Genomic DNA, 72,089 nt, shown 5'->3' on the forward strand with positions numbered 1-72,089 from the left:
AGCTAATTAGAAATTCCAAACATCTTGGTTTTGCGTTGCGATGCATCAATTTGATATCCCCAAGTGCCTGGTATCCATGACCTATACCATAGTGCCTTCTAATACGGGGTCTACCACGAGATGAATTTTATCCAGAGCCATATTGGAGTCGCTTTTAGTCCATATAGGGGTTTCGAGCGAAGCAGTTTTTGTAAAATAGGCCGGTGCGGCTTTGCTGACTGCCAACAACACTGCGTGGATTTGGTCTCCATACCAGTTATCAGTTATGATTTTCAATTCGAATTGTTGATATCAACTCTAAAGGATTTCAAAGTTGTTGTCCACCTTTTCCATTCGGTTGATCAGGGCTATCGGATGTTCAGTTGCTTGTGGTTTTGATCTTTTATATTGCCTCAACGTACTTTTGTCTCATGTCTCCATCAATGTGCAGTCTAAAATTTCAAGCTACTTGCTCGATTTGGATAGTTTGTGGGTCATGAGTTGTTGGCGGACTTGGAAAGAGTAATGCTTCTGGCATCGTCCAAAGAACATCTCCCTAGAATGAGGCCTGTTTAGTATAGATTGATATGCTCGGGACATATGTCAATTTCTTGAACGACAATTGATTAATTGCCTGATGTAACTGACTCCTTTTATATCTAAACAGTTGGGATGTAATTCCATTAGCTCCCGTTGACTTAGGCGGTGGCAGTATTTTCTCGTCGTATTCAATTAGCAATTCATCCAAATAATCAACTTACCGCCCCAATGCCTACACGACCGTGCGATCTCCCAGACTTGATGTTTTTAAAGGCATCCTTTTTCTTCTTTTCCCAATGGAGTTCATGATAAATAAACCAAAAAATTGTTGCTAATCTTCACCAGGAATGGCTGCACTTTAAGTTGTAAATTGACCTTCCAGAGGTGTCCAATAAAAAAGACTTTGCTAATAAATTAACACTTCAATGACGAGCAAATTTTTAACTGATATATAAATGCTTGTTTAATCTTATTTGTCCTAATCTATGCTATGTCATCTTTTTAATTTTCTGAAAATTTGCGAATAAAACCTTAGTCGGAGTCGGTTCCAATCAGCTAATTAGAGCTCTATGAATTTGAACAACCGAGTGCGACGTTAATGTTTCAGTAGATAAGCGTCCACATACAAATGGACTACTTTAATGTTGAATTAGGTATAGTTTTATGATAAGGTTAATGTGACTATATAAGAATTGATTGCGTCTTTCAAACTTTTATAATTGTTCGTGTAATAATTTTCTCATGTAGGAATATATTCAAACAAAACTGATACTAAATCAATAAAGCAAACCTTAAAAACCCCAGTCATTGAGAGCATTGTATGTTGAAATATGTGTATATATAGGATGAACCTTCACTGAGGAAGTCAGGAGCTACGGAAAAGCGAATATGCCGTTATTCTAATTGAACGAAGTGAGCCTAAATACAAATTAACTTCATTTCTTACTACTTTGATTTAAATCAACTTCATTTCCAATCCTTTTAAAAGTTTTGCCGTGGCTCTTCCCTTCATGCTCATATTCATGTTAATCTTCTTTCGTAGAAAACTCAATCATATCATACTTTTTAACCGAATAATTATTGCTTCCGTAACCTATACAATGACGCAATATATGAGAGATACCATGACCGTCCGGTTGTGGATAAAATCCGGCTCAATAGGTTACGGTGGGCGGGTCACTTAATCCGTATGGATTACTGAAAATTATAGTAACGTACTATTATTAACTTTATTTGAACAGGTATCGATGTGGAGGGTATTTCGGAGCCTAGTCACCATATAGTGGCAGCCCCTTGATTTTTTTCAGATTTTTCAGTTTGGTAGTTTCTGAGAATGGGTTCGTTAAAAAAATGATCACTTTCAACCCCCTTCACCCCCCACCTTTCCAATAAATGTCAAAACTAAGACCAGTTTCTAAAAGTACTAATTGAGACCTTTAATTGGATACTCGATATGACTATATTTGATAAAAAAAAATTTTACACCCCCCTTTTGCATGTATGGGGACCCACTCTTAAATTCGGCGTAAAAGGATGTAATTCACTATATGCGTGAGCGTTCACAGTTCCCACCTTTCTACCAAATTTGATGTCAATCACTACAACCGTCTCTGAGAAAAATGTGTGTGACGGACAGACAGACAGACAGACAGACGGACAGACAGACAGAAGGTAAACCGATTTTAATAAGGTTATGTGTTTAGTAAGTTTCTTAGTACGTAGCACGTAATAAATGCATATACAATATTTTGTGAGAATATCCACTCTCGGATGATATTGACATTCTTAGTCTTGAAATTGCAAGGAAGCCCCAACTTTGACGTATTATAACTTTGTTAGTAATAGTGCTATTTCGACCAAACTTGGTGAGATCATGTTATACCCTATATTATTGCGAAATTTCATGGTGCTAAAATGAACTTAAGGGGGGTTTTGCAGCCAATTACTAAAAATTATGGTAATATACTATTATTAACTTTATTTGTACAGATATCAGTATGGAAGGTATTTCGGAGCCCAGGCACCCTATATTGGTAGCCTCCTGATTTTTTTCAGATTTTTCGGTTTGGTAGTTTCTGAGAATGGCCCCCTTAAAGGAATGGTCGCTTTCAACCCCCCGCACTCCCCACCTTTCCAACAGATGTCAAAACTAAGATCGGTTTCGAAAAGTACTAACTGAGACCTTTAATTTGATACCCCACATGAGTATATTTGATGCAAAAAAAATGTACACCCCCCTTTTGCATGTATGGGGACCCACCCTTAAATTCGACGTAAAAGGATGTAACTCACTGGATGCGTGAGCGTTCACAGTTCCCATCTTTCTACCAAATTTGGTGTCAATCGCTATAACCGTTTCCGAGAAAAATGCGTGTGACAGACAGACAGACAGACGGACGGACAGACAGACAGACAGACAGACGGACGGACAGACAGACAGACAGACAGACAGACAGACAGTTGTTTTTCGAGACAGACGTCAACAGTTGACTGAACCAGGCGAACTTTAAAACGCTCCGCGTCTATTTGGTGTTTAATAACAATTTTGGAAGCAGTGAGCAAAACAAAAAACAGTGAAAGTTGGTGAATAAGGTGAAAGTGACAAACAAAAGTGTATAATTATCTGAGTACTTTGCAAGAAATTCTTCTTCATTGACTCTTCAGTGATAATTTTTCTCTTTGTTCATTTCATTTCCTTTGTTTGCCCTCTGTATTGAGCTGGATATTAATTAGCCGTTTACTGAATGTATTAGCGGCTACAAACTTGACTAGTGAATAACAAGTCGGGAAACCGGAAGCTGGGCGCTTCAGGTACGAAAGGTTTTGTGTATTTCTTAGTACGTAGCACGTAATAAATGCAAATACATGTATACATGTATTATGTGAGAATATCCACTTTCGGATGATATTGACATTCATTGTCTTGAATTTGCAAGGAAGCGACAACTTTGACGTATTATAACTTTGTTAGTAATAGTGCAATTTCGACCAAACTTGATGAGATCATGCTCTATGTTATACCCTATATTATTGCGAAATTTCATGGTGCTAAAATGAACTTAAGGGGGGCCTTGCAGCCAATTACTAAAAATTATGGTAATATACTATTATTAACTTTATTTGTATAGATATCAGTATGGAAGGTATTTCGGAGCCCAGGCACCATATAGTGGCAGCCTCCTGATTTTTTTCAGATTTTTCGATTTGGTAGTTTCTGAGAATGGCCCCCTTAAAGGAATGGTCACTTTCAACCCCCCGCACTCCCCACCTTTCCAACAAATGTCCAAACTAAGACCGGCTTCGAAAAGTACTAACCGAGACTTTTAATTTGATACCCCACATGAGTATATTTGATGCAAAAAAAATTTACACCCCCCTTTTGCATGTATGGGGACCCCCCCTTAAATTCAACGTAAAAGGATGTAATTCACTGTATGCGTGAGCGTTCACAGTTCCCACCTTTCTACCAAATTTGGTGTCAATCGCTATAACCGTCTCTGAGAAAAATGCGTGTGACGGACAGACAGACAGACAGACAGACAGACAGACAGACAGACAGACGGACAGACAGACAGACAGACAGACAGACAGACAGACAGACGGTAAACCGATTTTAATAAGGTTTTGTGTTTACACAAAACCTTAAAAAAGGAAACTAGCGATAGTGGTATACGTGGTGCGGTGCGAGTTTGTCTGCCCGTCGATCACGAAGACTCAGGTTCGAGCCCGAGCAGGTACGGCGCATTTTTTATCAACATTTTAAATCTTGAATTTTGTTCGTATAGTGCTGCGTATAACTTATTGATACTCATTTACCAGAATTCCATTTCCATCCTGGGTTTGAATCCCACTGAAAGCGAAATTTAAATTTTCTATTCGTCAAGAATTACAGCTTATTATCTTCACAAACACTATGGAATGCAGTGCTACGGTTGGTAACTTGCTTGATTTGTTTTGATTAGTAGATTATTTGAAAAAAATGGAAGGTGAATGTAATCAACCCGGAGAAGAGACATCCACCCGGACGTTGGATGGTAACACAACATCCAGCCTGGTCCCCACTAGTAAGAGCGTCGGCGAGAAGACGCCACTGGATCTTGGAGGCGGCCCATTTAAGAGGAGCAGTAGAGTCATGCGATCCCCGACAGCAAAGCCCGATAATGCTCACAAAATTAGCCAGCGCGCCTCGATTAAGGATGCGAGTAGTGAGCCGGAGGCGATAACTAAACTAGGGACAATGATAAAAAACCTCATGGAGTATGTAAACGCTCGACATAATGTCCATCACGCGATTAAAGACCAAGTGCGTGCTATTAGAGCTGCGTATCTTGAAGTACGAGAAGAACTAAAACAAAGCAGTGAAGGGAAGAAACAGGGAGAAACTGCAGCACTGCAGTCAACGCCTAGAGTGCTGCTTCCATCTAAGGGCAGCCCCTTCACTATTAAGGAAACTCCGGAGCTCCGTAAAAGACCAAAAGAGTCTAATGGGGAACCGGAATCTCCTCGACGTAGCCAAAAACGCAAAATGGAGAAAATGCCTCCACGGCAAATTCGCGAAAGACTACCAGAGCCTACGGCGAAAGACGGTAACTCCAATCAAGGTTCCACTTGGACTAAGGTGGAAAAGAAGAAAAAGCTGCAGAAGAGAAGCAGACCCGATGCGCTAATAATAACAAAAACAAGTGAGCTTACGTACGCTGATATTCTGCGCAAGGTCAAAACAGACACCTCGTTAATGGAGCTAGGTGAAAGTGTGAACCGCATAAGGCGAACACAGAAGGGCGACCTATTGCTGGAATTCAAACCAGGCGAAAACAAGTCAGAAGACTTGCAGAAAAAAATCGAGTCGTCACTGGGTGAGGCAGCAGAAGTGAAGCTCAGTCAAAATCGTGTGGTTATTGAATGTAAAGACTTGGACGAGATCACAACGAAGGAAGAAATTTGCCAAGCGCTACGATCCCAGTTAGGAATACAGTCGGTCCAGGAGCGAGATATTCTACGGCTGAGGAAGGCATATGGCGGTACACAAACTGCGTCCATAAGCCTAACACTAGAAGCGGCCAAAAGAGCTATCACAGCCAGTAAAGTTCGGATTGGCTGGGTCGTCTACCGACTACGAGAGCAGATAACTCTAAAAAGATGCTTCAGGTGTTTGGAATTTGGGCACGTGGCGAAGAAATGTACTAGCGTTCACGATAGGTCCGACCTGTGTCGTAAATGCGGAAATAAAGGCCACATTGCAAAAGCCTGCGAAGAAAAACCCAATTGTCTGTTCTGCAGGCAAATAAACGACATTGACAGCTCCCATGTCACAGGCAGCAGCACATGTCCGGTGTATAGGAAGGCGATCAATACTATGCGCAAATGAGGTTCCTACAGCTAAACCTGAACCATTGCCAAGCGGCTCAGGACCTGCTCTCCCAGACGATATTCGAAAACAAAATCGACGTTGCTATTATCTGCGAGCAGTACAAAAACCTAGACAGTGGAGTATGGGTCGCGGATAAGAGCGGAAAGGCAGCGATATGGACATGCGGAAATCGGGCCATAGAAGGAACCACCAAGATCCTCGAGAATGGCTTCACTAGAGCAAAAATAGGCGGAATATCAATTTACAGCTGTTATGCGGCTCCAAGCCTTACGACAGAGGAGTTCCATTCTTTGGTGGAGAGGCTAGCAACAGACGCACAAAACCATAGTCCTAAGATAGTGGCTGGAGATTTCAACGCATGGGCTGACGAATGGGGCAGCCGAGAAACGAACGCAAGAGGACGAATATTACTCGAAGCTCTTTCTCGTCTGAATCTTGTAGTGGCTAACACTGGATGCGTGAACACTTTTCGTAAGAGAGAAATAGGGTCCGTGATAGATGTCACTTTTGTTAGCGATGTTTTAGCTAAGGATCTGCAGTGGTATGTCAGTGACGAATATACACATAGCGACCACCAGGCCATCATTTTTGAAATCAGACATGGAAGACGATTGAAACGGTCTCGGACGAGAGCTGAAAGGTGGGCAGCTAATAGGTTTGACGAGGAGATTTTCGGAGAGGTTCTGCAGCAAAATACAGCGCTTGAAGGAAGCGCAGAAAATAAAGCTCTGCAGATTGGCGAGAAGTTGCGACGAGCATGTGACGCATCCATGCCAAGCTATGTTGTATCACAGAAGCGAGCTCCGAACTTTTGGTGGAATTCTGAAATCGGAGAATGCCGCAAGGCCTGCCTCAAGGCCAGAAGGCGCAGTCAGCGAAATAGAAACCGATCTGGATACGAGCAATTACATGAAGAATATAAAAACGCTCGGAAGAAACTACATGTGGCCATCATGAAAAGTAAAAGCGAAAACTTTAAGCGACTGTGTAATGAAGCTGATACGAACCCCTGGGGTGGCGCCTATAAAACCGTAATATCGAAACTTAAAGGCAAACGCTCCCCACCGATCTCTTCCCCTACTCTGCTTGATGAAATAGTGACGGATCTTTTCCCGCAGAATGTGAGTACCGCTGACCTTCCCACTGTCGAGATAGACACCGCCGAAGTTCCAATGGTAAGCGAAAAGGAGGTCCTCGAAGCTGCGGATAAAATTGTTGGAAACAAAGCACCTGGCTTGGATAGCGTCCCCAATAAAGCTCTGAAGGCAGCAGTAAAAATAGCTCCAAATATGTTTGCCGAGGCGTTCACCACATGCCTTAAAGAAGGAGTATTTCCTACACAATGGAAGAAGCAGAAATTAATTCTAGTCCCCAAGCCAAACAAACCTTTGGGTGAAGCTTCGTCCTACAGGCCGATATGCCTTCTTAATAATACTGGCAAACTATTCGAACGAGTAATCTATAACAGATTAATTCGAATTGCCGAAAAGGATGGCGGTCTCTCCGAAAATCAGTTCGGTTTTCGAAAGGGGAGGTCTACAACCGATGCACTTGTCCTAGTAGCTAACACAGCTAAGACCGCACTTGACGAGGGCAAATGTTGTGCAGTGATTACACTTGATGTGAAGAATGCCTTCAATTCCGCTAGATGGAGCAAGATACTTGAGTCCCTAATGAACTTAGGCGTGGTGAAGTACCTGGTGCGTATTGTTGCCGACTTCCTAATCGATAGGACTCTGTGCTGCGAGTCAGATGAAGGAATGAAATCCTACCAAACGACATGCGGAGTTCCACAAGGGTCCGTTCTAGGGCCACTCTTGTGGATTATTATGTATAACGGGGTACTGACCCTGGACCTTCCTACTCAGTCCTCAGAAAACTCACATGCTCTAGTTCGAGCGGGATCTCCAACGATATAAACTCCCCCTTTGATACCACCTTTTCGTGGTGGGGGAGCCTGTAGTAGTTTACTACTACACTAAGGGTGTCCAAAATATGAATATGGAAACGAAGGATATAAACTCTCCAAGTGGTAAGAAGTCACAGACTTCGAATCCACCCGCGACCATGAGCAATCATGTCGCGGCCGAGGCGCGGATTTTGGAGCCCTCACCACATTCATTCTGAGAGAGAGATCTCAATGAAGCTGGTCTCTCCCACAGGAATACGAACACGAAGGCGGGAAGGAAGAGGACGTATGCGCAAGCTGCAGCCTCTGTTCTGACTGCTACAGTGGGAATTTCCTCCAAGGATGGCAAAATGTCAGAGGGACAATTTACCATCCTCGGGGAATGCCTGTGGAAAAAAATGTCGGAGCCTGGAACGAAGCCACGATTTAACAATCAAGGTTTTTGTGACGGGCTTCTCCATTTGGAGTGCGCTGACGAGGCTGCCTTAAAGTGGCTGCATCAGGTAATCCCAACTTTGAGTTCCGGCGGTCGGCCTAAGTTCACTATTGTGAACACTGAGTTACGCAGGGCAGAATATGTCGGATATTGGCTACTGAGCCCTCGAAGGAAGGCAGAGGATCGACATGCTGGGTGAACAGAACCCGGGCATGGACTTTGGACACTGAAGGGTAACGTTCACGAATGCCAGGAAGGATAAATCTACAAACGTGGAGGGTTTCAGCTTGGTATTCGAACTGGACCAACAGAGTTTGAATGTGCTCAGGGGAAGTCACCATATGGTGCTCCACTTTTTCCTATATAGACTGAAATTCAGTCATATCAGGAAACTGTAGGGCGTGTGGATTATCTCTTCGACTCACACAACATAGAGCAAATTGCAGCATCTTCGGATAGCTCTCCCAGAATGGAGACGCGCGCGGAGCATAGTGCATACAGGGGCGCAACCCCCGTATGGGGGCTCGCACTGGGGAAGGGACTACAGAGTGAATCCTACCTGCTAGTAACTTCTCCTACACCTTCCAAGGAACAGGCGGAAGGAAGGGAAGCCAGAGACGTGAACGAAACTGACTTGATGCCAGTTCGACTGATCGAATCTATGCAACCCGGACACCGCAAACGAATTAAGGTGCTAAGTGGAAAACAGACGAATGTTCTGCGGGATGAGGTGAGATCTTTCGTGGATGAGAACATGGGAACTGCGGTACTTCCAAGTACGGCTTTTCTTAGAGAAATGAATCACGAGGGGATTGAGTCTCTGGCGGTACGGTGTTGGGGAAACATCGTCACAAGCGGACTGCCGCATACGCTTCTAACTGTTTTCCATAACACAATAGATTAAGTTTATGTCGAAAAACATAAAGATTGGTCAAATCAACCTACAGCATGCCAAAGCTCCCTCCTATCTGTTGGCAGAGAGAATGACAAAGCTACAGGATTTCCCCTATATCTTTCTGGTGCAAGAACAGTGGGTTCGATTTAACAGAATCTGTGGCATTGGATCAGTAAAGGGGGCTAGGATTTTCTACGACGAAAGATCCATAAGACCGAGGGCTTGCGTCCTGATGTCAAGACGGTTAGACGCAACTATGCTGAGACAATATTGTTCCCAGGAGTTAGCTACGGTCATCATACAATACCAGATAAATGGCGAGAGGAAAAACATCATAGTTGCCTCCACTTATTTACCCTATGATTCTTTGTATCCTCCACCGACGCAAGAGCTTAGGGATCTCGTGGCGTATGCAGAATCAAGTGGTCTCGAACTCTTAATAGGTTGCGATGCGAATGCTCAACATATTTGTTGGGGCAGTAGCAAATGCAGTCCAAGAGAGGAGAAGCTATTTGATTTCGTCACTTCAGCTGGTCTTATGACTGCGAACGTAGGGTGCGCCCCTACGTTCGTGGGATTGAGAAGAAGCGAAATAATTGACCTAACAATCTGTACCCCAAAATTGTTAGAGTTGATTACACACTGGTGAGTGCTAGACGAGGTCTCACTGTCAGATCAGCGATATCTAGAATTCAATCTGACTATTGCGGGCGAACAGTCTGCAGTACAAAGACGGAACCCTAGGAAAACGGATTGGGTAAAGTTCGATGAACTGCTTGGCAATAAAGTACAGTTCCCTAGGCGACTAAGGACTCCTTTGACGCTGGAAGATGAATTGAAAACTCTGAACGGCACACTTTTAGAGTGCTATGAAGAGGCTTGTAATATTTCCCGAGGCCAAAGCGGTAAAACAGTTCCTTGGTGGTACCGAGAACTGCAAAAATTCAGGAAATCAACAAGGCGACTTCTAAACCGTGCTTGCAAAAGTAACAAGAACGAAGACTAGTTGAATTTCAGGAACTCACAGCATGAATGTAAAAGGCTCGTTAGGTGTTCGAAACAAAACTCCTTTGGAGCGTACTGTGAGGAACTGGAAGGCGAAAGAGAGACTTTAAGGCTGTGCAGAGTCCTCATAAGGGACGAGTCGGCCAAGTTGGATTCTCGTAGAAAACCCGACGGTACTTTCACGAGCTCCAGACTGGATTCAGCACAGACCCTCCTGGAAGTACACGACCCGGGAGAAAGGGTAAGAGAACTGATAGGGGGAGAGTTTACGGTTGGCGGAACACTGCGAAAGCGGTTATTACCCATGAAAAGATAAGAGCTGCCATACTGTCCTTTGAATATTTCAAAACACCTGGCATGGATGGCATCTATCCGGCAATGCTAAAGGAGGGTATGGAGCATTTAGAGCGACCTCTAAGAAATATTTTTCGAGGATGTCTTGCTCTGGGCTTCGTGCCTTCTTCTTGGTAACAGTTTAAGGTAGTCTTCATACCGAAACCTGGGAAGGATGACTATTCTAATCCAAAGAACTTCAGACAGATCAGCTTGACTTCATTCTTGCTGAAAGGTTTGGAAAGACTGGTGGAGCATCACATTTGTGGAAACGCACTTAGGTCACACCCACTTAATGAAAACCAACATGCTTACCAACGTGGAAAGTCCTGTGAGTCTGCTCTTCATTCTTTGGTCACAAAGATAGAGGGCGCAACTTTGAATGGTGAGTACGCGATGGGGGTGTTCGTGGACATTGAAGGGGCTTTTGACTGGGGCTTTTGTGATGCCGCGCATGGTGTTGATGATGCTTTAATTAAGTGGATCCATGCTATGCTAACGCAAAGATTGCTGTGCGCTGAGGTAGGGGTCGATCGCTACCTGACTGCGGAAGCAACAAAGGGCTGCCCCCAAGGAGGTGTGCTTTCGCCGCTTATGTGGAGTATGCTGATCGACTCACTGCTATGCGAACTGCAAAATTTGCCAATACACGCTCAAGCTTATGCTGATGACGTGGCGGTGCTTGATGTTGATCGGGATCTTGGAACGGTGTGTAGGAACATACAACGTGCCGTTGATTTGATAGACAGCTGGTACCTCAGACATGGTCTGTCAGTTAATCCAAATAAAACCAAAATGGTTTTATTCACAAAAAGGAGAAAACTGGATGGACTGTGTCTCCCTGAGATGAGGGGTACTACCCTTCAACTCTCCGAAGAAGTGAAATATCTGGGAGTCACTCTAGATAAAAAAACTTCTTTGGAACAAACATATAGAGGTAAAGATGAAACGAGCTCTCACAGCTTGTGGGCTGTGCAGACGGACCTTTTCCTCGATATGGGGACTCAGGCCTCATGTGGTAATGTGGATATACGTTGCCATCATTAGGCCGATGTTACGGATTAAACTGAGACAAAAAGGTTTTCACCGTAAACTAGCCGCACTGCAAAGAACTGTGTGTCTGGGTATCACTGGTGCCATGAGCACAACATCCGGCGCAGCTCTGAATGCATTACTCAATTTGCAATGAGAGCAGCTCATAGACTAATTCGATTAAACCTATGGGAAAATAACGGATATGGGGGCACAGAGCATTAGAAGAGTTACTGGGAGGATTGAATCCAGTTCTTACAATGTCTTCCGATTTTCGTGTCCCCATATATCTGTTTGGTAGAAGATATGAAGGTACCCTGAAGCGTAGAGAGGACTGGGAAGACCCAGAGGAATGCGTGGCGGGATATACGGAAGTCTTCTACTCCGATGGCTCAAAAACAGAAGAGGGTTCTGGAGCCGGTGTCTACCTCTCGAATAAAAACGAGAAGTGGGCTTTTCCTTTGGGACAATATGCAACGGTTTTTCAAGCCGAAGTTTATGCGATCCTACGGGCGGCAAATTTGGTGATTGACGAGCGGTTGAAGGGCAGGCGCATCGCAATCTGCAGTGACAACCAAGCTGCATTGAGGGCATTGAGCAGTCCTTTGATCACCTCGAAAATCGTTCAGGAATGCAGAAACCGTTTGAACTCTATGTCTAGATTCAATACGGAGGAACTACTCTGGGTACCTGGTCACTGTGGCGTAGAGGAAATGAAATCTCGGACGCTTTACCGAAAGAGGGGTCAATCTCCCCTATGCCGGGACCGGAGCCAGCAATTGGAGTATCAGTAGCATTGGCTAAGTCTGTTTTCAAAAACTGGGAACAAGCTTCCCATAATGACAGGTGGCAGAGCCTAAATGCTGCTCGACACACCAAACTTTTCCTGCCAGAACCGAACATACGTACGGCAAAGTTTATCCTGTCGAAAAGCAGGAGAACTTAAAGGTGTATTGTGGGCACAATTCACTACCTGGGCATATGTTCAGAACAGGAATTAGCGAAGATGATACGTGTCCCTCCTGTAATGAGGAAGCGGAATCCACGGAGCATTTCCTATGTGAATGCCCCGCCTATGGACGCATCAGGCATCAGATCTTTGGTGCCGATGTCCTCCAATTGCGACGGGTAGCATCACATCCACTAACGGAAATCCTGCGATACGTTAACGAATCCGGAATATTCCGTTAGAGGGGGCTGGCGGGTACAATGGGCCAACACGGCCTAAGTGTGAAAGGTGTCAGGAGTCAAAGGTGCTGTAGCTTCTCCCCCACCATACACACATTCGGAAAGCCAAGTGGTAGAAGAGCGAATTTGGTATCGGGTGGTTTCTGACGGCTAAAGCAAATCGCGGTCTTTTGACCTAGGAGCCAGTTTCTGACACACTCCTGGCCACAAGATTCTGGTCCAATTTAAGGAACAATTGTACCGGGCCATGAACTAACGGAGACTTTCGATATAGTGAAAAAGCAATTACACGCGATTCAGGGGAGGCTTCCTAAAGGTGACATTATAATGGTGATGGGCGATCTATACACCAACGCAGAATCTAACAAAATCTTGCTCGAACATGCCTTCCTCATCGCACAGTCTTGGCAACCATTTCAATAACGGCAGGAGGTTTGTGGATTTCTGCAGCTTCTACCACCACGTCATTGATGACTCATTGTTCGAGCACAAACCCTGTCATAAGGTGATTTAGCTTTCCAATAATCGACACCATGCGAGTAATCAGATCGCTAGTTTCTGGATATGCATAACAAGAGAGGCGAAGAAATCACTAGGTGGAGACAACTGCAATCTGCCGCACTGTGAATTGACACACAGGGGAGTACAAGAGCGGCACAAACTCAAAGCGACCGGTCCAGCGAGAAGACGTTCATTGAATCTAGCGATCTAGCGGTGAGGCTGCGCTAGATCTGGTCAAAAAGCTTGCCCTTTTGAAATCGATCGTTAAGTCGAGACGGTCACAGTTTAAATCGTATACAAGTCAAAGTTTTTTTCTTTAAATTAGGTTAAATTAATTAAATTAAATCTCTTATTATTACTCTTATTTGGTAAAGTAAATTCTAATTAACATTCCCTACTGAAAATCCGAGAAATAGTGTATCCTCACCTTTACAAAGATAAACCTTTGCAGCCGGACCTTGAATGAATGACACAGTTCAGTGAAACAAATTATCAAACAATTTAATTTTATGAAAATGTCAAGAGAGAATGTGAAAAATATGCACATAAAATGGTTATGTTGTTATAGTTATTTACAAACAGTTAGTGATTTCTACAACCATCTAATGATTGCTTAAGTTCGCCTCTCGCAGTTTCAGAGAGCTGCAAATCCGCAAGTTCAACATCGACCGCTTGTATAATATAATATGCTGATCGGAGGGCGGATACACTGAGTATCCCGCCTGCCAATACCGTTGAGCATTCTTGATGCAGAGCAACTGAAAAGGCATAACTAACACTTCACCATTGTTCTTAACCGTATTACATCCGGTATGGATGAAATGGATAGTCACATTCCTCCAAAGAAGAGAAATCATTTCGGTCATCAACACACTCAAACGGAGTAATCCTAAAACGCATTAAAGAAGTAGACAGCTCGTAATAAGGCTCAGAATAGGCCTAAGCTTTGAACGATGGAGCCAAGGAAGAGGATAGGAGCGGACATCAGCCCACAAAAAGGGAATACTCCCAAAAGACCAATTACGAACCCAACAGGGAGGAAATCCCGGTTAGGAGAAGGTAATCAAACGGCGCCATTGTATTATCAACTATAGAATTGCCAATACACCTGTGCATGTGTACAGGGAAAGCACAAGAAAATATACTTCGGAGGATATACCTGGTGGAAAGCCTACCGAGAAACGTGGAGGCCATAGAGGCTGGAAGGGCAGGACCGAGCAGATAAGTGGATATAATGAGCAATTAGGAAGAAAAGCTGTAAGACTTGAATTTTCTAGGGCTCAAGGCGAATAGTGATACGTAGGAAAATGTCATGTCAGAGGAAGAGGATGACACTACGAGAATAGAGAAAAGCTGCACACATTAATGGAGCCAATGGTTAGTACTAAGATTGCTTAGGTAAACCAGCACCATGCAAGAACTGCATCTGCAACGCTTGCAACGGCAATTTCCATCAATAACAGACTGGCAAATTTCTGCGGAAATAGGGCGCTACCATTTCTCTTGGGCTGTAATACCAACGTCATCACAAACTCTGAGAAAGCAGCGACACCACACAAAGAGATGACTAAGTTCTTAAATTTATATTTGGCAATAAGTGAGAAATATTTATTAGGACATAGGGAACACTCCAATATTCGGGACCAGCACTAGACTTGGAGTATGTCGTATGAACCTTTTATACCGGATCACAGAATAATCAGATTCGACCTTGAGGGCAACTCCGAAGTCAAATGAATAGTAAGAAATCCCAGCGAAACAGATTGGGACCACTTTGTACGGCACTTGAGCAATAATATGACTCTCCTATAGAGAGCCGGTTATGTCTAGTAAAGTCAGTCAGGAAGGGATATACCCCCCAGGAATCTAACCAGAATTAGGACGAAGGTACGAAAACTCTTCAACGGGGCAAAATAAACCGGGGGTAGAAACACGCTGATAACGTATAGTAAAGCGAGTTGAGGAACTGACCAAACCGTACAACGCGATAGCTCTTTGGAACAATATCTACTGTTCGTCTGAAGAAGGAAGATGGGGATACCAACATCGATAATATAAGCGGAGCGAAACGTCTAGTCAACTAACAGTCAAGCTTGTTTTGGTTGTTGTTGTATTATTATTATTAATCTAAAAATTGTTGGTACGGTTGGCTTGTTCAAATGTGTGATATCCCGAAAATATTTGGTGCTTTTAATCATTCTTGTTTATAATAAGAGCAAGCAACCTATACTTCTAGGGTAATAACCTGACATTTTGTTTGGATCCGTTCCATCCCAAATTTTAGGAACTTTTTCAAAATATGCCTATTCCAGCTGATGCTTTTTTCAGATTCCCCTAAATATACATGGTTGTAATTCATGCTTTGGTTGCGCATGGCATGTTAACGACAGATACGACTAAACTTTCTCCATGCCTTCCGAAGAAACCTGCTCTCGTCCTCTACTGTTCTGCACTGAGCGCTCATGGGGTACGTCGCTCGGGTGTCCAATTGCCTTGCTCACTGGCGGCGACTAAGCACTTCGTTTGTAATAATATCAGGCTAGCGTACTCCGGTGATACGACGCAGACAGGTATTGAGGAAAGCTTGAACCCTCCGCGTGACAGTGGGGCTCACTTTCCATGTGCTACTTCTATATTGCAACGCAGAAAAAACCCTAAGTCTGGACAGTCTAAATTTGATATTGGTGTTGAGATAACTACTTTTCCAGATTTTAGTTAAAGCAGCGAAGGCAGCAAGGATCAGAAACCGGTTTCTGGGTAAAGAGAGGACTCCTTGCGTTAGCTGTCATTCGCATCCGCTCTAACTTGGTACCCCAGAGTACAAGTCTAGAACGTCCAGCTTATATCGTGGGAATCTCACTTAGGTTGGGGAAAGCGGGTAATCTGGGGACCGTCTATACCGTTGTCGAAGGGCATGCGCAAATTCCATGTAATAATTATAGTCCATTTCGCCAGCCAGAGGTCATAGCCGTGAGGTCAGTCCCTATCCGACCTGTTATGGACGTTTCGGAAGCAGTAAAGTTTCGAAATTTGCAAGTTGTTAGCCTACAATTTTTTATCCCCTATTATGACAAGCAGGAAAGACTTGCAGTATAATTTTAAGGTCCTCTATGATTGTTAAAAATTAATTTTATTTAAATCAAAATAAAAAACTACAGCAAATGTTCAGTTTTCACACCTTTATTATCAGCTCACAAATCCCAAGTGCGTTGTTAGAAATACTGAATGAAATTGCTGGTTATGGAGTATTTGGTAGAACAGTTCGTTGGTTGAACAATGCCATCAATCAAATAATCCATAACTTTCGCATTCCTTCAGCAAAATTTTCATTGTTTCTTTGAATCGTTCTGATGAACAAGCTATTTTGGCGATCTTTTCTGCTTTTTTATCATCCTTCATTGCATCAACAGGATTTTCATCAAAGTCTTTCCTATCTATTGAGGTTAAAGCTAAAACCACCGCTGCACCGAAAAGTCCAAACATAGCTTTCTTTTTAACTTCATTTTTGATATCTTGAATTGTAGGGATGTTCTTATAAGAACCTTCTTCGAGTGCTGCTCGGAGAGCTGGGTAATAGAAGTCTTCAATCAATTGATCTGTACCTTGGCGCAAGACATTTGGTGCTGCATCGACGGCAAAAAAGAAGCTAATGTCAAGCCCTATACTCCCTCGAGTGCATCCTTGGAAATCAATCTAAAAATAAATCAATGGAAGATTATTACATTTATTTATTTTAATATTGTTTATTGCAATTGAATTCCATTTGGAAACAATTCAAGATTGTTGTTGTCGTATACTTACGAGAAGAGCATCTGTTACCAAACCCCCTTTGTATTGGAAAAGAATATTGTTTACCCAACAATCTTCATGGCAGATTCCTACGATGTCACCTGGTGAGATTCGTATTTCGTCTACAACTTTGTCGAGGAAAGTTTTATTTTTAAGGAAGTCTTTTAGTTTAATCACGATTTTTTCATAGCCAGGCCATTTTGATGCATGCTCGATCATTTCTGCGAGATTCATATATGCTGGCCTTGCTAAACCTTTTTTGGTGAAGCTAACCGAGGAGAATATACCATGCTTTAAATTATCTGTTTCTTTCAACGAAGGTTCCTAAAGAAAAAAATTTATTGTGAATTATAATTTTGAAGAGGAATTGAGCTATACTTTTTCCAGGAGCAACATGGAACCGGCATGATACTGGCCTAGTTTCTTCAGAAAAACTTTACAATGGTTTATGTCCACCCCGTTAATACGATCTGCTATATCGTACCCCGCAATTTTCATGTCTTCAAAGACCATGGTTCCTATAGGCTCGGTCGCGACGTAGTAGCATCTACCATTTGAGGAGATTTTATATTTGATATTAAAATAGCATATATTTGTCTCCACGGTGGCTTAGTAAGGGACTAGAACTTACTTTGGTGCAGTTTTTACATTTACTAGGCAGCTCTCAATCCGCGGTATGATGTCACAATACATTAGCCTCTCCTTTTCAAAAATGTCTGCTTCTGTCAAGTCGCCATCCAAGGGAACACACTTGACAAAGAGATCTTCTACTTGGCTTGCCGATCCCTTTTCATTATAAGTAGCTTGCACACGGTAAACACTGCTGAAATGATTATCACCGGGGTTACATCCCAGTGAAAAATCCAGGCTGATTAGTTCAAACTCCTTAGATCCAATTTTATTCGCTATAACATTTTTGAAAAACTGTTCGTTGAGGAAGTCGGGAATTTCGTAGTTGTTCTTTTTGATGATCATTATGGAAATTGGGATATCGACCTGCAAAAGAGTTTATTTATAATTTAAGTTCATTGATATTAAAGTTTTGTATAAAAATCATATTAACATTTGTTTGCTGTATGTTTGCGTGATACATATGGTACATTCAAAAGCAGTGGTACTCACTAACATGGAATTCAGTAATTACCTTAAAACTTTCAGGCGTGTCATGAATAGAACGAAGAATAGTAGTAAGAGGGCTTACTTGATAAGCACTGATGGAGGCACAAAGCGGTTTTGACACACCCGCCATACTTCGAACTTTACTTTTCGGATTGTAATAATAATAATAATTGGATCAGGGCCTTGAAGTCTGTTAGAGCATTTCGGTCAAGACCCTTATGGTATAATATAGGATTACAGTACCCTGAAGGAGGCAATATGGTCAGCATTGCGCTCATCATCATCATCAACGGCGCAACAACCGGTATCTGGTCTAGGGCTGCCTTAATAAGGAACTCCAGACATCCCAGTTTTGCGCCGATGTCGACCAATTTGATATCCCTAAAAGCTGTCTGGCGTCCTACGCCCTCGCTCCATCTTAGGCAGGGTCTGCCTCGTCTTCTTTTTCTACCATAGATATTACCCTTATAGACTTTCCGGGTGGGATCATCCTCATCCATACGGATTAAGTGACCCGCCCAGCATTGCGCCTGAAATTATTATCCTGATTTGAGTCAGGTTCTCATTCACAGCTGAGTCAACTGTCCGACGTCGAATTACAATACAAATTCCACTGTCACCGGTGAGACTTGAACGCCGACCTTTCGTACGATAGCCTTGTGCTCTAACCACTATCCGGACAATTTCGGATTATGGTAGAGCAATTTAACCCAGAGTGTCCGGATAGCTGAGTGGTTAGAGCGCAAGGCTGTCGTACGGAAGGTTACGGTTCAGATCTCACTGGTGGCAGTGGAATTTGTATCGTGATTTGACGTCGGATACCAGTCGACTCAGCTATGAATGAGTACTTGAGTCAAATCAGGGTAATAATCTCGGGCGAGCGCAATGCTGACCACATGCCTCCAAGTGTACCGTTACGGTCTTGAATGAAGTGCTCTAACACACTTGAAGGCCCTGATCCAACATGGATTGTTGCACCAACGATTATTATTATTAATTTAACCCAGCGCACTAGTTATTCCTGCACTATGTGTTGTCGTAGGTTATACCAGATGAGTTCGTGCGGCACACCGTCAAACGCTTTCTCCAGATGCAGAAACGCAATGCAGAGACGGCGACGCCTCCCCCGATGTTTCTCCATGACTAATCGCGCGGCGTATATTGTTTGTGTAGTTCCGCAGTTTCTGACACACCGAATTTGATTTGTGGTTATTTCAATGATCTCGCGAATACGGTTGTCAAGATTGCGTTCAAAAATCGATATGGTATGGGACTGCAACTGGATCAGATGGTAATTTGGATATTCTGCTAAATTACCTTTCTTCTGTCATATTGGAACTGTGGTATTTGGTTGCCAGGCAAATGGTGTGCCATCTACCTCACTAACTCGATTCAAGAATGCACTGAAGTACAGTATGGAGCCCCAGCTCTTAGCTTTACCCAGTTCTCCAGCTCGGATGCAACGTCGTCAGGTCCTTTGACTTTCATTTGATTTCATTCGTTTTATTGCTTTCTCGACTTCATTCGCGCTTACAGGTGGAACTAGTCTAAGTCGCCACGCTTGTGAAAACGGAAGATGGATAAATTCTTCAGTTAAAATCTGCTCGAAATATTCTCGCCATTTGTCCATCGATGGTAAGCAGTACACCGTTCTTGTCCTTAACGCAACAGAAGTGTTCGATATCCTGTGTGCGTCAGTGCCGGGTTTTGGCAAGTTGATACTCTCCTTCTCTCTCTCTTATCCTACCCGCCCACCGCCACTTATGGTATTATCCACAACTAGACGATCGTAGTATCGCTCATAAATTTCGTGGTTATGTAGGCTACGGAATTTTCCATCCTCATGTAGGCGGCTAAAAATTCTTCCCAGGATTCGTCTCTTGAATGTGGATAAGTTTTCGCACTTTTTCTTGCTGAGAACTCAAGTCTTGGAGGAACACATAAGGACTGTCTGTTGGCTGTGAACAACGGCTGGTGAATTTCATCGTCGTAGCTTTTATCGGTGGTGACTTTCGACTCTAGATAGGAGAAGTTATAAATAATCTCAAAGTTGTAATCTGCTATCTTTATTATTTTCGTTTGACCAGTGCGATTTGATGTTGTTAGAGATCGATATCGGCAGCCTTGGTTACTAGTTGAGTGGACTTAAAAAGAATGGTACCTCTTGCGGTTACCTCAGCATCACGGATAATTTTTTCCAGGACCAGGTTAAAAAGGGTCCACGATGGGGCATCTCCTTGTCTTAGACCGTTGTTGATGTCGAATGTTCTCAAAAGTGATTCTGCTGTTTTGTCAATCTATTCCGAGGCTCTTTTTGTCGCTTCGTAACAAGTTGTTTTCTGTGTAGGATTGTCGGTCCCACCCAACCCCGAACCTCGAGGATCAGTTGGTGCAATTTGTCGCGTTTTTGGTACTCTCGTCTTCATTCTTCTCCGTCTGCAGCTTCTAACGAAATTGCCACTATATAATTCGCGGCGGGCTAGTGCGTTCCTCACGCTGTTTTATCGGCGGTTTGTTCGCAAGACGACAATAAACGGCCGATATTGAGGTGTGATGGTTTCATAGGGAACGGCGTTGCCATGAGTGGCGGTGGTAAAATGTCGGCGTCTTATGAGAATATAGTCGATTTGCGTTTTACTGTTTCCGCTGTAAAATGTAGTAAGATGAGGCAATCATTTTATGAACCACCATAAATACAACGTCATGGGTGCCCGCAAAATCGGCTATACGCTCGCCACCCTCATTGCGCACTCACAGCCTTTTCTACCATGAACACGTCTGCCTGTTCAACCACGTGACCATTGAGATCGTCCGCAACGATGACATAGTCATCATACATTCTTCTCAGCATCAGATCGAGCTGTCTGTGGTGATCATCAAATCGTTATCATTAATCAAATCCAGAACTTTATAGTCATTTTGACCGTGTTCTCGTGCTATGACGCAACTTTTGGTGGTACACCAGCGCAAATATCAGTGCGGGTTTCCTGAAGAGCTCCTGTGAGTTCCTCAGTCTTTATAGTGAGCAAGCCAATAATTAGTGTGCAGACACGTATTTATTTTGCTCTGACTAATTTACTAACGTCCTGACGCGTCCACATGTGAAGAAAGCTTGGCGATTTATCGACAAGATCGGGCCCGTCCTGCCGCATCAACTGAGGTGGACAGCCTAGCAGTTATCCCAGGCTAATAACTCAACCCGATCGTTTCGTTTTTAATGACATTTTCTTGGTTGGCCTGTCTTGGGACCTGCCACCAAGAAAGATCATATTGGATTTAACATAGTGTAATAACCCCAACCATACTTTATTTATCTCTTTCCTTGATCTTAGTATTCTATTCTTAGTATTCTCTTGTGTAAACACAAAACCTTATTAAAATCGGTTTACTGTCTGTCTGTCTATCCGTCTGTCTGTCTGTCTGTCTGTTTGTCCGTCGCACGCATTTTTCTCGGAGACGGTTAAAGCGATTGGCACGAAATTTGGTAGAAAGGTGGGAACTGTGAACGCTCACGCATATAGTGAGTTACATCCGTTTACGTCGAATTTAAGGGGGGTCCCCATACATGCAAAAGGGAGGTGTAAATTATTTCTTCATCAAATATAGTCATGTGGGGTATTAAATTAAAGGTCTCGGTTAGTACTTTTCGAAGCCGGTCTTGGTTTTGACCTCTGTTGAAAAGGTGGGGAGTGCAGGGGGTTGAAAGTGGTAATTTTTTTAACGAACCCATTCTCAGAAACTACCCAGCCGAAAAATCTGAAAAAAATCAGGGGGCTGCCACTATATGGTGCCTAGGCTCCGAAGTACCCTCCATACCGATACCTGTTCAAATGAAGTTACTAATAGTACATTACTAGATTTTTTAGTAATTGACAGGAAAACCCCCCTTAAGTTCACTTTAGAATCACGAGATTTTGCAGCAATGTAGACTACAGCATAGAGCATGATTCTGCCAAATTTGGTGAAAATCACACTATTACTAACAAAGTAATACTAGGTCAAAGCTGTCGCTTCTCTGCCAATTCAAGACTATGAATGTAAATATTACTTGAAAGTGGAAATTTTCACATAATATATGCATATTTTACGTGCTACATGCTAATGAGACAAACGCACACTCAAATCTCTTTATAAAGGAAATACACAAAACCTTTCATACCTGAAGCACTGAGCTTCAGGTTTCTCGACTTGTTCGTCAATACAGACGTATAGGGTATTAAATCGAAGCATCTAATTAGTACTTCCAAGCAAAGTAGTAAAGATTGGAAAAAAGCAGCACAAGGTGAGAAAGAACTCCCTTCTTACAAACTATAATACATTACCAAAAGTCGGAGGAAACTATGAAAATTTATCGAAATCAAGGCTTGAAAGTATGTCCACCTGCTACATTTTGTCAAATACAATTTATCATCATCACCAACGGGGCAGCAACCGCTATCCGGTTTAGCCCTGCCTGCCTTAAGCCGGTTTTGCGTCGAGGTCCAGCAATTCGATATCCCTAAAAGCTGTCTCTCACTTTCTCGAGGGCCAGGTTAAAGAGGACGCATGATAAGGCATCCCCTTGTCGTAGACCGTTGTTGATGTCTAAAGGTCTTGAAATTGATCCTGCTGCTTTTATCTGGCCATTGCGCACATTGGTCAGTGCCAGCCTAGTCAGTGTTATCAATTTCGTCGAATCCTCTCATGGCCGTGTACAATTTGACCCTGGCTATGCTACCATAGGCGACTTCAAAGTCGATGAAAAGATGGTGCAACGGAAGTTCACATTCCAACAGTTTTTTCATCGCTTGCCGCAGAAAGAAAATGTGATCTGTTGCTGATTTGCCTGGACTTTGGTATGAGCGAATGATGTTCTGAGCATATGAGGCTATCCGGCCTAGCAAGGTAGCGGAGAATATCTTATAGATATCTCCGTTTTTATGTATGAGACAGATAATGCCTCTTTGTCAGTCGTCAGGCATTGAATCGCTTTCCCACACGTACAATTTATAACAACATTATTTGAAAATTTAGTTCATCCTAGAAGCACAACACTTTGCTTTTATATATTTAACAACAGTTGTTAGATTGACAGAATGAAACAGATTTTATATGTAACAATATTAGCTCATAGTAAATATACGTTGAATATTCCCGATATTTAATTCATTATTTACCAATAGGAAAATTATAAAAATCGAGTGCACTATATTCACAAGCTTATCAAAATTATCATAATCCCAAATCTATGGCCAAATCTGGGTATGTGCAGAAGATTTTAATCAAAATTAAAGAAATATTTCTGTTGAATTGTTTATAGGTGACTCGGTTCCTATCCATAGCTATCCGCTCTCTCTTTGGGTTCTAAACCTATAAAATCTCGACACTGAGTCTCCCATGTGTTTAGTTTTTGTAAACCTTAAATTTTAATTGTGGGGACATAATAAAGAGTTTGGTGGTTATAACTGGTTTGAAATGATACACTTTTTTACGGGTTCACCATTTGAATAAATATGCCCTGTGAATTGGGGCTTAAGAATACGCATGGTCGTCGTAAGAGACAATTAAAAGAGATAGCATTTTGTGAGCGAGAAACTTGCACATTTTCAAACTTTATTGCTACCGAAACGTCAACAACGCCTTGGATAGCAACTGACATCACCATAACGACATTTAGCTATTGAAAACGGAATGTGCGTGCGCTCCTCCACAACGGTAGCTGAGGTCCTCACATTGTTCGAGAACGGAGCTTGCCAAAAAATCAGTTGGGTTTCAACTAACTGACGCTGTACAAGCAGTCAGATTGACCACTGCAGGATCAGATGTAAATTTTTGAGTTGTCTTCTGGATATGCATAACAAGAGAGGCGCTGAACTTTGCGTCTAAATTGATCACCATATGATGGTAGCTTACGTTCGCCTACGTGTTGCGTCCGCCGCTACTTGTAGGGTCGCCCGCTTGTACGACCCAGCTGTCGCTCGACAACGGGACATTATCTTGTTGATTGGATAGCAGATATACTGAATACCCCGCCTGAGAATATCAATCAGCATCTGGCCGCCATCAAAAATGGTCTTTCCTCGGGTGCTACACAGGTCGTCGGCATGTCCCAAAGGGGCATCATAAGATCTGGTTGACTGCGGAGTCGTGGAAGCAAATGGATGAACGGATATGAAGGCTCTCCTGGCTGCTGCGAGTGATATCGGGCATGACCCCGAGCTCGAACTTCGATATCGAGCGGAATCTCGAGAAGTAGCATACCCCTAGGAAACAGAGAATTTGCTATTGCGCGGCGCAGAGAAGCTGAAGATGCCGCAAATCGCAATAATTTCAAAAATGTATACCGCATCACGAAAGAGTTTGCATGTAGTCTACAATCTTTCCATGTTCCTGTAAAGAACGTCTACTGTCGACTTCCCATCCATGATGCTGAACAACTGAAGAGATGGAAAGAATACTTTATCTCAGTTCATAAACTTAAACTTATCCGATGAGGTTCTTCCCCTGGTAGATGAAATGGCGGTCGCTTACTATCGATCTCGATGGATCATGGTAAAGCAATTGAACCCAGCACACGAGATCTTCAGACACTTAGTGTTGTCGTAGAGTATACCAGATAAATTTGTGTGGCACACGGTCAAACGCTTTCTATAAATCCAGAAAAACAATGTAAAGAGGACAATGCTTCTCATGGTGTTTCTCCATGAGTATCCGCGGCTTGATTCCCGGTGATTTCAATGATTTCGCGAATACGGTTGTCAAGGATGCGTTCAAAAATGTTCATGGTATGGAAAACTAACCAGATCAGACAGTAATTTGAACATTCTACTGGACTATCTTTCCTTTTTCATATAAGAACAGTGATACTTTCTTGGCAGTCAGATGGTGTAATACCTTCCTGAATAACAATTAAAGAATTCACTTAGCTGGGTCCCAGCTTTTCGCTCCAGAGCTCAGATGCATCGGGTCCTGTGACTTTCCCCGATTTTATTCGTTCCATTGCCTCTTCGATTTCAGCTGCGCTGACAGGTGGAACTGGTTCAAATGTCCAAGTGAAGGATGAGCAAATTCTTCAGTTGGAATCTCCTCGAAGTATTTATCGCTTTCTATCTGTCGCGGCTCATTAACAAGCCCATACAGATCTCTCTTGCCAGACTGAATGTCTAGTTTATCATAAAAATCTTTGTCACTCCTTTCAAAATCGAAAAGTACTAACCAAGCCATTCCACTTGATACCCCCCATGATCGAGTATTTTGTGAAAACAAATTGTACACTCCATTTTATATGTCTGGGGAGCCCCCTTTAAACTCAACAGAAAGTGGCGCTGCATGCTATATATAAATAGATTCACAGATCCCATGTTCTTATCAAATTTGGTGACAGTAGTCACAGTTTTTTCCCAATAAATCACGTGTAACAGACCTTGAACTGATTTCACACAAAACCTTAAAAAGACGATAGTATATTATTATTGACTTCACTTGAGCAAATATCTATATATAGGTTATTTTGAACTCTGGATACCATTTAGGGACAGTTTCATGGTTTTTTTTCAGATTTAGATTAGTTTTACACCGCCCTTTTAGATGCATTAGGACCAGGTCCGGTGTATAAATTACATGAAAATTGACTGTTTTCTATGGAAATTCATAGTTCGGACCTCCAAAAAAACTGGGTGCTCGGGGAAATCCTTTCCACCGTCCTCTGGTCAGGTATGATTAGGTCTCCATCGTGCCTGCCTCAAACTTAACGTAATACAATGCCGTTATGTTCACCCAACTACTGACTCATGTTAACCATATTGACAGTAGGGGAAGAAACACCTGAGATGTACAGTCTACATTCATCCAAATCTACCAGGCGACGATCGGTGCGAGATCTTGGACTGCACATTATTAAAGGCAAGACGTAGTACATGGTGGCAACGTCAGCACCAAAATCGACGAAAACCAACAGCGTCGAATAGCACTGGCCAAATGAGAATAATAAAGATAAGAGACCACAACTTTGAGACCGTTGATAATTTCACATATTTAGGCTCAGCTTCGATGATGAAATCCGCGCACGGTTGTTGGCAGCCAACAGAACCTATTTCAGATTACAAAACTATTGCGTTGGAAACATCTCACAACAGTGTCAAAGCTTTTACTGTACCAGACTTGGGTTCTTAGTAAGAAAAGTTGCAACCTCTGAAGAATGTTTGGCCCTCTACAAGAGCATGGACGATTCCTTTGCTTATATAATGACGAAATTTATGAGCTATACAATAACCGTTTGGTCGTGCATAAAATCCAGCTCAATAGGATCTGGTGGGCGAATCGCTTAATGCATATCGGTAAGGCTGATCCAGCCCGAAAAACAAAATCTGCGGTAGAAAGTGAAACCGTACCTTACTTCAGATGGAACGAGGACGGAGGCCAGAACGTCAGACAGCTTCTAGGGATATCGAATTGGTGGACCTCGGCACAAAATCGGAATATATAGGGTTCCTTACTCAAGCAGGCCCAGATCCAATACCGGTTCTTACGCCGTTGATGATGGTGACTGTTATCAGATCCCTGTCGACTTCGGTAATTAATTTCTGATCGAAGGCAATAAAGAAAGGATCTGCGGGTTTGGGACAAAGTAATACTTGTTGAAGAAAACAATGCTTCGAATATAAAGGTTTTGTATTCATCTTAAGCGAGGAATTTTCTATCCATATTTTTTTATTCGTACATACCTAAAAATTCAACCTATTCAGTTTCTATGATAAATGACGTCATACACGTCTTATAGTGCCTATAAATTGGCGTGAAATACACAATTTTAACGTTGTCGAACTTTGTTAACGACAGTCGGATTTTTTCAAACTTCCCAAAATGATCTACTATATTATTACTTAAACTTTAACCTGTGGTACATATATTGTGTATCAGGATGAACTTTACAGAGGTTTTCGTGTAAATTTCTCCCAAAAATGCAAAATAATGCTACTCGTTGTATGTTAATGGATTCATAGATGTTCTCACCAAATTTCGTGACAGCAGATTCAGTCGTTTCGCGGTGAATCGGATGGATAGATTCTGAGAACGAGACCTGTTACACTCTGCGGAGTATACACTTTGAGCCCTCACCCCCTATGTTTAAGCCAATATCAGAATCAGGTTCGAAAAGTAAGAAACAAGCCCTTTCATTTGATACCCCGTATGATCACATCCTCCAAAAAAACTGTTTTGTTTTTTGGTGAATTTAGGACGAACTTAAGAAGGTTTTCCGGTCAAGTTCAAAAAGTTGGTAATATACTATTGTTATTGTTATTTGAGCAGATATCGGAATTGGACCCGTTTTTTTTTCAGATTTTTGGGTTGGGTAGTTTCCCCAAATGAGTCCTGACTCACTTTGAGTTTTCCTATTTTGATTCATCAATTACTTATTTTTCGATTTACGTTAATTTCATTTGATGCCACAGATACTAGATAAAAGAAAATGTACATCCCCCTTTAAACTCCATCTAAATTTTTTCTAAACCACTGTATACGTTCACGAAATTTCGTTAGAGAGGCTAGCTTTGGTGAAAAGTGCGTGTGACAGAGAGACAGAAAGAAAGGCAGAGAGAGTAAATCGATTTCAATAAGCTAATATTAAATGTTAAAAATAGCTAATGTCATGTGGAGATTCGAATTTCCACTCTGGGACTCGATCTGAGCCATAAAATATAAGCTCCCATGTTTTCTTAATGTGAGAGATTTAACTTGTACTAGGCCTAGATTCGAGGTTAGCCAAGTTTGGAAATTGTTAATTATGAGTATTGTTAACTGGTAAGTTATTTGTAAACGCCAAAAGCATACTGTCGTTAGTATCGTAGGATCAGGTTTTCACTTGAACAGCATTACTTGTGGAAAAAACCAATACAACCTAAAAATCGATTTAAATAATTTGATAATTTTTCGAAAGTCAGAACAGTTTTTACTCCATTAATATTTTTTATGTAACACCGTGGCTTTAACAAAAGACATACCCAAAAGAATTCATGATTTCCATAATCAAGGAAACAGAATCCATTTGATCAGCCACGAACTGGAGAAGGAATTAGGACCGTCGTAAAAATCTTGATTCAATAGCCAGAATTTCAACGTCGTGTGCAGGATAACGGCCAAAGATTACATCAAAAGACGTCCATGGGAAAACATGATTGAAAAGTTTCCGTAAGAGAAGAACCGATGAAGGCCAGATAATGCGAGGGGTAAGTGAATCCCCAGTTCACATCTACCAAAAACCTAATCAACAGAATATGGGAGGAGGACATCGAATACCAGCGCGTTAAAGCTTTAAGGGTTTGAAATTAACGTTGCTTGTTTTAATATCTCAAAGTCTTTTCTTTTTCTTCACCCTTTATTCCGTTCACAAGCGGGGTCGGCTCGTCGTGATCGGCTTCGCCATTTGGCTCTATCGAATGCCTGATCTGGGTGCAATCTCGAAGCTTTCAAATCCCCATCCAGCGTATCAAGCCACCGTTGCTTAGGTCTGCCTTTTGGTCGTTTACCATCGACTTCGATGTTCAGACCAATCTTGGCAAGTGAATTCTCGTTTGCACGAATTGCGTGACCATACCATCGAAGACGCCTCTCTCGCAACTTTTCCACGATCGGTGCAACTCCATAACGATCGCGGATATCCTCATTTCGGATGTGATCTAAACGTGTGACGTCACTAGTCCAACGTAGCATCTTCGTCTCCATTACCACAAGACGCCGTTCATTGTCTTTTATGGTTGGCCAGCACTCAGTACCATAGAGAGCGACTGGACGGACGACGGGCGGTAAATTTTAGATTTAAGACGTTCGTTGATACGTCGATCACAAAGGACACCAGTTGTGGAACGCCACTTCATCCAGGTTGCGTTAATGCGTGAAGCAATTTCATAACAGCAGCAATTTAATATCTCAAAGTCATAACATAATAACCTAATTTACGCTAAGTGTTTCATTATTTCATTACCTGAGGTGAGTTTGGAGAAAGCAAATTGAAATTGAAGACGTATGAGACGATACAATGAAAAGACTCGCGTAATACAGATCACACAAGGAAGGCGAAGAAAATAAACATAAATAAGTGCAATGAATGTTTTGGCATAACAAGAAAAATGAACGCATCCCAATTGAAAACTAACCAAATTCGAGCTTCCCAATTAATTTTAATTAATGGGATTGGGGATTGGGAAGGTATTGAATCATTTCGGTTCTTGCAATACTTTGTGGAAATCATTTTTTGAGAATCTGGAGTTCTCGCAAATGCTATAAATGTTTGGACTAACTAAGATTTACCGATTTGGGGGGGGGGGGGGGGTGTATAGCGGTTGCGCGCCACATTATACCATAGCTACTCTCGCGGCGAGAAGGAAAGGTCTTACTGGAAGAGACACAATTGTTAAATTCCTAAGGTACTGTTCTGGAACAACGTTGAAGCCCCTAGTTAGATTCCCGACACCATGCTTAACCATACCATATAAGTATATCGAGAGTTTTACACTCCAGACCACAGAATTGAATGCCAAAAGTTTAACATTCTTATAGCACGCTCTCTCACAAACGTAAGCTGCTTTTCTGGTTATTTTCGACGAAAAGTCCACAAAAGGAAAGAATTGAACACAAAGTATTAAAATAGTTAATTATTTTACTCTGTCACAATCCAGCCTTTTCCGATGTAAACTTTAGATCCTTTTTTCTCGAAACTATCCTTTTCAAGTTGGCCGAACTCATAATTCGAATTAATCTTGACCGACTGACTTGAAATTTTAATTGTATATTTATAATTACATTACAAATGGAAGTGAATTAAGGTCACTCTTTCCACCAATTAGACTCTCCAATCCATGTTTCGTCAATCCCCCAATCTTCTACCTCCCCTCCCATTGGTCCTTGTCTTTGTGCATATTTTGTACCCCAGATGTATTTCTGTTCCTTTTCTTAACAAATAAATCTGAATGACTTTTTCTTGTAAAAAATGTTGGAACGATTTCCGTGGAAAATTTCGAATTTTTTCTGCATAAGCACGCCATTTTTGCAAAAATTATCATTTCGGAAAAAGTCTGCGTACTTTTCTAGCTATGTATATGTATAACCAAAAAAAATTCCCCGTTCATCCCGAACTAAAAATGTTAGGTGCAATTGGTTCGACCATGCGACCTTAAAAAAAATCGTCGAGGTAAGCTGTGTAGCCACCATTTTTACATTACTTTCAAAAATTAATTAATTTATATAGTTTATCATATGTACAATTCTTCTTCTTCAACCTTTGTCCCATTCAGAAGCGTGGTTGGCTGGTCTTGATCACTTGCTTCATTTTGCTCTGTCAAAGGCCTAATCCAGGTGCAGCTGCGAAGCTTTAACATCACCATCCAATGTACCACGCCACTGAGGTTTCGGCCGGCCTTTTTCTTTATCATATGTAAAGTTGAGGGCTTTCATCAGAATTTTAATTGACTTCATTGCCCTCGGGAAAAAGTCATACCAAATTATGCTTATTTATTAGGCCGCTACAGTGGCCTTAGGCAGCCCTATTAAATAAGCTAGGAGTAATCCAGAAACGTATGTATGAAAAAAAGGTCACACATTTCATCCCGCTCATCTCATATAAGACTGCATTGAATGAAGATTATCTTGAAGAGACTAAATGAACACTTTTGAGCACTGAAAATTTGACTCTTTTACTCCAAATTCAATGTACTTCTCAAACATCGTCAGCAAAAGGGTATAACCACTAAATAATGAGGATTAATATTGGTAACATTTGCAGCAATTATAGGGGTATCACGTTGCTGAGTACCATCTATAAGATATTCTCCGCTGTCTTGCTAGGCGGGATAGCCCAATACGCCCAGAACATCATTAGCCCGTACCAAAGGGGCTTCACTCCAGGCAAATTAGCAATAGATCAGATTTTCGCTTTACGGAAAACGATGAAAAAACTGTTGGAATATGGACAACAGTTGCACCGTCTGTTCATCGACTTTAAAGCCGTCTATGATCGCACAGCCAGGGTAAAGCTGTACACGACCAAGAGAGAATTCGGTATCTCGACGAAATTGATAACACTGACTAGGCTGACCCTGACCAATGTGCGAGGCCAGATAAATCATATCATATCAACAACGGTCTAAGACAAGGCCCGCGAGAAAGTGATCCGTGATGCTGAGGTAAATGCAACGGGTACGATCCTCTTTAAGTCCACCCAACTACTGGCCGAGGCAGACTCTGCCTGAGATGGAGCGATGGCGTAGGTCAGAACGCCAGACAGTTTTTAGGGGTATCGAATTGGTGGACCTCGGCGCAAAACCTGTCTGGAGTTCCTTATTAAGGCAGGCCTAGACCGGATACCGGTTGTTGCGCTGTTGATGATGATGAATATTGGCAACAGTTAATAGAAACTCCAGCTTAGTAGAGATATCCCACTAGCCAATATCATATTTAGCAAATTCTTTTTTGGGCTGAGATTTACTTCGATAGTCGTTGGTCTTAAACGAGCTTAGGATTTGGCTTTAGACAGATTACGATTATTTCGTAATATTTAATACGTAGGGAACAAAATTTTAGACCGAAGTTAAAGCCAATAGAACAGCACGCGCCATGTTGGCGTTCTTACAAAACCAAAAATTTAAACCGATTTGTCGCGAAACTTGAACTGTTTATTGGGAAAAAAGTTTGGAATATCTAACGTTACATAGGAAGCCCCCCTAAGATAATACAGCAAAAGATTCTCGCAAAAATTAGCAAATCGGAAGAATATATACCGCGAAAGTTAATATATTGGGAGCAATGCTTACTTCAGATGGCCTCTGTTGGCCTTAACAGCGAGCAGCCAGAATTCATTATGATATGGGAATACAGTAAAGCTTATTCTTCAATATCAAAAAGTTTATTGAAAAAGAAGAAGAATCTCCTCTAGAAGCTGATAATCAGGTTTTTCAGTAGGCAGACCACAAGACTGTTAGCTCATTCTCCCATGAATAACCAACATAAGATTCTCAGAGATATACCGAGTACATATCAGAACAAGTCGGGACCCCGAAGCTAGACGCTTCAGGTATGAAAGGTTTTGTGTATTTCTTTTATATAAAGATTTGAGTGTGCATTTGTTCCATTAGTATGTAGTACGTAATATATGCATATACCCACTTTCAAGTGATATTGACATTCACAGTCTTGAATTTGCACTGAAGCGACAGCTTTGACCTATTATAACTTTCTTAGTAATAGTTGAATTGCCACAAAATTTGGTAGAATCATGCTCTATGATGTAGCCTACAATATTGCAAAATTTTGTGACAGCCCACTGATTTCAGATTTTTTGGTTGGGTAGTTTCTGAAAATGGGTTCGTTAAAAAAATGATCACTTTGATCCCCCCGCATTCCCCACCTTTCTAACAAATGGCAAAACTAAGACCGACTTGGAAAAGTAGGTGCCGAGACCTTTCATTTGATACCCCACATGACTATATTTGATGAAAAAAAAATTTACAGCCTCGTTTTGCATGTATCCCCCCTTAAATTCAACGTAAAAGGATGTAATTCACTATATGCGTGAGCGTTCACAGTTTCCACCTTTCTACCAAATCTTGTGTCAATCGCTGCAACCGTCTCCGAGAAAATTGCGTGTGACGGACGGACAGAGAGACAGTAAACCGATTTCAATAAGGTTTTATGTTTACTCCTCGAAGCATTTTTCTATTAGCAGTTATATTTGAATCTCCAAAATCATCAGCCAGTAACGGCACTAGAGCTGCATATGTAGAACTTCAGCTATATGTTTATTTCACAATGTTGCCACAGATTCATTGAGCTTATTCTGAAAGACCAGAATCTAGTCTGCACCAAATACCGATCGTTAACTGTTTCCAAACAACTAGATAAAGAAAGTGCAATTAACCATATTCTAATATTTCCTCAATATGAAGACTTTCCTGATACTTAGAGAAGTTACCCATTCATTTATTTTGATTGATAGTTGATCTGATAATCATATTATTGAAATCACTTCACTGGTCCAACAAAGTACCTTATCTTACAGTCTTTCTAGATTACTTGTTTCGGCATGCCATGCGATGTCAGTTGTGAGATTTATTACACCAATTCACTAAGTTACAGTATCTAAACCACTTAATTCTTATCACTGGCGAATCTTTAAAATCTCGGTTTTTAACGAAAAAACAGGAGTAGAGTCGAGGTTGAAATTTCACTTCTCTCTTTTGACAATTTTAATATGAATTACTTTCACTGCCACTGATGTTAACCTTTTACAAATTTCCTAATTTCTAAAAATCAGAGGTGTGCCTTACCCGTCAAGATTTCTCAGTGATCAATGATTGCTTATCGGAGCCTATGCAAATTTAATCGCGACACAATATGAGGACAAATTTGCAACGGGGATATTGTGAACATCCACACTTCTAATCCGTTGATGATTAGAACATTAAAACAAAGCAGCAATCGCTTTTATACTTACTAAAACTCTTCAAACATTGAGCTGACGGTAAGATAATTTGCTTGGTAATGATGAGGTCTTTGATACTCTCAAAATAAACCCACGTGGCTTAAATATCACATATCAAAGATTTTGGACTCGTTGTCTAGCCTAGCAAACGCCTAGGTTAACATTACTATGATAAGTTAATTTATTGAGCAAAGAATGGGGTGATAACGCAAGTTACTCTTAATTATGATTATCTTAAATGAAATTATTGTTCTTATTCATGTTATATGTAATTGGATATTAGACAAAAATTTAGAACAATGGAAGTTACATATGTAGGTTATTAGAAAAACCGAAGACAAACAAACGCAACCATTTGATTAGTAAAAAATGATGTGACTTGAATGTTGAAATCTCTAATGAAGGTGGGTCAAACGACCGTCTTAAAAAAGGGCAAGGGCAAGGGTAACTGCCCACTGCCAGCTATTGACCACTAGAGTTCGCCCGTAGCGCCACAAGAAAGCCCATAACGTATTATTGTACCCTACTCTGCTGACTAGTCTGGTGATGTGACCAGGCACTTCGGTTCTTTCCTTCTCATTTTACATTTTTACAACATAAAGGCGATTATGCCCGGTACCTCTGTATTTGCACCGGGGTGGACCTAGGAATGGAGGCATCAGACGAAATTAAGATTAAGGTGTTAGAAGTTAGGCCAGAAAACCAAGCAGCTTTCAGTTTACAGTACTCTTGGGGTGCCAAAGCTCCTATAGTAGTACGTTAGTACATATAATAGATAGAAATTAAATTTTCCACTATTTTTCAAGAGTTATTTTTGCAATGCGGTGGTACTATAGGGTACTTAATAGCAACAAGCCCACCAGCATTATAACCTGCCTTCAGGATAAGAGTTGAGCATAATTCATCCCCTGTCGGATCCGAGGAATCGAATTCTTTTTGGCATCATTTATATGTAGATATAGTGTAGAATATATGGGCAAAGTGATTTTTTGATATTCGAAGTCGTTCAGAAATTATAGTGTTAAAAACGTGATAAGTCACATTCCAAATTTATGTCGATCGCGGTAATAAAGCTTCTATTTATCGGTCCGAATGAGGTTCGAATGACTTCACTAAAAGGACAAGAATTAAAGCCAAGGCTATACATGTGTTTCTTCAAGAAACCTAAGGTTTATGGACTAGGTATAGGAGATTAATTGTCAGTTAAGGTTTTATGGCTAAAAATCGCATTTTACTTTTTAAATGCGTTTTTCTCGAAACGGCATGTTGAAAATCGGCTGCCACCCTAGCCCAAAATCTATCCAACAAAATTCTTTGAAATTTTCAGGACTTATTCAGAACATATTTCTACGGTCCGCAAACTAGGATAATTCCCATTGACTCAGTAGTTTTTTTTTTCATTGAAGAAGCCGTGAGAAAACACCAAAATTCACAAAAAAAAACAGTTTAACAATGCACCAAAAATTTTATTTTTTAATAATCCTAATTTGCGGACTGTAGTTAAGTCTGTACGTTAAAATGCCGTTTACTTTTTCTTTAAGATGATCACAGCGCCATCTAGCATGGCAGCAGAAAAACACCTTTGTTTGGAGATGGGTGTATAAACTGCTCCGTATTTCAATGACGAACTCTGCGATCGGGCTAGAAAAATTACTATGCACGCTCAAGATATTACTAAGTGTATGGTGAGAAATTGTATTTGTACCTTCATCCAGATTTTCACAAAAAATTTCTAAAAAAAGCCAAAAAACGGCCTTCACATGAGATGACCCTCTTAAGAAATATACCGAAATTGACAATCAAAATATACACGAAATATGGAACCGTATTTATAAAGGTGAAAGGTATCGTATCTATAACTTACGGCAGCTTCTACATGGGAGGAAGCAGATGAATTACGGATGAAACGAAAAAGGCCTATACAATGTCTTAATTATCAAAAATTTGGATACACGAAATCATAGTGTGCACTTCTGAACGTATGCATCATATATTAGTAGTAAGGGATGTACCCTCAGCATAGGCTCTGTGTGTTAGAGGGAGATAGCATGCTAGAGCTTTTAAGCTTTCATGCTATCTCGCTCACTCCGCCTCTTTCGCACTATGAGCTTTTTGGGTGCGCGCCTTGGGTAAGTGGTGTGCGCCTTGGGTAAGGGGTGTGCTTTGAGTGGGGCTCTGGGTGTGAGCCTGTGCTGTGGGCTTTGGGCTGTGAGCTTTTAGTGGGGGCTCTGGGTGTGAGCCTGTGCTGTGGGCTTTGGGCTGTGAGCTTTTAGTGGGGGCTCTCGGTGTGTGCCTTGGGTGAGGGTGCCTTTGGAACCTTTGGGTTTGCGACTTGGGAACGGGGTGTTGCTGTGTGTGTGGGGACCTGTGCTTTGTCGGGGGTTGTGTCTTGGGGATATTAAGCTCTATTGCTGTTTCTCTTGTTTTTCTATGTGTCTCGGATATGTTTTGGTGTGTTTCTGAGATCTTTTTCAAGTGTCTCTGGGGAGTGTCAAGTTGTTTGTGTGCGTTTATGGGGTATCGATCTTTTTGGTGTGCTTTTTGTGGGTTATTAAGCTGGTTTGGTGTGTATATGAGATAGCGATGTTTTCCGAGTGCTTTCTGGGGAGTGTCAAGTTGTTTGTGTGGCTTTGTAGGGGGTATCGATCTTTTTGGTGTGCTTTTTGATTTATTAAGCTGTTTTGATGTATTTGCCTGGGTATCGGTCTTTGCGTTGAGTGACTTGGTTGAAGTGGGGTCTGAGAGGTTCACGGCGGGCGGCTAAGGTGTGGGGTTTAGGTGGTAGGCTTCGCCGCGGGCTTGAGGCGGTTGGCTGGCCGATGCAGATTTTCCGGTTATCATTGCTGACTTGGGACTTGGGATTAAGTTTAAATGAAAAAGTTCGTTAAAGTTCAAATATTTATTTTATTATACTTATTTACACATACATCATTCAATATTCTTTAGAATTAACAATATGGGTACACTTATTTATATATATTTTCTACTGTGCATCTAAAATGTGTGCAATTCGCAATGTTTGATGAAGCCATTACAATTTTGGTGTATATAATAGGCAAAACCTAGGGCTATAACTACTGCCGCTATAGGCTTCATTAGGTTGAAAATATGGTTGTGACTCTTCGAAGACGATGATTTAACACTCGGTCGATTAAATGGTCCGCACACATCTTCTCCGTTAACATAAACACATGTTGGTGAAAGACGCAGATGTTCAGCTTCAATGTCTGAGGGAGTGTTGAATGCGTTGACTTCTAACGCACAGAAATAGCACTTAACATAGTCTTTTAAATTTGTGTAAAAAAATCCACTTTTTGCAAATTTTTGCGCCTTTCTATCCTCAATGTTCAAATTGCTGAAAGTTTTCAGACGATCGTATTCACGTTTTAAGTTTAACATTTTGACTGTGAATTTCCACTTTAAATGACGTCTTTTATATTAATCCAGGAGTTGTGATCGGATGTGAAACCAAGCCACTTGACAAGAACACGATCCCCCCTCCTTTTTAAGATCTTTTCCACGAGATATACATCTGGTTGCTTTGTTTGTAGTAATTCCAGTTCATAGAACCCTCCTTTTATTAAATTTCCTTGGTAGTCTTTAAGAGTATAAGTACGCGGTTCTGTATTTTTTATCTGATCTATCCTGAATATTTCTGTGGACCAATTTGGAGTGTAGCCCTTTTCAAAGACGTGCTTGCTAATTCTTACATAATCGCCTTTTTTTAATTTCGGTTTCGAGGTTACGTTAACCTTTCTATACACGGTTGATAATAACTTGATTTCGTTTGATGGGCCAACATCTACCGGCTTCATTTTAATGGTACGATGTTTGGTCATATTGTATTTCTTTATTAATCTGCCGAGCAAACTGATCCAATGGTAGTTCCCGTTCATACTGAATTCTTTCCACATAAAATGTTTTAACGTACGGTTAAATCTTTCTACAATTGACGCCTTCAAGGAACTGTAGGTAGAGTAGTGATTAATCTCGAATTTCTTCATCAATTGTTTAAACGTTTTATTAAAAAATTCTTTGCCATCATCTGTCTGCAAATTTCTTGGTACACGTTTTTGGTTTAGAATTGTCTCCATAGCTCTTGCCACTTCGCCCCCGCTTTTATTTTTGATTGGCGCTGCCCAGGCAAATTTCGAAAATGTGTCGATGACTGTAAGGAGAAATTTGAATCCTTGGTTGTCACTCAAAAATGCACTCATATCAACCAAATCTGCCTGCCATAAGTCATCTATACCTTTGATAACGACACCTCGACGTCTAAAATTTCTGCGAGCCGGTTTAAGTAACTCGTTGATAACCTGTCTCCTACTCATTTTCATAATAAATGCGTATAAATATCGGCTCGGATTTTATTTTTATATTGGTTGTACGTACCAGTGGCTTTGTACACGAGATAAGAACTATGTTAAAGTTTATTCATCCATTTACAATGATGCTTGCCGGTCCTTCAGGATGCGGGAAGACAACATTTATAGAAAATCTTCTAAACAACACATCTCTAATACAGCCTCAAATTAAGAAAATTCTTTGGTGTAATGCGGAGAAACATGCCCTACCTTCAAACTTATCATTTGCAAACATTGAATACTTGGATACTATTCCAGATGAATTTACCAACATCCAAAATGAGCCGACACTAATTGTATTAGACGACATGATGTTGAATGCTTTTTCAAGGCAGGTGTGTGAGCTTTTCACAAAAGGATCCCATCATCGTAACTTTTCAGTAGTTTTAGTCACACAAAATGTGTTTCACCAAGGCAAATTCTGTCGCGACATATCGCTTAATTGCAAATACCTAGTAGTTTTCAAAAACCCGCGGGACAAAAGTCAGTTTCTCCATCTTGCTAAACAGATTTATCCAGAGAATAGTAGAGAGCTAGTGAAAATATATAAAGATATCACACAGAGGCCGTATAGTTATTTACTGGTGGATTTAACCCAAGGTATAAACGAAATCCTTAGATTTCGGACCGATATTTTTAAAAAAAGTTTCCTTACATGCTATTGTTCACCAGACGGTATAAGGAATAATCATGGTGTCGAAAGTGAGACGATTAAAGGACAACAAGCATATATTGTGCGTTCTTAAGAATGCTAAATCCTGTTTAAGAAATGCAATAATCAAGACGGCTGATCCAGAAGTGATAAAAGCGATATGTGAAATAACACTAAACACCCTCAATGGTAACCACCTTCCAAGCAGAAAAGTATTTAACCAACTCTGCAAGTATAAAAAGAATATGCGAAAGTTGGCTGAAGCAAAACGCTCTGTTCGAAAACAACGGAAAGTGCTTATACAGCGGGGTGGCTTTGTTCCCATATTATTAGATAGTCTACTTTCAAGTCCTATAGGAGCAGTTATTTAAAAGCAAATATGCAGAGAAACAATGTTCTTAACAAAATGCTTCTATTATCGCCCGAGGTATACGAAAACCTCAAAGACGTTATTGAAGAATCGAACAATCAGACTTTGTTTGATAAGGCGATGAGTAAAATACTGAAGAATAAAAACCTTCCTGATATGAATAAGTGGTATAGCTATAGAAATGAGCTAATAAAATTTTTAAACACCAAACGACGAGGTAGACATGTTCCAGCGCTAAAAGGCGATTTTCCAGTAGCTAGTAGAGGTTTGAGCAAAAAGGAAAGTCTTCGAGATAATCAGACGCAGACAAGATTGATTTTTAAAGAAGATTTATCAACCCAGACATCACCAGAAAGGGAACCGTTCTTGACGGGAGAGAAATACTTTGAGGCAGAGGCTGAAGAAATAACGCCACCCAGAAAATCCCTTTCACCTGCAGCTAAACGGCGTTTATCAGCAAGTAGTATTGCCAAAAATCTTCAGCAACCGAAAATGCAGAAAACTAGTACAAGTAGATCAGGCACGGATGATTATAGGATAATAACAGCTGATGATGGTATAACTCAATACACAGTTCCTATAGACATGAGTCCCGGTGAAGTTGCCAAAGCTATGGAGAAGTTAGAGGAGAGAGAAGAGGAAGGGTATAAAAGGAAGCAAACAGGTGCTGTCAAAAAGACTACATTAAAACCTTCACGTCTAGATCCTGGTCAATATGAAATATCTTTTCCAGTGAAAAAAACTGCAAGGCAAAGTGAACGTTTGAAAGGTAGAAAGGAGCGAGCCGCTAGTGTACCGGATTTTGATTGGGAAAGGATATAAAGTGATAAAGATGCCCGTCGATATCGAAAGCGATGACTTTTATATTTCCCTCCTAAGTAATAGTTCGTTGCTCTTTTACCCTGATAACACATACGCACGTTTTCGAAATATATTACCAAGATTGTGTAAACTAAACGATACCTGGTGTGTAGGAATCACAGAAGTAGCATTGCCAGTGCAAAAGGTGAGCACAAAAAGATTTCCCGGCGAGTCAATTGAGGAAAGTGGTAAGAAGAGAACAAAACGTGCTTTACCAGAAATAACTAAAGCTGATCCCATAGCTTTGCGAATTGTACTGGACTTTGATGACTTTCACGGTTCACTTAACTGGACGCAAAAGCAGCTCAAAGAGATAAGCAATAAAGATGGATCAATCACCAGAGTAAAAGAGAAAATTTGGAAACGTGTAGAGGCTGATTTAATAGATAAAGTCATAGCTGAAGCTTCTTACGAGGCTCTTCCGACTGAATTTACACTAAACATAAAACAATCCGACACTGCTGTAGAGAAAGTTATTTTGAAAAGCTATACATATCCCTCTATTGAACACTTCACTGATGTGATTATAGGTCAAATCCCAAGGAAACGAAGAATGTATGACAGTTTAGAATCCATTATTGTTTTAGGTGCAACTTTGCCGCCACCATCCGCTGAATCTCTTAGCAAGATTCCAACTACTGACAGTGCAATATTATTAGAGAAGGTTAAAACAATGGAAAGCGATATTCATCGTATAATGGAAAGGCTCCCGGATGAAAAAACCGCATCATCTGAAAAGATTCATGAAGAATACACCTCAATAATGAATAAAATTAGCAGTCTTAATGAATTAATTGGTGAAGTTAGTGGAAAGCTTGACAAGAAAACCTCTGATTCTGGTAGAAGCTTTAGCAAAGAACTTTCAATGATACTAGATGAAATTCGATATTTGGATAAAAAAGTTGGGGGAATATCGAAGAGTGCTTCAGAAAAGTCGCCTACTGTATCTAGCAAATATGGCAATGGAGGAATGGCTTTTATCTCCAGTGACATTGTAAGACCGACAATGGTGGGTGATAGATTCGTACGATGTCTACGTGTAATACCACTGGAAGAGTGTGGGAAATTGTTAAGATTTGAACATATAGAATATCATCCAATCGAAAAAACTTTTATTGAAAGTATTTCTGTGGAAGTAACTAAACAGCAAGGCGAATTGATTGAATTCCGTGCAAGCGAGGCTCCATCATACCTCATGTTGCATTTCAAACGTCGATAAAGTATAAATATACTGTCTGGATGTCAACCAGCTATACTCTGATTAGAAGACTTAAGGAGTTTGAATTGTCACAGACATGGATTCCTATTTCACACGTTATTACCTAATCCAGAGCGGCGGGAATTCCTCAATTCAGAATTTATATCGATCGCCAGATATTAGTCAGCATGGTGGAGGTGTTGGGAGTTTCTTTAGAGGTTTAGTGCGACACGCAAGCCCGCTGGTCTCGGCAGGAGCTACAACCTTAAAACAACAAGCAGTAAAAACTGGTAAGGCAATACTATCAGAAGTAGGAAGTAAGCCGATTAAGACCATTCTAAAGAGGCAGGCTAAAACTGCTGCCCGGAAGCTAACCCAGAAAGGTATAAATAAACTCTTCAGAGGTTTACATAATGTTGTTATCAATAATCATTCATCTCGAAAAAGACCCAATCCCTTTGAGACGAAGAAATCAAGATCGATTTCGAAGTTTAAACGCAGGAGGTATTCTAAAGGAAGAAAAGCTGTTAAAAAATCTCCATCTTCAAAGCAAGGCAAACCACGCAAAAAGCAGATACGTAAACGTGTGATAGATATTTTTGATAAGTAGAAATGTCGTACAAAGAGTGCATGAAGTCTGAACTAGATCTTTTCTCAAGTTCGCCAATTCAAAGTAATATTTTAAAAACAGAGGAAGTAGCATACAAGCCCATAGCTTCATTAGATAACTCTACCGTTTTAGAATTTGTGTCGTTAGGTCATGGCGATACATACCGCGATCTGTCTAGCATATATCTTCGACTAAAAGTACAACTTATTAAAGCAAAAGATGGGAAAGAGGAATTGTACGATAAAGGTGCTCCACCAATTGGAGTTGTCAATAATGTTCTGCATTCGTTGTTCAGACAATGTAGAATACAGTTAAATGGTAGACCAATAGCGCAAACTGACCACAATTACCAATATAGAGCGTATATTGAAAATTTGCTAAATTATGGTAAGAATACCGCCGAAACCCATTTAGAGTCTGTCGGATGGTATCTCGATGAGAATGAGATGGACATAGTTGAAAGTGGCAAGCCATCTGATTCAAACCAAGGATATAATAAAAGATCCAAATTGCTTGCACACAGCAATGTGGTGGAGTTTATGGGAAAAGTTCATGGAGATATCTTAAATCAAGATAAGTTGCTAATCAACGGGGTAGATTTGCGTGTCATTTTTTCGCTAGAAAAACCCGAATTTTACTTGCATTGTAAAGACGACGTTCAGCCATCACTAATCAAAATTATAGAGGCAACAATGTACGTGAACCACGTAACTGTCAATCCGAACATCTTACTTGCGCATGAAAGTGTTCTCCAAAGATCTAATGCAATATATCCATATAAACGTGTAGAAGTGAAGACATATACTCTACCTGCAAACATATTTTCACTTTCACTCGATAATGTGGTCATTGGACAATTACCTAACTTGCTAGTGTTTGGTATGGTAGACAATGAGGCATATACAGGAAAACGGTCGAAAAATTCATACAACTTTAAACACAATAATCTGACAAGGTTCAATTTATCAGTCAATGGAGTACAAGTACCGAACCAACCTCTAGAGTTTGACTTTTCAAATGAAACTCCCATTAGTACGCGAGGATATCTGAGCTTGTTCAAGGGTACTGGAATACATTATTCCGACAAGGATCATCAAATATCAAAAAAATTCTTCGATAATGGAGCGTTCTTGTTGGCGTTTGATCTCACTCCGGACAATTCTTATAATTCAACATGTGGAAGTCTACTCAACCAGTGCACGATTAGGATCGAGGGGCGATTCAAAGACGCTCTAAAGAAAAGCGTCACCTGCGTTGTTTACGCAGAGTATGATAGCAGTATCGAGATAGACAAGGCTCGGAATGTTTTCACAAGCTATTAAAATCTATATATAGTGCCGACATTCCGACAATCTTCCACATTTATTAAAAAGTCGAAATGAGCTGTTTAGTGAATGTTGACTATCTCCCTGGAGGTGATTTAGCTTTCTTTAAAAAGGTGTCGTTCGCTGGTATTACTGCGGATAATAAGTTGTTCACCAGAGAGATCACCTTTAGATATCCTACTACAACAAGCAATCTAGCAGGTGTGGAACAATTGGGAAGATGCGGCAACTTGGAGCTGAGACGGTTGGATGAAGACGTTATAAAAACATTGGCGAAATTTACTACGGTATTTGTTCAAGATGATGGTGCAAAAGAATTTATAAAGCACTATGTAACATCGCACTCGAAAATTATTAATATTGAAGCTTGCAACTTTTCTGAACAGGAATGAACACGATTGAACTAAACAGAACACTCAGAACGAACAAAATACCATCAAGATTCTTCAAAGGCGTTTTTCCATGTAATTATTTACCGAAGCGAGTTAAAAGACCGGCATGTGTAATAGCTAATACAGATCCTTCTTACAAAAGTGGAACTCATTGGGTTGCATTCTTCATTCCGAAAAAAGGACCTGCGGAGTACTTTGATTCATTTGGAGGTTACCCAGTAAATAAATTTTTTCAAAAGTTTCTCATGACTAATTCGTCCGTATTTATAAATAATAAGAAACGATTACAAAGTGCGTTTGCATCCACTTGTGGGTATTACTGTTGTATGTATCTTTACTGGCGTTGTAAGGGACGAAGTCTTAGAAATTTTCTAAACCAATTTTCATCATATGATTTCACTTGGAATGACGCTAAGGTTGTTACTTTATACAGAAAAGTGTATTCAAAGAATCATGTGCATATATAGCAGGAGGAAATCTATGTACTCATCGAGATGAAAACTAAGTATAAAAACCCGAAACGACATATTTTAGATCCAGTTTCGCAACCACATTTGTTCACGATGAAGCCTGATACCAAGAAGTTAAAAAGTGAGAAAAAAACAACGACCAAAACGGTGAAAGAAAGAAAATCTGCAGTGCCGGGAGAACAAGTGCTGTTAAATTACACCTATTACTTGGATGGATGTCAGAACCGAAAAATCGTGCTTGGTTTTGATCCTTCAAACTTTGAAGCCAAAATCATTTTTCATCTTCATGGACGGTTTCCAGTATCGACAAATTATTCAGGATGGTGTGCAGTTTTCGATCATATAAACAAGCTTAAAGAGGAAACAGGAGAATTTTTACCGGAAAATCAGTTTGGGCTTTCGAAAAAATACAAAATTCCAGTAGGTGAGGGCAGTATCCAATTGCAGACACTTGAACTTTTGAAGCTATATGAGATGATGCGATTCTTCAATATTGTTATGTACCACAACAACAGTGCATCGGAGAGCGTGAAAGAATACTATAATGGATACGTCACAAAATGCCGAGAGAAAAACACCATCAAACTGCCAGACGAAGATTTTTATACCATTGAGAGCATCTTACGTTCATGTTAATTATTCCAGACTTTTTTATGAAATTCCAATATTTTGTAGCGCTAATGTACTGTTTAATACTTTGTGTTTATAAAGAAATAAAAGAGCATATTAAATAAAAGGCAATATTTTCTGTTTTATTCAATGATTTTATTTTTCAGCAAATACATATACATATTCACAGTATTTTCTAAAGCACATCTAACATTTGGTGATTCCCCATGTAGTATACAATTTGTTTTATACTTTTTTAAAAGACCGAGTTTGGGGATATCTGCCTGAATAATTTCAACGTCTTTAAGGTATTTTTTCAAAACTTTTGCTTTCTCTTCTCCTTTTAGATATATTACTGAACCTTCTAGGGTTGATAAAATTTCTGGTAAATGATTATAATCAATGACGCCATTCGACCACGTTAATCCATTTATGAATTTATAATTATAATCTGATTGCCATGCACTATTTGGGTTAAGTTCTTCCTGCGGGAACGGAGGTTTGAAATGATACAAAACTGGGTTAATGGAATCAGTGTTCAATGTAACTAGTTCTTTTACAAACATTTGCTTATTGTTACCAACTACAAACTGGACATCAACAATAACCGACTTTTTGTTAGATTCCATAATGTATTGCACTATCTTTTTCGAGTCTGCCATCAGAATACTAAAAAATAAAAGAAGCATCCCTATTTATATTTATTATTCTTCTCTTTTCATTCTTGTAATTTAATTCTCTTAAAGCCGTATGGATAGGATAAATGATTATCCACGAGAATTCTTTTATTAAAAGTAAATGCCAGAGTTTTTTTCTGCGGTTCTGTTATAACAATTCCTACTCGTTTTCGCTTAATTTTATTTTCATACTTGATAATCGCCCCATTTTCTTCCTCAGCTTCTCCCATTACCAAAGATTTTAAATGATTAAAGTTTACAATTTTGGATGTTTGAAAATTAATTGTTATACCCTTACATTTTGTGATATATTGAGCATGAGGAGAAATTTCAACTTTAAAACTATATGTTTTAGGACCAATGGATACAAATTCCGAAATAAATGCATTAGGACCAAAGGATTCCACTTCATCTGTTAAATCGCCTAAATAATCTGATATTTTAAAAACGGAAGGTGTCTTTTTATTTTCAATAAATATTAAACTGTCAGTGTCACAATAAAGAAGCGCGTTACCGATATTTTGCATTGCTTCATACAGTTTTATCCGTGCAAAGGCAGTTGTGTATGCTGCAACGGGAATATTAATGTGCGGGAGCATGTTTAGATTTTCATCAAAATATCTCCAGTTTACCCACATTGTGTCCTCATTGATAGGTAAAATGGATGATATCTCTATTCCTGGTGATTGAATAAAATTGCAAAACTCTTTGAAATCACCAAACACGCTTGTAAATGATTTATTTTCCCTTTGAGCAAACTTACCCCAAAAACAATTCAAAATCAGTTTTGCCGCCGCTCGCTTTCCAGAATTTTTCTTTATATCATATTATCTATATCCAGTTTAATACTTTCACGCTCTTCAAATTTTTTCAAGAAATTCTCTTTATCTACTTCTGTTTTACATTCTCTACTCCAACCGCTAGCTTCTTGCTTGATTTTAAAAAATGTGTTTACATATTCGGTGAATAACCCACCATTTTGCGTTTTTGGGTCAAATATTGTGTAATCATATTTCCAAACTTCAAAAACCTTAAGTATTTTATAACCTTGCTTAACTGCCAAGGCTACTTCAGGGATCACCCATGTCCCGGTAATTTGTCTTTCACATTCTTCGTGTATACATCTAAAGACATTATTATTTTCTGCACATTTTCTACAAAGTGGGAAATATAATTTATTGTCATATTTGTAAGGTAAAACGGGTAAGAAGAGATTATCAGGAGGGAGAATAGAGCAAGAAATAAATCCATGCATTTCTAAAATTTCAGAAACTGGTGGGGTTTGGTTTCTGAATATTGTTGGATGCCCAATGGGGTATGGTGCGTATTTATTGATGTATGGATACAGACTTGTAAAATCTAAATAACGAATTATTTCATTTTCAGCATTAATTTTTGCATAAGTCCTAAATACTTCTGTTCTTCCCCCATAAACGGCGTCGCGGGGGGTCAAAGGTAAAGTAAAATATGCGAGATCTTCGATTATTTGTTTGTCTACCGCGGGGTTCCTTTTTAAAAAGTCTTTAAAATCGCATTCCCAAATGTATTCCAAATTATAACCATTCTTCCTAATAGCGGAAATTTTTTTCATGGTGCTTTCGTGCCTCTGACTTAACGTGTCACACTTACTACCCTTAATAATATCTGACGAATTGAATTTAAAACAGTCTGGGCATCCATGGTAAAAACAACCAAAAAATTCGTAAACAGTGTTTGTTTTTGGGTCAAACCCATCGACGAAGAGTCCGCCTTTCTCTAATTTCACTTCACCTGTATTTAGTGCGGATAAAATTCCAACTGTAGTATTCATGCCTTTGAAATGTAGCCATTTGAGTGAAGCAAATGAAAATTGTTTTCCTTTCAAATATTTATTTTTTGGCATGATAGCCAAGGTTTGAGCTTTTAAGAAATTTCTTCGAAATACCAGCATGCAGGCAGATGCTATTGTTAAGGATTCTGTGAAAGGGTTAACCGCAGTTATTTCCAGAAATTCTTTCATAAAGGATAAGCATCCTAAACGTAAAATAGTGACATCATTGATACAGTACTTTAACATTTCATTTTTATTATCAAACATTTTTGTACAGTTTGAACTGTACCATTCTAAGAATTTCCGTCTCTCTTTTTGCTTCATTGAATTGTAACCATACATTTTTGGTGTCGGGTATTTCCCAATATAATTAAAATTTTCCTTTGTATTGAAAAAGTATGGGTAGTAACCCTTATTATGATTTTCAAATCCAAACACATCAGAAAATTTGGATAAAGGAAATGGCAGAAAATTTAAAGAATCAATAAAACTAACATTTTTACAAGTTAGTTTCATTATTTTAGTGCCATTCATTACAGTATTAATGGCGAATTTTCTATTCAAAAGTTCTGATATTAGAAAGTGTCCATCAAAGCCTTGAAAATTATGCGCAACGCAAATAATGTTTGTCACATAAGATCGTGTCATAAACACGTAATCGATAAATTGCTTCACAACATCGATGTCTTCATTATATTGGAAGATATGCTCTCTTTTACCACAATTGACACAATCATTTGATATGTTAGAGTCATTATAACATGAAAAACACACTTGATGGGCAGTTATTAAATTTACAATATGTAAATGTGTATCTGGAGATGCACCGTAAATAGTATCTTGTGTGGTTTCGCAGTCGAAAAAAATAATTAGAAAACGTGAATTACCTTTCCCCCGGTATGGTTGAATGTAACATAGATGTTCTTGTGGAACTACTTTATAACATGTTTGGCAATAGTACTCATTACATGTATGATCTCTTTTACCTCTAATAACAAAGTTCAAGAACTTGTTACATATCTTACAGATTTGTAAGGAGTCACAAACACTATCTTTACGAATTTTATTCTGAATATGTTGTAGATAACAGTGTTCTCCTCTAAACGATCGATTACACTTTAGGCAATCCCTCAATGTAGAAGTAAATTGACAAGGAGGATAGCAATAACAGTATGGACACTTCATTGCACATTTATGAAATCTGTAATTGCTGACATTATCGCAATAATTACAGGTATAATTCTTATTAAAACAGGCTGTAAGCGATTTGATAACGTAGTAATGGTTTTGTAATGCGGAATAATACAGGTAAATTTTTTAAATTTCGGTCATAAAAAAATTATATGGAATTTTAAATAGTATAGAATTTGGATCAGTGATATCATTGAACACAACAATCTGATAATTGTTGAGATACTTTTGAAATTTGTACAGATCTAGTAAGCTACAGCCATTTATTTCACTCACATTTACATTTGCAAGTTTACAAAGTTTTTTAGCTGCCTTGCTTAAACTATTTTTTGCTATTTCACTATCCAAAACATAGCAAATACTTCTCGGAAGACAATGGACATCCCCTTCTTTGCCAACATCTACAACGCTAGTTTTTTTCAATAGGACGTCAGCTTCACTTAGCATTTTTGGATTAATTCTACCCTTCCCAAATGGAAAATTGACGATATTTGCATCAATCTGTATAATATCGTCTGAAAGAAATGTTGAATTTGACTGATTAATGCTTGATATTAATGATAGAATGTGTTCGCCATTTAGCTCGCTTACAGGTCTTAAACTAGACCATGTAGGTTTCTCGTGCGGCGAGTTTGGCAATGAAATATACATTGAAATTTTACTACCCTCCTTAGAATTTTTCACGATTTCATTTACAACTTCGTTAAAGGTATTTCTAAGACCTTCCAAAATATTTTCCTCAGGATCTTTAAACTCATTCAGTCGGAAAACCACTTTTACTCCCATCACATTAAATTTCTTGAAATTTGTCACTTTTTTTGAAATTAGTTCAATTTTTTCTTTTAATCCTGAACCGACTTGATAATTTTGATTATTGCTATTACTACGCGCATTCGTAACAGTAGTAGCTACACATATCGATGAAGTGGAAACTGATGGTCTATTGGTACTATTGTTTGTAGTTAAACAATCTGCCAATTTTGGACACTCATCTATAATTTTGAAAATTTTATGAAAAACTACGTCATCCTGATTTATTTTAAACTGCTTGGAACATTCAAGAAGAATCTTGAAAAATGAATTCTTTTCTTGCCCTGTTATTGAAACTTTTTGTTTTTCCAAGTAACTAATAACAGTGTTCATCACCTCAAAGCAAAACTCTTTACCCAAAGCAACAGAAGTTTGTAACAGCTGAATTAAATTAAAAGTGAAAGACATTTTTAGAAAATTTTGTTTTACTGTATGCTTCTTTTATATTTTTTTTTTTGTTATTTTGAAAGAGCTGAAAAGCTCATTATCAAATACCTTAGCTAATAAGCCAACGGTACTGGTTGTTTATTTTATTATTCGTTTTATCTGAATCTGAAATGAAATTAGAAAACCTGTTAATAATTGTTGAAAAAAAATTTACAAAAGACTCTTACCCCAATGCTACCTTCCTTCTTGATCGTTTCAAAATTTCTGTGGATTTTCCACTTGAAATTTGCACTATTTATACGTATCATAAAACTGCACCGGATAAATCAAGGCATATGCATGCGTATTTTTCTTGTTCACAAGTAACACATCATCATTATCGCAATCTCTTGGTTCCGTGTATTTTTTCATGGGAAATATTGCAATAAATCAACAGACAAATGAAATTGTAAGGAGTTTACATTCGCAGATGCTGGGTAATTAATTTCAGTGAACATAAAAATATCATAAAACTGCACCGGATAAATCAAGGCATATGCATGCGTATTTTTCTTGTTCACAAGTAACTCATCATCATGATCGCAGTATCTTAATCCATTGCATTTTTATGCATCATTTGGCATCAATCAATCAATCAATAAATCAAGGCGGAAGCATATGCAATTCCCTTTTTGTTGGTAAGCAACTTATGCATATCTCCATGATCGCAATGGTTCCATACAGTTTTTTTTTGTTTTACGCAACATGCGAAATGTATAATATAAACCATAAGACAAGTATATTATTCCCAAGCATTTGGTTGCATGGAATAATGAAATTACAGATGTCGGGTAATTGTTTTCAGGGAACATAAAAATATAAAACTGCACCGGATAAATCAATGCATATGCATGCGTATTTTTTCTTATTCACAAGTCACACATCATCATGATCGCAGTATCTTAGTCCATTGCATTTTTTTTTATGCATCATTTCGCATCCATCAATCAATCAATAAATCAAGGCGGAAGCATATGCAATTCCCTTTTTGTTGGTAAGCATGCTGGTAAGTATAATATAAACCATAAAACAAGTATATTATTCCCAAGCATTTGGTTGCATGGAATTATGAAATTGCAGATGTCGGGTAATTGCTTTCAGAGAATATAAAAATATCAAAAAAGTTGCAGTGGATAACTCAAAGAACCAAGAGATAAGCATAAGCACTGTTTTTTTTTTTTTGACTGCAACCTGTCTTCATGATCGTAATATCTTAGGCCAATGTATTTTGTTTTTGTTTTTATTCATTTTGAAAATCATACAAAATGTTGCAATAAATTATACGACAAATATCTGCGGAATCTTGTTCGCAGGCATATGGTTGCATATGTTAGTATTATGAATTTGTAGGAAGTTTACATGCTGTGTAATTCATTTCATAAAACATCACAAAACTGTCCTGGATAAATTACAAGGCAAGTATCATGATGATGACGATTTTTTATGAGCTATGTAGATATCTTCATGATCGCTATATGATGTTCTCATGTAGCGAAGACATGTATAAAAGGAATTTCTGCTGGAGGTAAGTATCATTTGCAAGGCTGCATCATACAAACATGGTAAGTTTATTTTATTTTATTCAATGCGCTTTTAGCGCAAGAAAGCTGAGCGCCAACTTTATGTTTGGGTCGCTATTATTATATATACTTTTTAACTTTGATGAAACACAAAAAATCTGTCTCCGAAACTAAAAAAAAAATCTCTGAAGTAAAATTCTATGTGCTTTTAGCGCAAGAAAACTCAGCGCCAACTTTATGTATGGGTCGCTAATATTTCTTCCATTTCGATTGTAAATTGGTTTTAAAATAAAATTCGATGCGCCCAAGAGAACCGAGCACCCACTTCAAGTTTGGGTCGCTAGTACAATTTTCTTGGTTTACTTTGGAAAATATTTTACAACAGTTTATTATTTGTTTCCTTAGAATACCATCGAAATCCTGAACAATGTCAGCGAAACGTTACCCCAGACCTATGTGTCAATATCCAGTTTAGAGGTGGGTAAAAAATATCTCATCACCGAATTCAAGCTTGTTAAAACTAAATTTGGACAGCGTTTGACAGTCCATTTTAGTAATGACAATTTTGTTTTCTTACCCCCTCGCTTCTCCGAAAAGATTCGTAACCAGAAGCAGGTCAATGAGCTGAACGCTATTCAGGAACACTATTTCGTTTTCGAAGGAGTGGATGTGCAGGAACACAATTATTTCAAAATAAAATTTGTTCAAAATAATAATTATTCAGCTTATGCACTGTAATTTAAAGTAATATTCAAAATGTCGAATAATATTGTGAAATAGTTTTATAAGAATTTTAAATGACATCACCACCCGATTTGTAATGAATTTCATAATTTGTATATGAAATTTTTACGTTATACTGTGAAATAAATTTCTAGAGTCATTGTTTGATATCGAGAAAGATATATAAATAAGTGTACACATATTGTTAATTTAAAGAATATTGAATGATGTATGTGTAAATAAGTATAATAAAATAAATATTTGAACTTTAACGAACTTTTTCATTTAAACTTAATCCCAAGTCCCAAGTCAGCAATGATAACCGGAAAATCTGCATCGGCCAGCCAACCGCCTCAAGCCCGCGGCGAAGCCTACCACCTAAAGCCCACACCTTAGCCGCCCGCCGTGAACCCCACAGACCCCACTTCAACCAAGTCACTCACCGCAAAGACCGATACCCAGGCAAATATATCAAAACAGCTTAATAAATCAAAAAGCACACCAAAAAGATCGATACCCCCTACAAAGCCACACAAACAACTTGACGCTCCCCAGAAAGCACTCGGAAAACATCGCTATCTCATATACACACCAAACCAGCTTAATAACCCATAAAAAGCACACCAAAAAGATCGATACCCAATAAAGGCACACAAACAACTTGACACTCCCCAAAAACACTTGAAAAAGATCGCTATCTCAGAAACACAGCAAACATATCCGAGACACATAGCAAAACAAGAGAAACAGCAATAGAGCTTAATATCCCCAAGCCAAGCACAGGCCCCCACACACATAGCAACACCCCGTTCCCAAGTCGCAAACCCAAAGGTTCCAAAGGCACACTCACCCAAGGCACACACCCAGAGCCCCCACTAAAAGCTCACAGCCCAAAGCCCGCAGCACAGGCTCACACCCAGAGCCCCCACTAAAAGCTCACAGCCCAAAGCCCACAGCACAGGCTCACACCCAGAGCCCCACTCAAAGCACACCCCTTACCCAAGGCGCACACCACTTACCCAAGGCGCGCACCCAAAAAGCTCATAGCGCGAAAGAGACGGAGTGAGCGAGATAGCATGAAAGCTTAAAAGCTCTAGCATGCTATCTCCCTCTAACACACAGAGCCTATGCTGAGGGTACATCCCTTACTACTTATATTGTTGTTTGTCTGCCCTTTTTTTCCGGAGGATGAAATCTTCGAAAGGTACTGATAGATATATTCCTTGCGAGATTTTTAACCACTAATACCACCCCCTAACTCCTGTGCTCTTCCTCACGGAACCACCGCAAGCTATTACGTCGCGGGTTGGAGATGGCTCTACCAACCGCACCTTTCATACCCTCTGTGTCTTTTCAAACCTGTACTGAGCGTTCCAGTTCCATTGGCAAGCAATTAGACTTTCCGGCACTACTGTTGCTCCTAATGTGTCCTCTAGACTCTTCCTTCCCTCTGTGAATCTACGAAAATGGAACAAGATATGCTCCGGGTACTCCGTAATTTTGTCGCAGCTGGAACAGTTAGGTGAGCTGCCCAGTTTAAACTTATACAGGTAGTTACAGTATCACTCATGTCGGGTGAGAAGCTGGGAGGACCATAGTTTATCTCATCATGCGTTCCCCGCGTCCACACCTTGACATTGGAAATCAACCCTTTCTTTGCCTTTTCCCGCCGTTGTTACCAACTGCCTAACGACGAATCCCTTTCGGCTTTTTTCACTTGTCGTGCAGAGAAAGAATCGAGTCAATCATCGATGCACGTCATTTCGTTCGCCGAAATATTAATCGACATCATTTCGGCTACCGCGTAAGCCGCTTCGTCTGAGATGGTTATAAAACCACAGCACACTCGTAAGGCGGACTATAAACCGCGCTCATCTTTTGAGTATTACATGCGGTATGTAGTGCAGTTTCAAAAACTGACGTTGCGTAGAGCAGTACAGAGCTCACAACTAAAAGTTTGAGTGTCGATTGCTTTCTCAAACTAACCTGACTTTCTTCTCATTCTTGGACAAGCAGGTCTCAACCTGCTTGGCAGCCGCTTGGCTTGTTCTTCAGGTCAAAAATGATTGTCTGATCACTGTGAGTGCAGTGTTCACTGTCATCCCAAGAAATATCGTGAGCTAGTGAGGGACTTACGAAAGTTCGATCCACAACCGAACCGAACGCCTCTTTCTAACCTGACCATCGTTAGTCACTATGATGTCTAACTACGCGCAAGCCTTCAAGAGACAACACCCTCTCGGGTTTATCATTGAACTTCCCCATTCTGTAGCCCATATATTAAAGCTACCGGCAATAACTTCTGGTGTATATCTTTTTGTTTCCAAGGCCAATCTGTCCAACATGTCCTCGAATTCATCAATATCAGACTTGGGGGAGCATAGCAGTTACAGACTATGTTTGCCCATATGAACCCACTTGTAGTCTGCCTCATACATTTCAACAAGGCTTAGTCCCCACATACCTACAAAGCCGCCCACCTGTAGGGTCGGCTACCCATACATTACTGTTAGGGTTGGCCTATTATAGCTGCTTGCAGAGCAGGTCTTGAGCAATCAATCAACCAAATTTGCTCCTGTTCTCGCTAAATGTCCGTATAGGAGACATTTGAAGCATCTCTTCAAAAAGATTTGCTCTCTAAGGTGGCAAACTTGTCAAATATGGACGTTCCCGACATCTGGCTTGCATGCAACCTATAGTGCTAGCCGGATGGTCGCCGTCTTTGAGCCTGCGTACGCCTTTCGTACAGCTTGAACTACCCTGCTAGAGGAGTTCCTTAGAAGTGACCTCGTCTAGGTCCTTGCACTGTGATTCGATCTCATGCTTTTGAGCACGCACGTCAGCACTTTCTCCAAGAAAATATTTTATGTGACTGCGGAAGCAGTCGACTTGGCTTTCTTTGGATCTTTTGGTCTTCAGCATGATATCATCCTTTGGGCTCCTCTGTATCCTACTTACATGGCGAAGAAGAGCACAGGAAGAGCGCAGGCTTCTCGGGAAGACCTGGAGATAGCCGAAGCGCATTTCGCCAAGTTGGTATTTTCAGCGATTTTCATATCAACGGATGTCCCGGAATAATTGCCCACTAGCTTGCGGGTAGATTGCACTTATAATGAGTCTTTCGTTCTTTGTGGGTTAGAATATTCATCGATCTGTAAATAACCTTCAGACTTTTCCCATCCCCGAGATAAAAATTGCATTCCATAGAAACCGTGAACTTACCTCAGAATCTCTCAGATTTAATTCCATAGCATCTATGAGAAAAATTATGCTTGAGACGTTTATCATATTGTCAAGTAAGATCTCAGATTTGAGCCTTATAAATCGCAAAAACATTGAACTTCTAACCACTATGCTGCTATGTATCTTAATCACGGGAAAGATGAAGAGATAAGATAACAGGGCTTGTTCTATGATAAATATCATAGAACAAGCCCATAGCTATCAAAATAATGGAGGCTGGTCACGAGACACCCCTTGGACGTCAGCTGCTACTAAACACAGTCAAAATCCTCAAGCGCAACTTCAAACCATCAATGAAGTTGAATATGAGCTAGCGTGCGGGCTATCAAAATTCCGTACAATAATATTGTAATTTTTAGAAATAAGCAAAGGTTTTCGCGAGAAATTTATCTCAATATCCCAAAGCAAATTATTTCGAAAAGAGAAGAAAATCAGCCTGAAACCGGTAGCTAGGAGCAAGCAAAGATTATTTTAGGAAGTCTCAATCGGGCATTGCTAAAGACAAACAGTTAAGGATATCAGATCACTATAGGCAACTGTAGACTGGTGCATACAGTTTATGATACTGCTGTAATTCGGATCTGTGACGAAATATCTTGTTACCTGGTTTTATATCTTTACGCATACTATGTTTCCTTTTTTAAAAAGTGAAGGCTCGTGGACGGAATCTTCTGGTGAAATCCTGAAGTTGTTGGTTCAGATGCATTTCCCGTCAGCGAGGAGCTCTATGAGTCAGAGCCTTGTCGGGTGGGTATGCAGTCGCCTCAGCCGTGCGAAACTATTAAATCGGTAATTACCGAGGGTAAGATCGGCGGGTGGTCAAAGGGTAGTATAGGTCCCGGGGCGAAACGTAGATTGGTACCCACGATGGAGCATAAAACCTGGGAAATGCCTGCTGAACCAACACCAACAGCTCTACTACCAAACCCTATCTCCACCTCCACGTGGTGACCGCTGGGAGCTCTTTCTTGACGAAAAGCTGCAGACGGAGAAGGATGAAGGCGAGTCTCCCGCGCCTAAAAACGGGACAAATTGTACCAACTGGTCCTCCAGGTTGGGGGTTGGGTAGGGCTGACAACCCTACACGGAAAACAACCTGTTACGAAGCCACAACAGGAGCCTCGGATAGGACGGATTTTAAAACGACGGACCCGGCAACGACAAAGGAAGAACGATTTGCGTATTTTCTCATGGAACGTGCGCTCCCTGTACAGAGATGAAGCTGATAAGCAACTAGCCGATACCCTGTCCCAATATAGGGCTGATGTAACAGCGTTGCAAGAGATGCGATGGACAGGGACCGGTTTCCTGGAGAAGAGCCACTACACCATATATTATAGCGGCCATCCAGTAAACCATGTGCTCGGAGTAGGTTTCTTAGTCAGCCAAAAAATGAAACCTGCTGTTATCGGCTTTGAAAGTATAAGCGAACGGCTATGCACTCTGCGCTTGCGAGGCAAGTTTAGAAATATAAGCCTCATAAACGTTCACGCCCCTACTGAGGAGACTGCAGAGTCGGAGAAGCATACCTTCTACGAGGCAGTAGAAAGAACCCTCGAAGCCTGTCCCAGATATGATATCAAAATCATGCTTGGGGATTTTAACAGCCAAGTAGGGAAGGAGCCCGTATTCAGGCGATACGTTGGCTCCCATAGCTTACACGAAAAAACAAATGATAACGGACTGCGGACTATGAAAGACACGATCCACAAAGCGGCCTCTGGAACCCTCGGGGTCACCAAGCCGGGTAAGCGGTACATCAACCGAGATACTTGGCTTTGGAATGATGATGTTGAAATGAAGGTCCGTGAAAAGAAACGCCTCTACCACAAATTTCTCGACGATAAAACGCCTGCTAATTGGCAAATTTATAAGAATGCCAACCGGGAAGCAAAGAAAGCGGTCGCTGTCACCCGAGCGAACCATTTCAAAAATCTTTACGATAAACTGGACACTCGGGATGGCGAGAGAGATCTGTACCGAATTGCTAAAAGCCGTGATGAACGCACACAGGATATCGAACATTTCTGTTGTGTTAATGACAAGAACGGTACTTTGCTTACTGATCGTCGAGCCGCGACGGATAGATGGCGAGAATACTTCGAGCAGATTTCAACTGAAGAATTTCCTCATCCTCCACTTCCACAATCATTGCCGACATTTGGAGCAGTTCCACCAGTCAACGCAACTGAAGTCGAGGAGGCAATAAAACAAATGAAATCGGGGAAAGCAACAGGACCTGACGACATCGCATCTGAGCTCTGGAAAGCGAAGAGCTGGGACCCAACACCGTGGCTCAGTGAATTCTTTAACCGGGTTATTCAGGAACGAAGAACACCATCTGACTGGCAAGAAAGTACCACTGTTCCAATATGGAAAAAGAAAGGTAGCCCAGCAGAATGTTCAAATTACCGTCCGATCCGGTTACTTTCCCATACCATGAAGATTTTTGAACGCATTCTTGACAACCGTATTCACGAAATCGTTGAAATAACCGTGAATCAAGCCGGATTTGTCAAGAATTGCGGAACTATTGACGCAATACACGCTGCGCGGTTACTAATGGAGAAATACCGTGAGAAGCATCGACCTCTTTACATTGCCTTTCTGGATCTAGAGAAAGCGTTTGACCGTGTACCACACGAACTCATCTGGTATGCTTTACGACAACACTTCGTGCCAGAAGAACTCGTGGGCTGGGTTCAACTGCTCTGCCACGATCCGAAAAGTAAAGTTCGAAGTATGGCGGGTGTATCAAAACCGCTTCGTGTCTCTGTTGGAGTTCATCAATTAAGTGCCCTCTCACCACTCCTCTTTGTCCTTGTTATGGACACCGTCACACGGGATATTCAACGTCCAGCGCCCTACACACTGCTTTATGCAGATGATGTTTTCCTAGCATCTGATAGCAAAAATGATCTCGAGCAACTTGTTCAAAAATGGAATGATCGCCTCATGCAACACGGTCTCAGATTGAATTTAAACAAAACTGAATTTTTGACGACCGATCCCCATGAAACAGGCACAACCACTGTCAGCGGCAGTGATCTGCCCAGATCTGAGCGATTTAAATACCTCGGGTCAACGCTATCAGCCAATGGAGAGCTGCGCTATGAAATTGCTTCACGCATTAACGCAACCTGGATGAAGTGGCGTTCCACAACTGGTGTCCTTTGTGATCGACGTATCAACGAACGTCTCAAATCTAAAATTTACCGCAATGTCGTCCGTCCAGTCGCTCTCTATGGTTCTGAGTGTTGGCCGACCATAAAAGACAATGAACGGCGTCTCGCGGTAATGGAGACGAAGATGCTACGTTGGACTAGTGGCGTCACACGTTTAGATCACATCCGAAATGAGGATATCCGCGATCGTTATGCGGTTGCACCGATCGTGGAAAAGTCGCGAGAGAGGCGTCTTCGATGGTATGGTCACGCAATTCGTGCAAACGAGAATTCACTTGCCAAGATTGGTCTGAACATCGAAGTCGATGGTAAACGACCAAAAGGCAGACCTAAGCAACGGTGGCTTGATACGCTGGATGGGGATTTGAAAGCCTCGAGATTGCACCCAGATCAGGCACTCGATAGAGCCAAATGGGGAAGCCGATCACGACGAGCCGACCCCGCTTGTGAACGGGACAAAGGCTGAAGAAAAAGAAGAAGAACGGACTGCGGACTATTCAATTAGCAGGGTCACACGAAATGGTTGTTGGAAGTACCTGGTTTGCGCGGAAAGCGGTCCACAAACATACGTGGGCCTCTCCAGACGGGACCACTTTCAACCAAATTGACCATGTGTTGATCGAACGCCGCCACCTCTCAGCCTTGATGAATATCAAAACATATAGGGGGGCCAATATAGACTCGGATCACTATCTCGTTGGCATAGTGCTCCGAGCTCGAATAACAATACCACCTAGAATCCCCTCTGACAATCAGGTGAGAGTGAACACTGAAGCCATCCACAACACAACCCTCCGCGACACCTATAAGAGGGAAATGGATGCCGCAATAACCGCAGTCAATAGAGGACCTGGAGATGAAGCATCAACTAATGATCTTCACAACCACCTGAAGAACGTTATCATGGATACGGCCACAAATATACTTGGCCCCAGCCGCAAAAGGAGTCGGAACGGCTGGTTTGACGATGAATGTAAGCTAGCAACGGAACGGAAGAATGCCGCATACCGAGTAATGTTGCATTCTCAAAGAACGCGGGCACGCGCAGAGACTTATCACGAACTCCGTCGAGCGGAGAAGCGACTTCACAGACGGAAAAAGGAAGCCTGGGAGAACCAACAAGTCTGTGAACTAGAAAAGTACAGGGAGCAACCGCACCAGGCGCGGAAGTGTTACCAACAAGTCAGCAGGATGAAGCCTTATACACCTCGATGCTCATCCTGCCGAGACAAAGAGGGAAATCTGATTTCCGACAGAATGGGCATATTAGAGCGATGGGTTGAGTACTTTGATGAGCTACTGAACAACCAGAACATCGGCGAGTTGGAGGTCCCGCCAACTGAAGACGACGGACAAATCCTGCTACCACCAAGTTTAGGAGAAACAGTCCGTGCAATTCATCGGCTAAAAAATCATAAGTCGCCAGGAGCCGATGGAATTACAGTCGAATTGATTAAATATGGAGGCGACCAGTTACACCAAGTGGTTCATCAACTTGTGCTCAAGGTATGGGACAGCGAATCAATGCCTGACGATTGGCAGCGAGGCATAATCTGTCTCATACATAAAAAGGGAGATATCACACAGTGCAGCAATTACAGAGGTATCACGTTGCTGAGTGCCATCTATAAGATATTTTCCACTATCTTGCTAGGCCGGATGGCCCCATACGCCCAGAACATCATTGGCCCATACCAAAGAGGCTTCACTCCAGGCAAATCAGCAACAGATCAGATTTTCTCTCTGCGACAGGCGATGGAAAAACTGTTGGAATATGGACAACAGTTGCACCATCTGTTCATCGACTTTAAAGCCGCCTATGATAGCATAGCCAGGGTAAAACTGTACACGGCCATGAGGGAATTCGGTATCCCGATGAAATTAATAAGACAGACTAGGCTGACCCTGACCAATGTGCGAGGCCAGATAAAAGCAGCAGGATCACTCTCAAGACCATTCGACATCAACAACGGTCTACGACAAGGGGATGCGCTATCATGCGTCCTCTTTAACCTGGCCCTCGAGAAGGTGATCCGTGATGCTGAAGTGAATGCAAGAGGTACGATCCTCTTCAAGTCCACCCAACTACTGGCCTATGCTGACGATATCGACATCATGGGAAGAACCACCCGAGACGTTCAAACTGCCTTCATCCAGATCGAGCAGGCGGCGCGAGATCTGGGGCTGCACATCATTGAAGGCAAGACAAAATACATGGTGGCAACGTCAGCACCGAAGACGAATCAACCAACAACATCAAACCGCACTGGTCAAACACAAGCACGAACAAGAATAAGGATAGGGGAATACAACTTTGAGACCGTTGACAATTTCTCCTATCTAGGGTCGAAAATCACAACCGATAACAACTACGATGATGAAATCCGCGCACGGTTGTTGTCAGCCAACAGAGCCTACTTCAGCTTACAAAGACTGTTCCGCTCGAAACGTCTCACCATAGGGTCAAAGCTCTTACTGTACAAGACTATGATCTTGCCAGTCCTCATGTATTCCTCGGAAACTTGGGTTCTTAGCAAGAAAAATTGCGAACTCTTGGCCGCGTTCAAGAGAAGAATCCTCCGAAGAATTTTTGGCCCCCTACATGAGGATGGACGATTCCGTAGCCTACACAATGACGAAATCTATGAGCGATACCATGACCGTCCGGTTGTGGATAAAATCCGGCTCAATAGGTTACGGTGGGCGGGTCACTTAATCCGTATGGATGAAGATGATCCCACCCGGAAAGTCTATAAGGGCAATATCTATGGTAGGGAATGAAGACGAGGCAGACCCTGCCTAAGATGGAGCGATGGCGTGGGCCAGGATGCCAGACAGCTTTTAGGGATATCGAATTGGTGGACCTCGGCGCAAAACCGGGATGTCTGGAGTTCCTTATTAAGGCAGGCCTAGATCGGATACCGGTTGTTGCGCCGTTGATGATGATGATGAAGATCGGCTGGGCTATAAACAGCTTCTCCGCATATATATCTCCGGACACAGATGGCATAATGAGTTGAAGTTATTCTTCAGAAGCAACAAGAAAGGAATGTGCCGTGGCTTGTCGAGATTAACTGAAGCTGTATCTCTTTGGAATACGTATCATAATCTTAGAGACACGCACGAGTGGTTTTCATTTCAAAAGCGGGCAAGCGTGGCCATGAGCTCCTGAAGTACTGTCGACCAATCAGCCTCACTTTATCCGTGATGAAAACCCTAGAGCGCGTGCTGGGCATCCGTAGGGACGATTAAGGACAGAACACCTAAGTCCCTGCATGTTTACCTCGAAGGCAAATCCGCAGAAACCGCTCTTCACGTAGTAGTTGGCGTGGTTAGACGTCCGTTGCAGTACAAACACTATATTCTAACTGCCTTTCTTGATGTAGCAGGAGCATTCAAAAACGTTGATACCAACGCCATCAAGGAAGCCTTCACGAGTATTGTGCATTGCATAATATCCATGAAAGTCCCTCTCTATGAATGACTCATGGAAAGAGAGTTGGGCTTGTGAGCCTCGAGATGCGAACTAGGCGTAAATCGAACCGAAACGTAACTGATGCTATTCACCATATTCACCAAGACAAGGGTACCCGAATTCCACCTCCTGCAGCCGAATGAACGAAGATTGGTTCTTTTCTCCAATGTAAAACACTTGAGGGTGACCCTAGATCCGAGGCTAAATTGGAAATTGACAGAACTGCGGGTTAAGGAAGCCTGAATTACCTTCTATGTCTTTAAAAGTACATTTGCAAAGAAACGGGGTCTCCAGCCGTGGTTGATTCTGTGGATATACACAGCTATGGTGCGCTTCTTAGAGCTCCACATTAAATATGTTGTTGAATGATGTGCCGTCAGAATACGCGAGTCCGGATGCTGGGCAATGAAGCCCTATGGTCATAATAGCATCCTAGACGAATTACTGCAGGAAATCTGGGCTCTACCACCGACTATGCCACATGCTAGCTGAATTTCACAAGAAACTTTGCCATCGAGTTTCCAAATAATGTAGACTGGAAGACATGTGGCGTGTTGCAAGGCTATGACACAGTATTCTTCACCGATGGATTAAAGCTGGCCTGTGGAGCCGGTGGGGAAGTTTTCTCGAATACGCACAGTGCACCCAAATCGTACGGTCTTCCTGGTTTCACTAGTGTGTTCCAAGCGGAACTATTGGCGATATTGGAAACCTTTGAACCGCTAGGGCATGATCCAGGTCGCATGCGTAACATAGCCATTCCCCAGGCTGGTGAGGTAATGCAGAAACACGCTGAACAGTTTGGGCGGCACGCTCAAGGTCCGCGTCCTCTGAGTTCGCGGTCACAGAGGCGTAGAGGGGGTCGCCTATAACAAAACATGATCCAAAGAGCTCTTGTGCCAGACGAGTACGGCGATCTGTACAGGGCACTGGCTTATAGTAGACTGTGCTACCAGACTTGGCATACCCTACAATTCGCATTGCCGAAACTGGGGAGATGAGGATGAAATCCTTAAATACTTTCGTCGTGACTGCCCAACTCAAGCTAGATTCAGGCTACGAACACTAGATAAGTGATTCTTTGGGGACTTTAGAGAGATCTCAAACTACAGGGTGGAAGAGCTGCTTTCCTTTGTATAGGCTACGGGCTGGCTCTAAAGATCTGAGCCGGCTGGACTCTGCGCCTTGCTCTCATAACAGCAGTCATAGTCCTAGAAGCCTGTGGTATCAAACGGAGCACCACAGCTACCTACCTACCCTTCGTGCCAATAGGTATAAGCGCTTCTGAGAAAGGTGCATGTGACAAACGGGCAGACAGACAGAGAAACAAACAGATAGACAGACAATTAATTGACTTTAATAAGGCTGCGTTTTGCACGAAAACTTAAAAATTGATGCAGCCGTTATGGCAGCCTGTTGGAAGAACCAGTTCCGGGAGCAAAAAGGGAGTGCTTTCGAACATCGAGTCCTCAGGAGAATATTTGGCCCAGTGAGGATGAACTGAGCTTATGGGTGACAGAAGAATTGCCAGCACATCACCTAGGAAACGTCAAAAGAAATGGGGAAACTCGGTACATATAGTAGGTTCCACGCTGTCTGATTTTCGAAATTGGAGGGCGCAGTTGCTCAATTGAAAAGAATGGAGGCGAAAATTTCGGGAGGCGAATAATCCAAATTGGACTCCAGCGCCATAGATAAACAAGTCGGAATACCGGAAGCTCGTGCTTTGGGTATAAAGGTTTTGTGTTCATCTTATATAAGAAATTTCAACGCACATTTTTCTATCCGTGTATAACTACAAATTCAACATAATCTTTCATATTTTTCCAAACTACGAGACATACGTACATATTACAGCCATAGATATTCCGCTCACCCTAAACAAACAAACTGTCTATTTCCGAATACTGTACACATATATGCACGTATATAAATTGATCGTACCCATATTTCCGATTTACTTCTTATATCTATTTGAATTAGTCACTACCCGCAAAGTTCATTAGCACGCATATATTATATACCTACATACACACATGTCTGCTTGACAGATAACTAGAAAACTAAAACAAAATAATTCTCTGCGACCCAATTCATAAGAACTCATGTCATTGTGGTATTGACGAATTGATAAGTGATGATGACGTCATGCAGGTTGTAGAGTGCCCGAAATTCACAAAAAAATGTGAAGTTTCACCCCCTATAACTTTGTGAATAATGGTTGGATTTTCTTCAAACTTGAACAACCTGTGCATTATATTCTTCATTACACGGACGTCAAATTTTGTACTTCTGGGATGAACATAAGGGGGATGCCGGGTAAATTTTTAAAATGTGGAAATATACTATTATTAACTTTATTTGTACAGATATCGGAGCCGGATATATTTCAAGGCCTAGATTTTGTACAGATGCACCAATGAGATTTTTTTCAGATTTTTCGGTTGGATAGGTTCGGAGAACGAGACCTGTTACACTTTTTGGGGGTCATATTTTCAGCCCTCACTTCCCTATGTTTCACCCAATATCAAATATTGAACCAGTTTCGAAAAGTACTAATTGAGGCCTTTCATTTGATACCCCACATGGCTACATTCTGTGAAAAAAAAATTTGCACCCTCCATTTACATGTATGGGGGCCCCCCCCCTTAAACTTAACACAAGATGGCGCCACTTACTGTATGTAAAGGGAACACCAGATTACATACTTTCATCAATTTTCGTGACAATCGGTCCAGCCGTTTCTGAATAAATCGGGTGTGACAGACAGACAGGCAGACAGACAGACAGACAGACGGACAGACGGACAGACGGACAGACGGAGAGACGGACAGACAGACAGACAGACACCGTCTCGATTCTAATAATGTTTTGTTTCACACAAAACCTTAAAAAGATGTTTTGCATAAAACTTCAAAAGATCAGATGTAAAGACTTATTCTTCTGATACGGAAACAGACGACAGCCTACTAAAGTAAAGACCTTTTCTTTCTTGCTGTTATTATTTTCTGTCATAACTTTGTTATTATCAACGCAGCACCCGGTATCCGTTTTGGTTGGCACTAATAAGAAATTCCAAACATTCCGGCTTTCCATTGAGGTACATCAATTTGATATCCCTTGCAGCTGCCTGGCATCCTGAACTACATCATAGTTGCGACTGGTGTTGGATCTATCATGCACTCTATCTCGGGCTAGGTCTATGTTGCCAACACAGATTAAGTTACTCGTCCATCGCAGGTTATTTGGGCGATTTTTTTTCATAGCCAAATGCTCGCTATATCGCTCATGAATTACTTCTTCTTATAGGATGAGGAATCATTGATTCTTTATATGAAGCCAAAAATTCTTTTCCAAATTTCCGAGGAATAAAAGAGAACTGACTAAAACGCTGTCTTGTACAATAAGAATTAGTCCATATTGTGAGATGCTTCGAGCGGAACTTTTTTTGTAAGCTAAGCTGGCTAGGTTGGCTAGGCCTAGTGCCTAGCGGTTGGGATTTTCGATACTAGATTTCGACAATTTTCAAAGTTGACGTTTAGTCAGTCCAAGACCCCACGCCTCTTGTCCGATTTGGATAAAAATAGTTTGCTCATCTTGTGTGGTTGTTCTCCACATTACGTAAAAATGGTTAGCATAGACCAGCAGTTGGGTGGACTTGGAGAGGATAATGCCTCGGGCACTTACCAAAGCATCGCTGATCACTTTTGCATATTTCTAGTTCCCAGACTTGATACTTTCCAGCGCATCCTTTTCCTGTTGATTCTTTGCTCCACCGAATTCGTGATAAATAAACAAAAAAAATATTGCTAATCTTCACCAAGAATGGTTGCACTTAAAAGGACGTTTAAGTTGTATATTGACCTTCAAGAGTTTTCCAAGGTGAATGACAATTTTATAAATTAGACAGAATTAGTGCTTCTATAATATGATGAGGAAATGTTTAACCGATGTACATACAAACGCTTATTTATTCTCGTTTATTCTCGTTTGCCCTAATTTATGCTATGTCATTTTTTAATTTTCTCAAAATTTTATGACTAAAACCTTGGGCAAAGTTGGTTCCAATCAAATAATTCAAGCTCTATAAACCCCCCATATTTGACGTGTGACGTTAATGGTTCAGTAGATAAGTATCTACATAAGAATGGACTATTTGAATGTTGAATTAGGTATAGTTTTATGATAAGATTAATGGGACTATAAACGACCTGTGGTAATTCAGAAATGACTGTGTAAGTTAAAGTTTGGAAACAGTAGTACACTGTAGGAGGCAATGTGGTCAGCATTTCGCTCGCCCGAGATTATTACCCTGATTTGACTCTGGTATCCGACGTCAAATCACAATAGAAATTCCACTGTCACCAGTGAGATTTGAAGTGAGATTTGAGCCTTGCGCTCTAACCACTCATCTATCCGGACCACGTCAGTCAACGCCCTGTAGGAGGCCGGCTGCCAGATAGTTTACTTCAGAGAAAATAAAAGGATTCAATATGTAATCTACAATAGTACACAATTAGTATTGATTTAGATATCTAATTATCTAATTAGTTGCAATGTAAACTACATTTTTAATGATTTGTAAATTACATACAATTGCATCTATCTTATTCAATACAAGAGCTTCACACATATATTGGGGTTCAGCATATATGAATCAGAAAACTGAACGAAGTAACTAAATAAAAGGAGAAAAGCGGCACTATACATTTTTTTGTTCGATTAAGGGCGTTTAACATTATTTGAATAGTAGCAGAATTGTTTTATAATTTGCTGAACTTTGCTTACAAATTACAGAATACAATAGAGTCTCATACAATAGAGTCTCACTACATGAAACTTTGAATTAAAAGCACAAGAGTTTTATATCATGATTGATGATTTGATAATGATTTTAAGTTTTCGTTAATTATACAATAAAGATATATAATGTATATCCGGGATGTTTTATTTACGCATAATTTTATCTGTCTATTATGCAAGTTTTGCGATAATATGCTCTATGCAAGTACATCATTGATAAGATAACTGAACTTGAATGGTGGGTTTTTTCCGCCACTTCTGTAAACGAACGATAAAATTATGTTTTTACTATTTAGGCTGCACAAAAAAGAATTTTTATCAGCCAAAGTTGAGCAAAGAACAAAGTCTAAAAAATTTTATTTTCTTTTTTAATACACAAGGCAAGTCGGTGAACCTCGAACTGGAGTTTTCAGGAATGGAAGGCTTGGAAATTTTTCGTTTGTGAGCAATTTTAAGTGAATAAGCAACTATCACTAGTGCACTGTTTTTTGCAAATTAAATGTTTATCAAATGGTTACTCTGGGGAGTTTTCTATCGGTGTCTACGAAGCTGGTGTACAAATATGAATCTTCCATTTTCTTCAGCCTTAGTCCCGTCGCAAACATTTACTATACTAATATAGAGTGTAGTTCCATTGAATAATGAACACTATCCAATGTTTGAGTTATTGCCTTTTGAACTGTGAAATAGATCAGATTATGCCTCAAAAAAAAAAAAATAGGTAATGAATTTATTAAAATGGCCGATTTAAAAAAATTTATAGTTATTTTTATCTAAGAGTTATTAATACTTTGACCATCCATTTTTGTTTTAAATTATGCTTTCAATTTCTGCGCGGCGTACTCTGAACATAAGATTCAATGCATTGTGAGGTAAGTGGATTGCCCAGGCATACTTCGCGAATATTTTGTGTCATAACTTTCTTCGTAGGGTTTCGCCTCTCAAAAACCTTTTGTTTTTAAACGCAACAAACAACTTGAGCTATCTGGACACCGAGGATACATTGCCTTGCATACTGCACCTTTGAGCCCTCTCAGCTAAGTGAAGTTTTAAAGGTGAAGTACATCCTTCATCAACAGATTACCTTCGAAAGGTCAAACCATTGGAGGAACAGCAATGTTACAACTGCCAAAACTTCAGGCATATCGTCCAAAATTGCTCGATAGTGCGTTAAATGAAATGCGCAAAGACCCATTGACGTGGGGAATACTCAAGACCCACGACGGAAGTTCCGCACTGCAGGCTATCGTCGATGTGCAGCTTATAAAGAGATAGTAGCCAGACGGAAAGCTTTCAAAACCCGGAAGGCAACTGAGGAATATTCAGTCAAGCAAACAGTGACTCAACTTTCACAAAGTTTGACCAGTTCAGGCATGTCATACGCGCAAGCTGTTAAGAAATCTCTTCGCAAAGCAGCGAATCAAGGAAACGTCAAGCATCCAAACAAAGGTTTCCGAGAATTGGTTGGAACTCTCGTTTCTGCGCCCAGGAACAAGTAGCGTCAATTCGTTGCGATGAAACTTATCCCTAACTTATGGAATTAAGTATTACCACATTCAACTCCGCGTCCCTGATCCTACATACCCAACTTGCTACCGCCCAATTGTTCATCGACAATCTGAAGGAAGACTTCAACTGCATTTCTGAAACTCACCTTAAAGGGAGGCATAATGTAAAATGTAAACTTCACCGAATATAAAATTATTCGGAACGATAACAATTCAGGTACTGCCCTACTAGTCCGAAAAGACTATTTTTTTTTAAAAAGTCACTATCGAGAACCTACAAACATCTTTCGCTGCGGCGGCAATAATTAAAACTACTGATGGTAGACGCATCCTGGTCGTCTTCGTCTACATTAATCTCCTGTTAAAGTCAAAATACCTTCTTCTCGGGGGCGATTTAAACTTAAGGCACACCTCCTGAACCAACAAGGCAATATAAATGGGGAAAACCTGCTAAAATGTATCCACGACCCTTTTTCGCTCACCAGTGTTGAGATGGATTTGCCAGATACACCGACAACACCGAGCAGTCAGTCTACGAAACCAGTCAGCCGAACCCAAACAAAGTTTTCAGGTGAAATCCTGTAAAACATCATCGGGCATGTCCGACCACTTTGCAGTTGAACTCCAACTTTCCTCGTCTTCTCCACTGCAAAAGCGAATCCTAACGACTATCAGATCCTTTGCTCAAAAAAATTATGGCAAATTCAAGTCAGACTTAGCGCCCCGTTATAATCCGAAACTTGTCAGATAAAGAAATCGACGAAGTTATAATAGTGGGCACCGACCCCATGAATGTTGCATAAATACCACGCTAATAAAAGTCGATGAGTTCGGATATACTTCTTTACCCCATGATATGATACCATGTTACAATGAAAGTCAGATAAATATGGTGCAGGAACCTCAAGTGGACTTTTCACAAATATGGAAACAAAGTCAGTACAGAATACAAAGAATTGCTTTCCCAGATTAATTGCCTGAGTACAATTGTTCGGTAAATGGTGGCGAATTTCGGCAATAAAGAATTAACTCGGAAATTAGCAGACATAAAACCCGGGTCTAATATGTTTCAGAATATCAACAGGTTGATGGGTAGACACAAGTCCCGAAAGTTCGTTGTTACTAAGAACATGTAACCTGTCCGCAGTGTCGCTAGAAAAGTACAAGTTCTTGCGAAATCATTTGAGGCTCAACTCAATACCGCTTCGCCTCAAAGCGCCATTGGGCTTCCAACATTGCAGTCAAACCAGTGGATTTGCAACATTTTCTGAGTCTTCTATAACTCACCGCCTCGACCCACAAGCTAAATGGTAAAAAATCAGCCAGACCTGACTAGATTACCAATTTCGTTATAAAAAATTTACCCATCGTCTCCTTAAAATTTCTTCTAGCAGTTTTTAATCCACTTGAAAATTAACAAAAATCGTTGCGATCCGAAAGAAGGGAATCTCCTCCAAAAATTTCAGATCCATTTCTCTGTTTTCCAATCTAGGAAAACTCACCAATTCGGTTTCCGTCATAAACACTGAACGCAACATACACTGAGCTACCTTAACTACACTGTCGTTTCTGGACTTAATATCAATAATAAACCAACCATAGCCTGTCCAAAGGATATAAAAAAGGCCTTCGACTGCATATGGGCGAACGGACTCATATACAAACTAATCGAAAAACACCTTCTCAATTCCGATTATCAGCATTGTCATCAGCTTTTTCGAAGATAGGCTGTTCTGTCAACATGGGAAACAAATTTTCCGATCTCTTGCCAGTAACATCAGAAGTACGACAAGAATCCATTTCCTACCTGCCTGCCTTATACAACATTTTCACGGCTGTCATTCCCATTCCTGCGATCGGCACTGACATTATCCAATATGCCGATGACACCCTTATTTTCGTGTCAAACCTCCGCCTCAACAAGGCCGCCAAAGCAATAGTAAAATACTTGGTGCTGCTCTGCAAATACTTCCGCTATTGGGACATTAGAATAAATGGTGCGAAAATGCAATTGTGTACTTTCAGGAGATAATCTAGATACTCAGGTTCTAGAAGTATCCATAAAAATGCTAAATGCTTGAAAATTAAAATCGGAAATGCAACAGTGAGCAACACACAGATGACTAAATACCTGGGAGTTAAGTTTCAAGAATTTTTTAAATTTGTTCCGCACCTGGAGCTCGCTATGAATAAGACACGCAGCGCGGTTAGTAATATCTACTAGCTTCTCCGCAAGGAAAAAGGTATTAGTGCCAAAGCCAAACTGATTCTCTACAAGACCATGATAAGACCCATTATCTGTTACGGAGCACCTACGTGGATCACCTGATCCAACCCTGCCATGAATAAATGCGAAACATTTGAACGCCAAATACTTAGATATTTCACCGGCCTATAACTGGAAGACTAGAAAGGTCGAGAAGAACGTCGAAGTATGTTGGCGAGCAAGTGTGAAACCACTTCGAGAATATGTTCTCAAATTGATGAAAAGGTTTTTCGAGAAAACGGAACACCACCCAAATCCATTAACGCGGCAACTCTACTAACAGGGTAGCGCATCCCTATTCGCCATATTTCTCAGGTCCTGCCAAATTGTGAAGAATAACCTAAAACTCGCCATCTTTTTTCTCTTTGGCACTCCTCGCCTGGTAGGGGTACATACAGGAGGAGCACAAGTTACTGTGATGTGTGATTGTACATAGTAGTTTTAAGTAATAGTAACTATCCCAAGTTAGAATTAAGTATGTAAATAACAGTTTTTTAAGTAATTAAAATAAAAACCTCCTGGTGCTTTTACTGCGAGCGCCGTTTTTTAAGGTTTTGTGTGAAACAAAACCCTATTCGAATCAATTCGATATTTGTCTGTTTGTCTGCCACACCGGATTTATTCGGAAACGGCTGGACCGGTTATCACTAAAATTCGTCAGATCGTGTGGTCTGTTATTCGCTTTACATGCAGCAAATGGCGCCTTTTTGTGTTAAGTTTAAGACAGGGGCTCTCCATTCAAGTGAATGGAGGGTGCAAAATTTTCTTTCACAGAGTGGACTATGGGGTATGAAATGAAAGGGCTGAATTAGTACTTTCCAAAACTGTCTCATATTTGATATCGGATGGAAGGTAGGGGAGCGAGGGCTCAAAATATGTGTAACAAGTCTTGATTTCAGAACCTATCTAACCGAAAAATCCTGAGAAAATCATAGTGGTGTATCGGAACGAAATCTAGGCCCCGAAATGCATCCCGTTCCGATATTTACACAAATAAAGTTAATAATAGTATATTAACACATTTTAGAAATTTAGCCTGAAATCCCCCTCAAGTTTATACTAGAACTACATGGTACGTGGTAAAAGGAGGCATAAAGGATAACATAAGGCATAAAAAATGAAAAAATCAAAAAATGACTGACGGTTTCGTCCAGGGCAGAGGCAACTCATCAGACGCTGCCTCACCTCTGCCCTGGGAGCAGCGTGACCGAAAATGCCAACAGGTGGAAAAACGCTCCCTTTTATCATCGCAAAAACACGACAGGAGCGATATGAATGTGGTTATATGTACATGTACATGAAGCTTGGGGGTAATGTCTAATTCAGTTTGATATATTTGCACATTAAAAAAGCGGTATTCAATATACGTAATTTAGATGTACATATGTATACTTTTATGAACAAAGTAAATCGGAAATATGTGTACGATCAATTTATATACATGCATATATAACTATAATATCTACGTGGCTTCGTAACATCGGTTTTCCGTGTAGGGTTATCAGCCCTACCCAACCCCCAACCTGGAGGACCAGTTGGTACATTTTGTTCCGTTTTTAGGAGTGGGAGACTCGTCTTCATCCTTCTCCGTCTGCAGTTTTTCATGAAGAAAGAACTCCCAGCGAGCACCACGTGGAAGTGGAGATAGGGTTTGGTACTACTACCAGCTCTACAGCTGTTGGTGTTGGTTCAGCAGGCGTTTCCCAGGTTTTATGCTTCATCGTGGGTACCAATCCACGTTTCGCCTTGGGACCAATATTACCCTTTGACCGCGATGCTGATGTAAATGCGAGAGGCACCATTCTCTTCAAGTCTACCCAACTACTGGCCTACGCTGACGACATGGACATCATGAGCAGAACAACCCGAGATGTACAGTCTACCTTCATCCAGATCACGCAGGCGGCGCCTTAATAAAGGCAAGACGAAGTATATGGTGGCAACCTCAGCGCCAAAACCAAAAGAAGGAACAACAGCGAATCGCACTGGTCAATCGAAAACAGACTGCAACTTTGATCTCATTGAAAATTTCTCCTATCTAGGGTCGAAAATC

The 72,089-nt window shown here is 40.7% G+C and overlaps 1 protein-coding gene across 1 annotated transcript; it reads right to left on the reverse strand.

Moving 5' to 3' along the window:
• Window positions 1-16,353: 16,353 nt before the first annotated feature.
• Window positions 16,354-33,533, reverse strand: LOC119658427. The gene is made up of 5 exons (XM_038065825.1): window positions 33,394-33,533; window positions 17,610-17,974; window positions 17,357-17,525; window positions 16,991-17,302; window positions 16,354-16,882 (listed from the first exon to the last, which is right to left on the reverse strand). The coding sequence occupies exons 2-5, from the start codon at window positions 17,951-17,953 to the stop codon at window positions 16,472-16,474; spliced, it is 1,236 nt and encodes a 411-aa protein (XP_037921753.1). The 5' UTR covers window positions 17,954-17,974; window positions 33,394-33,533; the 3' UTR covers window positions 16,354-16,471.
• Window positions 33,534-72,089: the final 38,556 nt, after the last annotated feature.

Source organism: Hermetia illucens, chromosome 5 (genome assembly GCF_905115235.1).
Source record: "Hermetia illucens chromosome 5, iHerIll2.2.curated.20191125, whole genome shotgun sequence".
Classification (NCBI taxonomy): Eukaryota; Metazoa; Arthropoda; class Insecta; order Diptera; family Stratiomyidae; genus Hermetia; species Hermetia illucens.

Excerpts from the sequence above, each read along its gene's own strand:
- LOC119658427 (XM_038065825.1), bottom strand. The coding sequence starts at position 17,953 with ATGATCATCAAAAAGAACAACTACGAAATTCCCGACTTCCTCAACGAA. Across the intron at positions 17,303-17,356 it reads CCATGTTGCTCCTGGAAAAA|GAACCTTCGTTGAAAGAAAC; the intron begins GTATAGCTCAAT and ends TTTTTTCTTTAG. Across the intron at positions 16,883-16,990 it reads TGGTAACAGATGCTCTTCTC|ATTGATTTCCAAGGATGCAC; the intron begins GTAAGTATACGA and ends ATTTATTTTTAG.